The sequence below is a fragment of the Lates calcarifer genome, linkage group LG2 (genome assembly GCF_001640805.2).
Source record: "Lates calcarifer isolate ASB-BC8 linkage group LG2, TLL_Latcal_v3, whole genome shotgun sequence".
Taxonomy (NCBI): domain Eukaryota; kingdom Metazoa; phylum Chordata; class Actinopteri; family Centropomidae; genus Lates; species Lates calcarifer.
Genome location: NC_066834.1, coordinates 884186 through 955590, shown reverse-complemented (window position 1 = coordinate 955590; position 71405 = coordinate 884186). Strand labels below are relative to the sequence as shown.

At 40.6% G+C, this 71405-nt stretch overlaps 3 protein-coding genes across 5 annotated transcripts; 2 read left to right on the top strand and 1 right to left on the bottom strand.

Moving 5' to 3' along the window:
- Positions 1-19525: 19525 nt before the first annotated feature.
- Positions 19526-23312, top strand: zgc:162592 (uncharacterized protein LOC561993 homolog). Its single transcript, XM_018687586.2, has 2 exons — positions 19526-20666; positions 21795-23312. The coding sequence occupies exons 1-2, from the start codon at positions 19865-19867 to the stop codon at positions 22088-22090; spliced, it is 1098 nt and encodes a 365-aa protein (XP_018543102.1). The 5' UTR covers positions 19526-19864; the 3' UTR covers positions 22091-23312.
- A 3896-nt stretch (positions 23313-27208) lies between these two features.
- LOC108890629 (cytochrome b5) lies at positions 27209-31881 on the bottom strand. Its single transcript, XM_018687587.2, has 5 exons — positions 31411-31881; positions 30209-30337; positions 29218-29244; positions 29083-29114; positions 27209-28750 (listed from the first exon to the last, which is right to left on the bottom strand). Exons 1-5 carry the CDS (start codon positions 31609-31611, stop codon positions 28660-28662), a joined length of 480 nt encoding a protein of 159 aa, XP_018543103.1. The 5' UTR covers positions 31612-31881; the 3' UTR covers positions 27209-28659.
- Positions 31882-33581: 1700 nt separating this feature from the next.
- dhx38 (DEAH (Asp-Glu-Ala-His) box polypeptide 38) lies at positions 33582-49988 on the top strand. Of its 3 annotated transcripts, none has more exons than XM_018687585.2 (27): positions 33582-33841; positions 34743-35071; positions 35211-35404; positions 35738-35890; positions 35979-36141; positions 36360-36478; positions 36559-36635; positions 36732-36887; positions 37033-37194; positions 37320-37427; positions 38258-38382; positions 38524-38661; positions 38749-38935; positions 39735-39920; positions 40057-40197; positions 40645-40755; positions 41043-41159; positions 41288-41395; positions 41535-41647; positions 42569-42777; positions 43988-44142; positions 44909-45064; positions 45380-45514; positions 45981-46106; positions 46204-46299; positions 47010-47131; positions 49192-49988. In XM_018687585.2, the coding sequence occupies exons 2-27, from the start codon at positions 34746-34748 to the stop codon at positions 49271-49273; spliced, it is 3765 nt and encodes a 1254-aa protein (XP_018543101.1). In that variant the 5' UTR covers positions 33582-33841; positions 34743-34745; the 3' UTR covers positions 49274-49988. The 3 variants fall into 3 exon arrangements, with proteins under 3 accessions (XP_018543101.1, XP_018543100.1, XP_018543098.1); XM_018687584.2 differs by having other exon boundaries at positions 35208-35404; XM_018687582.2 differs by having other exon boundaries at positions 35199-35404.
- Positions 49989-71405: the final 21417 nt, after the last annotated feature.

The window sequence follows — 71405 nt, the reverse complement described above, 5'->3', positions numbered from 1 at the left end:
AGTTTAATTAGATTTTCAGCCTCAGTCAAAAAACTAATTTAAATCTTCTAAATCCTTGTTCTGAAACCCGTCACTGGCTGTAGGACTTTAACATTTACGCTCTCAGTTCTCCTGCAGTTCAGGTTTTAAATAGAGTTAAGTGTGTTTTCGATGGTCTGAATTATGACTTTGGAGTTATTAAACCAGTTGTGTATTTCACTGAAAACTGAAGCCATGACAGTCCTTGACAACATGAATGAAAGCTGTCACAGTGTAATTACACCTTTTATTATCTTTGTAGTGAAATTCAGTTAAGTTCAGGAGTGACCGTGCACTCAGCACAAGAGAAACCTGTCCTTGCTCAGACCCATGACCACATCCTGTTCATGCGTGTGAATGGGGTTGTGTTTCATTTTCAGAGGGATCTGATGTGTGCGTCTGCCGACCGTATCGTGTGGTGTCATTGACTGAAACTATAGAGGCAATATCTCCCAGCATGCAACGAGTGCCGTGTGGCTTGTGTCCTTTCGATTTTCTGAAGGAGACCAGCTGAGTGCAGGAAATATCTAAATAGATTTTCCCTCTCATCATTTACTTGTGCAACTTTATAATAGAGAAAACTATAAAAGATGCCCTGTGTTATATGAGAAATAAAAGGTTAGATAATGGATCTGTGTTATACTTTTATGTCTCTCTATTAATCTTACTGTGATAATGTAAACTTGTGGGTTGTAAAACTAGATGCTGTACACAGAGATGTGCTTCCTGGTGTTAAGATGTTTGTTTAATTAATCCCTGCAGCGTGTCTCTTATTAAACTGAGCCACGTCTTCAACTCAAGGTTAGCCCTCTTTTTTCAGCATGAACACTAAACAGATTAATAATGCTAACAGCCGTGAAGTGTCAGGGGAGGGCTGGGTGACGGTCAGGAACAGCTCGTCGTCCATTAGGAGTTTGATAATGGTTCGGTCGCTGCATTAAATGTTTGCAGGAAAAAGTCGAAGCTTCATCTGGGAGCGTCTGTTGTGATTTAATGCCTCCGTCCCTCATCTTACCCACATTAGCGCTTATTGCTACAGTCATGCTGTAGCTGTCTGACTGTACAAGAACAAAATGTCCTGATGGAATTGAAGGGGTCCAAGTCACCATTTTAATTATAGATTCATCTGGAGACAAAATGAAGAAGAGAATATGTTTTGCGTCAACAAACAACTCAGTTTCTCTCTACCCACGCTGGTTTGTGGCCTGTAAATGTTAATGTGCAGTTGTTGCTTCGCAAACACTGAGACGTGATGATACTTTTAATGACTGTATTCTACACACAGTTTGGTGTAGTGTGGTTTTAAGAAGAGTTGAGAGACAGAGGGAAAATGGTGGAGTGGAGTTGGCAGGTGGGTGAAATCCCTGCAAATCTGTTTCTGAACACCTGGCAGAGATTGATTTTGGTCCTGCTCTTCAGTGTTTTAATCAGTATCCCCAACAGATTACTTCTCACGGATCATTAGCACACTGTATACTCAGCTTACTCTCTCAGGGCTGATCCAAATATGTCAAAGAACATGATTAAACTTTTTTAAATGAACTTTTTAAAATGAACTTCAGTCCTTTAGTCCAGGCTGAAAAACACTTTAGTCCAGGCTGAAAAATCTATAACATAACTTGGAAAGATGGAGAGAAGACCCAGGTCCTCAGTGACCTGGGTGCAGATGTTGGTCACATCGGGGTTTTCCTTGTGTGTTTTGTTCTTGGTGCTGAAACACATCAGTTTCAGTCGCTGCGTTTCATTGGGAACAATTTACAGATCAAATTTCTGCTTACTGTGGACAATCAATCAGCAGCAGTTGCGAGGGATTCCTTCTTATCTGGGTAAGCCTGGAGATGAAGAAGAAACAATAAACCAGTCAGAGCTCTGAACTGCTGATACAGTAGGTGTGAAATCTCTGCAGTTCTGCATGTCCTGGATTAAGCGTCTGTGCTTCAGATTCTTACTCCCTGACCGACTGCATGGATGAATGACAGACACCTTTACAAGCTGCTGACTGCTCCTCTATCCCTGCTCTTATTTCATTTCAATTTTCAGCGCTCTCATTTCCCTTTCATGGAATCAGGTTGGGAAGCAGTGAAACATCATCCCAAAGAAAGGGATGACAAAATACGCACCACATCAAAGAGATGAGTTTTTAAGGTGAAGTCAGCCCCAGCATGTGATGCTCTTACACTCAGCAAAATTAAAACAGACCAAAGGAATTACAAGCGTGTGCTCCACTTATTTTACAGAGCTTTTGATTCACAGGTGTGTGAGGACGCTTCCTGCACTCAGCCTGTCTGAGTCTCAAAAAGCAACTTTTAAAGAGTTAAATAATCTGGGGGTTTTTGGCAGTCAAGCAGCGTATTGGCCCGGTTGTTGATTCCTCCAGTGCCTCCTGGCGTCTACAACAATACTGAGCTCAGTGCAATTGATTCTCCACAGCTGCAGGTCTGCAGTGTGATGAAGACCAGACGTGGAGGTAGCTCGATATGCCTCGTCCTGTCCATCTCTTCTATCACTACACTCCAGCTTCATTATCTGCTCAGCAGATTAAATGTCACTTTAAGTGGACAGACGGCTAATTCTTTGCAAGTGTGAGGGTGTAAAGCCACAGTTATACGGCTCCATCCAAACAGACTGTGATACATGTATTTGTTTGTGTTGTTTTTATTGAGCTGCCTGCCCGGACAGAAGCACACAGAGTGTGAGTAAACAGCTGAGTGTGCTGTGTTTGAACAGTGAGTATTCAGAGTGCATCACAGACAGGGTCAGGCTCCTGGTCAAACATCTTAACGATGTTAAAAAGTCTGTAAACAGGCGACTTGGAGCTGGAACGCTGTCCAGGTTTTGTCATCCACCTGAACTCGTGCAGAGCAGGTGTCGTCAGGAGTCTTAAGTCGTCAGTGACCTCCACGTCGCTGCCAGGTGCAGCACTTTGCATAAACCAGCTCCAGTGTAGGTTTATACTCTGTTCCTCTCTCTGAGCTGCAGAGTTACAGTTCAGTTGAATCGTGTAGGAAAATAACCTGAAAACATTAGATGAGTTCATAGAAGTGATTCTGAAACAGATGCTTTGTTCAGTAACACTCTGGTCGGTTGATCTAATATTTCATTTTGGCAATAACTTGCTCACACTGAGTTAAATATTAAAACCAAATACAGCATGTTTCCATGGTTATGCAAATAGTTAAGACAGAAAAACCAAAGATGTTTTATGCATCATTTCACACATTTACTCTCTTGGATTTAAAATAATATTCTGTTTAACTTGAAAAATGCCTTTCTGCAAAGCATGTGGACAACACAGCTTTCACAGCTCCCAACCACATTATGCTGAAGTAACAAAAGACTAAAAGCAACAAATTGTTTACCACTGATCGATTACATATCTCAAGAAAGTTTCATGTCTCTGCAAATTGGTTTAGTTTAGTGGTGTGCTGAAACGGATAATGGCTCTGTGGAAAGTGGGAAATCAATGTAAGAGTAAAAACTATGGTGGTATATGCCTAGAAAATGTTCAGCAGTAACATAAGGAAGCATCACTTTTCTGTCCATACAGACTGTGGTCCGACGGTGAATTTATCTTATTGTAACTAGAAACGAGAGATGGCTCCTCTCAGAGATAAAACGTCATATCGTATGCAGCAGAGTATGTTACTCAGTGCTATGCTTTGTTGTATTTTTTATTTATTTTCCTGATTTGACAGGCGGGTTGTTTGAGGTCAGGGAGGAGTCACAGTGACGAAGCACAAACCAGCTGGGACAAGGTTGACCCACGGTCAGAGAGATCACCGGCATAAACACTCAGCAAGCTGCTGTGAATAATAAAACTTCTCTGAGCAGAGTTTCTCTTTACACCAGTATGTGTTCTGTAGTTGATGTTTCCTGATGTGAATTTCTTATTAGGAGGCGTTTACGAGCATCAGGATGAGCTCTGCGTTGATTGTTTGAACTCTGAGAGACGCCACATATTGAGTTTTTTTTGTTTGATAAATCCTTTGGTCACACAACACGACTGCACGACCATAACATTTGGTCTTATACCAGGCGATATTTTAAAATGATCTTATTTGAACTTCCTTTCAAACATGTGTTACACTCGTTCCTTCCTCTCAGTCATCTACAAAGTCAAACCTTTCGAAATAGAGACGACTAAATCCTCCAAAATGTCATTTCTGTAAGTGAAGGAGTAGTAGTGCCTTGAAATGAGAGTCTTTGATCTTCTGCAGTGAGGTTTACCATCCTGCCATCAAAGAGCCGGACAAGTGAAAAATGTTTGAACCCGTGGTTATCGCATTGGACAGAAACACACCCATTGTTGTCAGATTATTCAGAGTAATGAGTAATATTTCTGTTGTGCAGCTAATACAGAGCCACCAGAGGTCTGTCGTCCAAAAACACTGGATCAGATAAATCTTAAAGGAACACTCTAGATGATAGGATGGGTGTGAACAGGAAGTCATGTCCACGTTAGTTTAACCATGTATTTCAATCTTAGACATGGTTTTCCTTTGTTACAGTTTATCTGTGTCTGCTGCTTTATTCATTAAAATGACAACACGGTATTTTAGTTAATGAAGTTCATACACCACCTTTCTGGTTAAATAATATCCCCCAGTCAGCTGACTAGTTTATGGGGTCTAATATGATCAGTTAGTTAATTTGGTTGCTGTTTTTTTTCTAATTAACTAATGAACATTTTATTTGGGTTACTGGTTGTGCTGTTGAGGGACAGGTGAAAGAAACTGAAACTCAAAACTTGGAACTGATCGTCTTTGATGCTGTGTACACTGCAGCCTCTGTGGAAGTCATCAGAGTGACAACACTGCACAGAAACCTCAGATAGAATTATTAAAGACTGAATCAGCCAGCCAAACATGGAGGACATGAAGGACAAGGCTGATGGTCAGAGGTCCTTGGGGTCCCTCGAGGTGCCCGGGAAGCTCAGGGACTTTCTGATGGAGGAGGTGGCGCTACAAAAGAAAAGGAGAAGTAAAAGGCTAAAACTCAGAAATACTGAGAACGGCGAGAGAAGGCGATGCTGTTTGCTGTCATGGTCGTGAGTGTCAGTCTGCTCACTCATCCTTTCATTCAGTCCCTAACACGCCCACCTGCCTGTACAATCACCTGATCTCTTCCTTTTGGATTTCGCCTCAGCCCAACCTTTCATACTTTCTTTGTTTCCCTCTTCATCTGCCTCCGGAGACTTTCCCATCGGTCTCTTTGCCACCAAAGCTGGAGGGACTGGACAAATGCAGCATCCTGCAAAGCAATGAAGCATTTGAAAAATGAGCTCCAGAAAGAGACCTGGTCAGAGCTGGAGAGAGACAGACGATCAAACCACGTCCCCGGAGAGAGGTGGAGGCACTTAGCCATCGTCTGGCAGACATGGAATATATGCTCCAGCATGAGAGTGTCATTAGTTTTGGAGAGGACAGGCCTGAGAGACCAGGAGGATATTGAGAAAAAGTGGAAACACTAGAGGAGTTTGAAATACAAGCAGAGGTTGAGAGTCTTTAAGGAAGAAATCACAAAGCTGCCAGAGCCTTGCAACAGCTATACCTCGAGCAACCTGAGGGCTGACACAGAGCTCCCAGATGCCTCAAACCAAGAGGAGTCAAAGGTTTGTAGCAGAGCTCTGAGAAGAAAAAGAGAAGAATCAGAAAGTTTCATATTATGACAGCAAACAGAAATATGAAACAGAGTTCCAGACGGGGGAAAGAACCTGAGAGGGAGATAAAATCAAATGTAGGATGATTGTCACAAGACACGGAGCTGCTGAGGAGGCTGAGGACCGAGGGGGATGCCTTCCATCCTGCAGTAAAACACCAGAGAAGATGATAAACAAGTGGAGGAAAGGAAAATGAAAACAAACAGAAAAGTTCCGACAGTCCTCCTAAAACAAGAAGCTGAGCTCCAGGAAGGTCAGGATGTAAAATCGATCCTGGGATATGAATACAAAATACCTGTTTCCATCTGTGAATGAAACTCTGATTATGTAAAGAAGTAATGTAGTTTAAACATCATTTATATTAAATAACACATTTGGACACTTGAAGCTATGGCAGAAGAAAAGGTGGTGAATGGTAATATCACCACAGACCACACCACTTCCTCTCTTTGCCTTCGTGTTGTGTCGATGCTCAGGCCGAGGCTTCGTGTTAAAAGGTGGAGTGATGCATCTCCAGCAGCTGAAAAATCCATCCCTGAACTTCTCTCTATTACACTCCCTCCGGCACAAACACCTCCACCTACGTCTTCCTTCATGTCGACGTACCTGACATTTTAAAATGTTTGACTGACGCTTTATCACTGCCACAGAGTCGCTCTGAAGAGATGTGTCAAGATTACCCCAATTTAACGTCTCGTCTCGTGACTCTGAGGCGTGGACTCCAAATCTGTCTTTGTTTGCATTACATACATTAATTAAACATTGTCAGTGAATCGGACATAATCCACCAAACCTGCTGTAACTTAACCTTAAGTTTGGCTCAATACCGTCAACAGTAAATGTTTTATAGGAACAAAATAAAGAAAAATAGCCTCAACAAAGATGGTTTGGTTTTGCAGCTACAGCACAAAACCTGCCCAAGGTATATTCAAAGTAATGGTGCATTAGAATGTAGTTTAATTTAGACAGCGACAGCAGAAAGCTGCGATGAAGCCTTTGATCATCACAACAGAGCCAGAGTTTAATCTTGTGAACTCCTAAAGCCTTTGATAGACAAATAAAGGAAAATACAGCATTAGGTGTTTTTGCTATTTATCACTGCCGGTGCTACAACCATGTTTGCTAAATTAGCATAATGGAATTGCCACAGGCTGAGAAACACTGGTATGAATTGATGATCTCATTCACATTTTTCACAACATTAATGTCTTTGCCTGTGTTCTCATGAAAATAAACAGAACAACCTCCATCTTAAATGATCTGCTCCAACTTTCCCTAAAAAACCAAAGCATTATTTTCAAGCAAGTTGTCGTTTTTTTCAAATGAATGCACATGACTTTCTCATGTTTCCTAAAGGTTTGAAATTTCACACAGTGCTCATTAATACCAGTCATGAAAAGTAGAATTGGAAGCTAGGTTAATGAAATGTACCACGAGACATCTGCTACATGTTTCTGTTTCATTTCTCTGCAGACGGAAAATCATTTGAAAATTCTTATTGTGTGATACGAAGGAAAATGTTTACAGGAGTCGTCGTCGTCAGACGCCAGTGAGCAGTGTGTCACACACTCAAATATGGACCAGGATTTTATACCTTTACTGCACAGACAACAGTAGAGAGATGACAGGATGTTATAGAAAATGCATATATAAAAACATGAGCTATCGATCAGTGTAGTAGCAGTTTGTGATGTGTGTGTGTGTGTGTGTGTGTTATTGAGTTTCACCATGGATACAGCAGATATATTTCCAGTGGCTGTGAATCATTCTGTCAGGCTAAATGAGTTGTCTGATAATTAGAGTTACTGCATCATCATGCAGTCATTGGTCAGTGGCAGACAGCTCCATCTCTCACATCCCTGACTCATTCCCATTCAAGTCTCCCTCCACATTCACTCTCTGACTCCTCCAGTATTTTTCTTTTTTGTTTAGGTCAGCCATTGTTTCACTGAGATTAATCTGAGTAGATTATATCTTGATATTAGGAGGTGATTTACTTTCCATACGCTCCAGTGATCACTAATTTACAAAGCAGACAACGTCTTGTTTTTCAGTACTGAGAAAAAAATGAACACAATCAGCTGCTTGACATCAGTGGGCTCTGACATTTATCTATCAATCAGTGCTGTGTACGAGCCTGTAGGAGCACAGTGTTTTTTGGAGATTGTTTTCTATGTGAGTTGTTTCTTTTGTCAGTATGTTGAAGCTGATCACAACATCCTGTTTACAGCAAAGACTGGAGTAAGTGGGTGCGTATAATCAGATTTTTTTGTTTGTAAAATTTGAACAGCATTTGCTTAAAATTGCATCTCAACTGGTTGTTTGTGCCAGAATCATCTCAGCCTTCGTATATCCGTATACAGTACTTGTCATTCCACATGCAGGAAGAGTTTCATTAACCTCTTTTCAAAAGGGTGCACTCATTTTCTTAGAAGAAAACTTATTAATCTCTCAGTTGTGGAAAATGCATTAAAAGCTGAGGACACAGCTAAAACATGGCCACACTTTCTTTCTAAAAGCAAATAATGACCCTGTTTGCACTCTCTGCTTTTCTGTTAGGAATCAGAGAGAGAGGCAGATATAAAGAAAAGCAATGCAGTGACAAATCAGAGAAATACACATCCAAAAAGATGATTTAGTTGAATGTTTATCTCTGCTTGTGTAGTCTAATTGGACGTGGCATCTCTGGGCAGTCAGATTGCCTTCTGTCCTAAATGAATCCACCCAGCCTGGAAAAAAACCCACACATGATAAGATACTGAGCAGACAGAGAATCTGACCTCAGTACAGCTCAGTAGAGCTGGACTCTACACCAGTCTAATAATCACTTTCAAATTCAGGCTGCAACAAAATGCAGAAGAGTCGAGGCTGCTGAAGAGTTCTAAACCGTTTGGTAACAACACAATATTCTGAGATGAGTTTCAATTAAAGAAAACTCAGTACTATCCCTGTAGACTGGATCTGCACAGGAGAGTCTAATTTGTGTGGAAAATTGAAACTCAAGAATGAAATAAGTGAGAGAGAACACAGGCCAGTTTTTTCAAAGGGAGCACACTGTGAAAGTTTCTAACTTCATATTCTGCATAACTAAATCTCTTAACAGACCGTTTTAAAACTCTCTGCTAATGATTCTGAACTCTTAACGAAATGCTCTTCAGAATTACAAAAAGAAAATAAATTATGTTTAAGCATGTTAATTAAAAACATGAATATAAAGTACGTTTATACACTGAAGGTATTCCTTCAGGGAAGAGTTAGAGAAGTGATTCTACTGCTCAGAGTTTTACTGCAGAGCTGAACCCAATCTTCTCTCTGAGGTGAAGCCCAGAGCCCAGGGCCCCTTCTCTTTATGTAGATGACACCAAACTATATGTGGTTCTCACCAGATGATCCCACGGCCTCGGCACAGATCACACGTTTGATGACCAGTTGTCTGCTGGGTGTTCAGCTCTTGGTACAGGCTGTGGTGAACTCTCACCTCAGCTACTGCAGTGCCCTCTGGCAGGTTTCCCCTCACAGATGGTCCAGACTGTGGTGGCACATCTGGTCTTCAACAGCCTAAAAGAGCTCGTCACTCCGCTGCTCAGTGACATCCATGACCTCCTGAATCTAATTCATGCTCCTTCTCAGCCGCTGTGTTCCTCCAGGGTTCCTCCATCCCTGCACACAAGGTGCCGGTGCAGACTGTTCTCTTTATGGTTCCCTATTGATGGAACAAGATCCCAAATACTATCAGAGCCAGGCCGTCCCTCTCTGTTTTCAAGAATCTCTCAAAGACTCCTCTCCTAACGCCTCTAACACCCTGACATGTCTAACTAGCACCTCTGATGCACTTCTTTACCTGATCTCCTTCTGCTACTCAGCACTCAGCTCCACCTGTACTGAAGCTTTTGTGTTTTGGATAAAAAACATCTGCAGAATGAGTAAATGTAAATGAATCCTTTTCAGTCTTTCAGTGTATTTATACCAGGTGAGTGTGTTTGTGCCTGTCTGGAGCCTTAATTGTGCCAGTTGTTGTCTTGTCTGCCTCGTACTCTACCTACTGTGTGTTTTGTGTAGTAGATCCTTTTCTCTTCTCTCAAACTAATCAGCACATGAATGTAAACGAACTTTTTTTTTTCCTTTTTAATCTCATATTCTTTTTGGCTACCACGGCTCTGATGAATCACAGGTGGTGGGGTAGTGGAAATGACAGTAAATGGACAGGATGAAAGAGAGTTGTCAAGTCTGTGACACATGGGACGCAGCAGCAGCCAACAAACACATTTCTCGCTGTGTGCCAGTGGGCCCATACTGAAGCCTCCATTTGACAGACGTGATGCTGCCAACATCCATATTCATTATCACCATGGCTGCCACGGTATCACTGCGTTAATGATTCATTAATGGCCTCATTGTTGGAATATCTGCCTACAGTAAAAGATCTGTGTTACCTGCACTCTGCAGTGATGGTAGACAGGAGGAACACAGAGGTGTAGTTTGCTGAGTTGGATCCCATGGGTGCATTTTGATTGTGATTTAGATTTGAAGTCGATGTTGATGACTGAGTGAACTGACCAGGAAGTGTGATACGAGCTGCCTGAATTCTCTTTTTAACAGTAATGTTTGATTAGATGATCATTTTATTTACAGTGTCTAGAAGCAGCAGAAACAACTTCGTTCCAGGTTCACGATCAAATAATATTTTTAATATTTTTCTCTGTCATCACAGTAATCGTGTCAGTGTAACTGTAATTACGCCTAAACATGCTGCTGTTAATGCAGCCTGTATCTGTTTAGTGATCGTCTAAAGATCACTAAATATTTTATCTCCAACTAAAGTAATGCTGATTAATGATCTGATTAAGGACGTTAGTCTGTGTGATTAATAAGGTCGTCTTCTCCAGTTTTCATCGTGTCACATATTTCTTTTAAGACAGAAAAAAGGAAAAGAAAGGAACACTGCCTCACTATCTATGATCCTCATTTTAATCCTGACACAGTGATTCATTTCCCCCAAAAAGAAATATTTATCTTGGACCTGGTGGCCTGTGTAGTTAAAACTCTGCTGTGTCTGTTATCTTTGTTCTTTGTTCTTATTATTGGGATTTTTGCTCCTCGGCTTCCAGAGAATCCACTTCTTCTCTTTATAGAATATAATACATGTTTTAAATGTAGCTTCAAATGATAAAATGACCTAAAAAGTTTTGTGCAAAGGTGATATTACAGTACAACGTGGAAAAAAAGAGGTCCAGGTTACCAAAAACAGCTTTACACAGACAAAACGCTGCAGACATTTGAGTCGGATCTGTTGGTCCCTGAGCCAGTGTTTGCCTGGATTTCTCAGAGAAAATTAAAAGGATTAATAATTTAAGAAGTCTCCTTTCACTCTTCCCTGTGTTCGATTATGCTGAATGGGTTTAAGGCCCAAACATTCTCATACTGCTTCTTAAATTTACCAGAATAAAGAAATCTTTATTCTGAAAAGCTCTCTTAGGGCTGCTTTACTATTTTGTTACTATCGTATAAATCCATGCAGCCTCTCTAAACCATGAAGGTCATTTCTTTACCTGTGTTTCTTCTGGGTGGAACAAAGAGACCTCCCATATTTTAGGACTCACCGGGATCCCAACAAACACAGAACAGTCTGTTCTCTCAACAGGTCAGACACAGACATCTCCACCTGTGGTTTTGTGCTGCCTGAGAGTAAAAGATAGTGGTAATAAAAGAATAGAGGAGGAAGGAAGAACGACAAAAACCCCAGAATAAACCAGTCATTTATCAAGCAACAGGTAGATTAAACAAAAACTGTATCACACTGACAAGCAACCTCTCAATAATGAGCTGAAAGCTCCATAACATATCTACCTGTCAACCACATGATAATGGGCCTGTGTCCGTCTGAATATGCTGCATTTTATAATGTTTGGACACCAGAAATCCATCCTCAGTTCCTCCACTGCACACTCAGGCAGCAGATATATGCTGATAGTGAACTGGGCATCAATATGTGAATGACAAACAAGCTTCATATGAAGATGAAATCCTGGGGGATTCTTCTGTAAGCACCTGCCCGTGCTTCGATAAACAGCAGTGAATCCAGAACAGGAGGGGATGTGGACTGAGGGGGAGGGGACGGGACAGATAGGGAGGGATAAAGTCTCTCTGTCATTCAGTGACACTTTGTGGGATGAAGTAATAAAGCTCAACATCAGATCTTTGACTATTCCATTTGTGACCTGATTGGCTGCAGTGAGGAGCCAATGAAGTGACTGTTGCCTCGGTTATTTGTTTTTTTCCTGTGTGAACAAACAGCATGAACCTTCACCAGGGCTGGTGACCATGGACACAACCCACTGACAGGAAATACTGCCAATATGAGCACGGTAAAAAGCCAAAAACAAAGCATGCATTGTGTGTCTGTAATTGGCTGTGTCTGTCAGTCTGTCAGTCCACCCTGACTGGAATAGCTCAGTAAGTGTTCGGTGGAGCGCCATGAAATTTTGTACAGAGATTCAGTGTTCCCAGAGGATGAATCTCTCTGACTTTTCCTCCTGAGCCGCCACCAGGCTGAAATCTGTGGTTTTGAGAGAAAGGTCTCAACAAGTTTTGGATGGATTACCACGCTTGAAATTTGGTACACACGCTCACACCCCCCTCCGGCTGATTTGTAAAAACTTTGGTGACATTTCGTCCAGTCCAAATCATCAGGTCCAAATTTCAGTTTGTCCAGTACTTTGGTTTATGACAAATACCTTTAAAAGTGATGGCATCCCACTCAGTCTCAGCTGGGATTGTGGTCCAGGATGGTTCTGTCTGTGGTTCTGTTTGATGGAGCGACAGTGGACATACAGGACCTCTGTGCAGCAGTGTGTTGGTCTATAGTGTGCTCCTTGTCTGGTGCTACTTCTTGACCTGCAGTTTTCAGTCTCAGTGTGAACCATACAACTATAGCTTGCTCCATCCAGGAGATGGATCGCTTTCTTTTCCTCTTTAAATGAGTACAGATGCAAAATGTGTGTTTCAGCATTCAGTGCCACCAATTATTCAGTGCTGAAACCCTAATGACCTCTCCATTGACCTGCAACCACCTTGCTGACTTGAGCAGCTCAATTATCTTCCCAGCAAGCTCATATATTTTCAAAGTTACGGCCACTGACTGCATCTATCCTGCCTCTAGTTATTACACCACACACAGGATTTTAAGTCCGAATAAGAAAGTCTTCATTTCCTAATGTTACTGACAATTCTTTATGTTCATCATCTTTAACCTTTACATTTTAATTTAATGCAAATGTATCATCTTTAACCTTTAAACTTCAAATCACATTTGCATAATTCTCTAGGTGTAGAATCCAAAGACATCCAACAGCAGTGCTACTGAAAATATATTAACTCTGATGGCAGCAGCTGGAAGAATCTTTGAGGCACTGTTTTGTGCGCAATAAAAGCTGTATTGTCTGACAACACCATTTTCCAGTCCTGACAATGACTGGAACCATACTATCAGGTAATAAAACAAATAACCTTCCTCCCTGTGAGCCTGCAGATGAAGAGTGAAGATGACACTTATCACAGTCTGGTGCTGAAGAGGAGCATTCCTCTCTTCATTCTGTGGTCTTTAAAATGTGTTTTTGTTTTCTCCGGCAAGATTTCATCTGTGGCAGCTACAATCTGACTTTCTGCTCGTATGGTAAATAAAGAGTTTTTACCCAACACACAAATTTAATAATTAAGCCTGACAGCAGTCCTGAGGCTGGAGATAAAAAGTTGACGGTGCACGCATTAGATTCTGCATTTAATCTTTTTATGTGGTCTCTGTAACAAGAGATAAACCGCTCTGTATCAACACGCGTTATGTGCAGTGTGTGTGTGTGTGTGTGTGTGTGTGTGTGTGTGTGTTATGGGAGGGCAATGCCACAAAACAACACAACTAGTCTCACACATCCTGTACAGTATCTCTGCTGTACTTCATAGGACACAACAGCTGCATCACATTGAATTCAGTTTATTGATTTTATTCTTATTATCAGACTGTTTCTAGCCACAGTAGCAGTGAGATTCTATGGATGGCACCGTCAGTGAAGCTTTGTCCAGACCTTCCTGGTAGATGTGGACTGTCATGATCCCTTTTTCCCTCTCGTGCCACCATGAGGTCTAATTTTTTTATTTGTTTGGTCCTTTGGTTTATGACCGAACGTCGTCTCCATCAGCCACAGTGTAGAGCTTAGCATTTAGCTCTAGGCAGAGTGGTGTAGACTCTTAGCTTTAGTTTGTATTTTTTTCCATCTATAGTTTTTAATGCTCACCCACTGTAAGAAGATGAAGACGTCCTTTTAGATTTAGGCTGTTGTCTGTTAGTTTGTTCTTGTCTTACTTACTTTGTGTGGGAAACATTGAATATTTCAGTGACGTCCACTGATGTTTCAAACTGCTGAGTCAGTTTGAGAATCCAGAAGTGAATACATTCAAATTATATTCCACCTCCAACTCAGCAGTTTTGTTTGGTGATGGCTGTGTTTTATTGAAAAGCAGTAGGTAGTTGAAGAACAGTGTGCTGTATTAGGCTGCTGATGCACTAAATGTACTGATAATTAAACATTTTATTTTCTGAGGTGGTGACAGCAGCACAGGAGAAAGTGATTGCCATAAATGTAACAGGCAGCTTTTTCCTCAGTGGGCTCATTGTCATTCACTGCAGGTTACTCAGCATTGAAGCTTTGACGCACGCGTGGATGACGTCACATAATAAACATTTCTCTGCACAATCAACAGGAACCAACTGATGAAAGTCACTAGCTGTGCTCACACACAGGCAGTCACAAAGGAGACTCTGACCAAAGCTGCCTGCTGTTGTCATCTGTGTTGTACACTGAGCTGTGAACTGGTCGTACAACAGGGCGTTAAGTAAAAGATGCATGTGCAGTTTTTTCATTTACACTGAGAGTGCTTTACCTTTCTCTCCTCTCGGCCCTGACCTCTTGGCTGCAGCCTGACATCACAGCAGAGGTCTAACTATTTCTAAACTAAATCTGAAGAGGCTAAATCCAGTGTCCTGGTTCTTCTTATTTTCTTATGCTCTAAACTCCATTTAGATTCAAACGTCTTTTAACTCTCACAACTGAAACTGATCCTCTCACTGTCAAACTTTACCAGCACAGGTGTGAATCATATTTTAAGGCTTAGATCATTTGTGAAGATACGGCCGAGGATGTGCTGTACATGACCATAAAACCTCACTGCCTGCACTGTCTGACTCTCACTAACTCAGTTCAGTTCACAATAATTCAGACACAAGGTCTTATTACTGCAGTTACACAACTGTAATGTTTGTTTTGGAGTGGAGTGAAACAGACGAGGTCGAGCTTTAGAAGATGCTATTAGACTGTAAAGCAGTGGTGAGCTCTGCTAGCTCAGAGAGAACAGTTATCTCAAGTGATGAGCTTCTGAAGGCCAAGTGCACACATTTATTTCACAGATCAGCAGGTTTCACAAACGACTGATAAAAACCTACTGTACATATTCTTCACTGATCTATACATCTACAGCTCTCTGTATCTTTATTGTTAGCTGCAGTGTGAAGTGAATAACCTGCAGGTGTAGTGATATTTGACTTGTTCTTTTTAATCAGAGCGTCTTTACTGATGTGGTAGATCAGCTTAGATTTAATAAAAGCATCTTTACATGTCACAACCAACCAGAAAAAAAACACACAGAAGTTTCAGATCATGAACAAAATGATTTGTTTGTGCTGAGTTTGATTTGACTGAATTCTGTGCACAGTCGTTAAATGATGAAATGTTGGTGTTTATTCAGCATCAGGATCGGCTTCGTTGTCTTTTCTTGTTTAAGCTCAGAGTGACAATGGCAGTTCAGATAAGCTTCAGAGAAAAGATTTTAGTCCCAAATTAAATCTAATTAAAATGTTGGATTGATTAAATCATTCAGTCTTCCACACCCATCATCCAGGAGACTCCAGCAAAGAATGAAATTCTGATGCTCTGTCACTAAAAGCTGCAGTATAAAAATTACCTTGAAACGTGGACATGACAGATTGCATTCATTTCAGGTCTGTGGGGAGAAACTGGCCTCGAAATAAAGCTGCTGTGCTGCTGACCGGCGAGGCTGCCAGGGGATTGTGTGGCTCACTCGCCTGGTTGTGTGTAAGTTGCAACCACTGGCAAAAAGTAAAGGTCAAATCAATGGGTCCAGCTTTTCTGGCAGTGAAACAGCTTAAGGTTTTCCACTGCAAAAAGATTTAAGAATGAAAACACATTACAGAGCACAAAAATCACTCATTTAATGATGGCTCCATCAGAAACATTCATTTACTTTAAATATCTACCCAGTATTACCAACACAGGATTTGCCCCAGTGTCCCTTTTCCTGAGGAGACAGAGAATGAGACCCCTGTTGCATAAGATCGACCACTGAGAGGCACATTAGGTGAATTCAATGGTGATTCACTGAAAAACACTAAAAGTAAAAAGATCTTCAATGATATTGAATACCCAGGCCTGTTAAATGAGAGGGGAATAGCTCTTATGCAAGGCTGAAACTCTCGCCTCAGTTTAGGTATTTTTGTACAAAGGAGAGAAGCAGAGGCACCATGACATACAAACATTGTGTAACAGGGTCAGTGTGTGCTGCTTAAATTACCCAGTGTTTTTTTTAAAGGAATATGGAGCAGCAGATCGCTATCTCTCAGTCCACACACACTGTTTAGGAGCAGAACATGTTTCTCTGCAAGTCCCCGAGATAAGCTTGTTTTAATTGACTGAACTTAATCAATAACCTCCCACTAATGTCTCACCCCTCTTCTGTCTTTTCTCGAGGTGTCCATGAAACACAGAGGAAACCTCATGTTCTGTCCTCATTCTGTGTTGAAATCACTTTTTAGATTAAAGCATTTGGTCCAAAGAATGGGAGGATTATGCAGATTAAGCCATATGAATATTATTTATATGGAACTGCTCAGTTAAATCTAAATAAATTCATCTATATTTCTTCTATCTTTGATATGAAATGCATGATTATGTATAAGCGGTCCACGTACAGTACTTTCTCCTTTCCCTTTCTGCACCTAATCTCCACACACAGCACGGGATGGTCTTCTTTATTCGAGTCCACAGGGAGTACACACTGGTGTGTAGGCACAAAGAGGATGTATCTTAGACACCACTTTAATAACGTCCAACCTGCCAGGTGGGTTTTGTCTGCGCTGGCAGAGCCCTGTTATCAGCTGGACAGACTGTCAAGACACACATCAAGTTTTCACACAATCGCCCATCAAACCTCCCCACTATACTATCTCTCCTAAACATCTTGCATCAACCCTCACTGGTAGAATTAGATAGCGCTGCTGCCTACACACACACACACACACACACACACACACACAGACAGATCAGATCAATGGCTACCTTCCTCCACATCAGGAAATGTTGTACAGTAGGTGGCCAATGGAGGAGTCCACCCACTCACAGGATATTCAATTGCAAGCATGTGCAAATTCATCCTCTCTCTATCTCACTCACTCATGTTCCCATCAGCTGCATTTACACACACACACACACCTTTGGGCGAGTACTGTTTGTGTGTGCACGCCCACACGTGTAGACCCAACATAGAAACAGACACACAAACACTCCCTCTCTGTCACATAAAAACACCTCATGGCCTCAGCCACACAGAAATACTCTAACCAGCTGGATTTATGAATGAACTGAGACCACATGAAAATGACTGCACTGCTTTTTTTCTCAGCAGGTTACTCTTTAAAAATACACAGATTTCAGGCTGACAAACCACTTTGTTGATTGACAGTTAATTTTGTCGTGTCATATCAGGCAGTGAATATTTCACTGGAACATTGTAGGGGAAGAAATAAATGGATTTGGTTTTGACAGTGGTGGAAAGTTCATTTCCTCAACTTCTGCAGTTTTTGTACCATTGAGCCATTTTCTGTTACTTTATACTTCTATACTTCTTTATACTTCTTTCACTGCTGTAGTTACAAGTAACTGTGCACGTTATTAATCCAAAGGATGCATTAGTGTCCAATTCAATCCAACTTTATTTATAAAGCGCTTTGAAAACCCACAGAGGAACAAAGTGTTGCACAGAAAAGCTAAATAAAAAACAACACAATATAAAGTGAGTGTAGATTTAACCACCTGACTGTGTTTAAACTAGGTGAAATGACCAGCTGAAAAATTAAAATGATGCACATATTAATGCATCAGTAGGATAAAAAATGCATGAGTACTTTTCCTGTTGGTACAATTATATTTTGATGCTTGTAGTTTTACTTGTAACAGAGTATTTCTGTATTTGTTGGTGTTTTCCTTTTTTACACTTGAGTATGATATCAGCATCTTGTGCTATATTTGTGACCGTCTGGTGTTTGGACATCCTCTCAAAACGAGACAGAATCAGGTGAGAGCCATGCAACTGACTGTGAAATGAACACGAAGGAGCAGGACTGGGGGAGGGGGACTGAGAATATTAACCCAAGAGCCTGAGTCCATCCCCTCCTCCAGGCCTGCATGGATGTTAGACATCACCAAGAGAAATCCGCTCATTAGCACAGTGAGAAACGCATATATCAAACACCGATAGCTGTCAGTTCTCCTCTGGGGGATCGGGCTGTGGTAGCAGAACAGAAAAGCTGCGTGTCTTTGGGCCATATACTGTATGTACATGTATATGTACAGTCTATCCTGTGTGTGTGCTGTATACATTAAACAGGAAAAGTTTCTCCCATGGCACACAGAGGCAGCTGCTGCACTGCAGTTAAAACATTAACATTATGAACAGTGGTTTCTTAGGGAGAGAGAGAAGATTGATGACCCTGTAGCCTGTTGGGAAATGTCATCATTGAGCCATAAATTGTTTCATTACCTGAATTCTACATCACAAATATGAGATCTTTCATTGGTCTAAATGTTTCCTGCACAGTGTAAAACCCTGTTTTATTCATACATGTTTAGTAATGGTTTTTCAAGGTCATGGGATGAATTTCCTTTAACATCATGACTTAAAATCTTCCTCATCTTGTGAATGTGAGACGTGTGAGATTGTTTGATTGTCTGCTCGGGATATAATAAATCATAGGTGGGATTAGTGTCCCAGGGGATGCAGGAAGTGGGTGACCCTGGGAAGAGTGTGTTTGTGTGAGCTGTTTAATGGACTGACTGTCACACAGAAGAATACTCCTGAAACAGATGGTTACCTGACTGGGAAAGGTCAGTGACAGTCTCTCCAGCCCTTTCCTTTGCCCTTGTGTCATGTACTTTTTTGAAGGAGGGAGGTTGGCAGCCACCACTCAGCGGTGCAGACAGAAACACTTAAGCCTGTCACTGGAACAGGAGGTGGAGGAATGTCTGACACTGACGCTGTGAGATCGTGGAAATTGGACTGTGATTGGTTGTGAGGCGTCAGGCCGACAGAGCGTACATCTTCTCTGGGACCTTTTTGCTGGTGATGAATTGTGGACTGACTCATTGTTATTGCTGGCGATGAAACCTGCCAAGGTGGAGTAGCCTGCAGACTTGGAGCCTGACAGAATGGGTGGTTGTGAATACAGTCAGAAGTGATGTTTTCATTTGCTTCCACCTTCATCTGCAGCAAACAGAAACATTTTAAAACAGGAATTTTAATTGAAAACGTGAGGATTTTTTTGTTATTCACGGGAGATGCATTTAGTGTAGAGGCCACTATTATATTAAGAGAAACAGAAACATACATTTTTCCTTTCTAAACCATCACACTGATCCTTCCTGCCCCTCCCCTCTGTGAGCCCTCTATGTTTGATGTTTCATTATTTTCTTTGTCTGAGAGATGATGCAGAAATGTATTTGTATTAGCTGCAAAACAAATTCAATAACAATGACATTCATAATGTAATCTTAATGTACATGAATGTTAGTTTTCAGTAGGTGCACTGTGAGGATCTTAACGTGAGGATACAGTCAGTGGAGTGTTGTGTTGCAGTAGTTTCCACCCAGCACTAATTGCAGCAGGTGTGTTGCTGGTCGTTGAGGTGGTGAAAGGCAGCAGTTCGCTGCTTTCTAATGTGGCCTCACGTCTTCACTCAAACTCACTGTTTTTCAGTTCGTTCGTTCGTTCGTTTGTTTGTTTGTTTGTTTGTTTGTTTGGCCTCACGTGACTTATGATTCGGCTGCGCTCATGTCGCCGTGAGGAAACATGTACACAACACTTAACCTCTCAGCGCCTGACGACTCCAACCTGTCAGGCGTTGACCCGGAGAGGCTGCACGAGCTGACTCACCGCTCCATCAAAGTGAGCGTCATCATCGTTTTGGGCCTGATGATCACTCTGGGGAATGTTGCAGTGCTCCTGGTGATTTCTTCATCTGTGGCCGGTTGGTCCAGGAACTCTCGCTACTTTCTTCTCTCCCTCACTGCCGCAGACTCCGCCTTCGGGCTGCTGGTTATGCCCTTGAATCTGTGGGTGAGTCTGTTGAAGGACTACACTGAAGGCCCAGATGCTCTCTGTCATGTCGTGGCCTTTTGCAATGCCACCGTTTACTCCACCTGCATGTACACGCTGGCTACAATCAGCCTGGAGAGGTACATCGCAGTGTTTTACCCGCTGCAGTACTCCTCTCTGATGACAAGGAGGAGGACACTGCTCCTCATTTCCTTCGCCTGGTGCTTCCCTCCCGTGTTACTGCTGCCAATTTCATTTCCAGATGGAATCATCGAGGTTCATTTTTCCACCGCGTCTCTGGTCTGCAATCCATCTTACTCCACTAATGTTGGATACTCCCTGAGTTTGACGTGTTTCATATTTTTCCCCTGCTCCATCATCATGACATTCGCAAACCTGAGGGTGTGGTGCGCGGCCAAGAGGCAGCGGCTCAAACTGCGCAGATACAACTGTGCGCGTCGCAACAGACACAATGTGGCATCAAGAGTGCTCGTGCCCGTGATGGCAGCTTACTACACCTGTTGGACACCCTGCATGGCGGCTATGATCTACAACGGTGAGTCATTTATTTCACGGTTACAGAAAGCTAAAGAGACATGAAAGGTCCGTTTATAGATGATGGTACATACAGGGAGTGAGGGAATGGAAATGGAATAACTCCACAGCATCATGACCTGCTGCTCTGAGTTCAGAGAAGCTCAAATAACAGAGTCACTAACAAAACAAAGACACAGGTGTTTAACTTTAATAAGAGCATCTTATGATCCAAACCTTCATCTGAAGATCTAAGTGCACACATAGAAAAATCAGTGTGATCACTCAGATTCATCTGGACAGTTATGTTTTATTGTTGTGTACAGGAAGAAGAAGTGTACCCAGTGTAAGATCACTGTGCAGTGGTTACTGTGGCACAGACAGGAAATGATCATTTTTAGCTTCGAGCAGTTTTTGGGGTCAAATGTTTTTAAATCAAACAGAAAACACGAGTCAAAGCTCAACCACGGCTTTATAGATACTGCAGTATTTCACATTTTCAAGTTTCAAAAATAGCAAGACAATTCAAAAGTAGGTATTTGAAGATTAAGATGAATTTGTTCTTAATGTATTTCCCCTTCCACCAGTTTCAGCAGGAACTGTGCTGAGAGAAATAGCTGTCAAAGTTATTTATGTTCTGCCGGGCGTGAATATACTGATTCAAGGCCAGTTTCTATGACTCAGACCTTTTTGACTTTTTTCTCATTTAGCCCAGCCATGTGCTGTCTTGGAGTAATCAAGACTGAAAGTGGAGTCACAGCTGAATATTTTTAGAAGTGAAGACCTTTTCCAAAGAGGGCTGTAATTCATCTGATATGGATGAAAATCCCTGCAAAATGAAGCTGATAGTCTTAACTTAAACTTCAAAGTGTGCTGCTGTGCAAACTCTAAAGTGGTTTCTTCCATTTCACCAAATTGTCAGTTAGTTTCATTTCAACATTATAAAACGTTGATGTCTTCATTTGATCGTCCTCCTTTTTACTGTTTCATTAACAGCTGACGACCTGCGGATGTTTGGTTTAATACGTGTATATGATGATAAACCAGCCACAGCTACACCGTGTTTGTTTCATGGTTGATCTTTTAGCCACTGTTCTTGTGGATGTTGGATGTTTGCCTTACCTCAGTCCTCGTGTTTTCTGTCCCGCAGCCGTCTCAGGCAGCAGCGTACCCGAGTGGATCGAGTTTGTGGTGGTGTGGTTGCCAACTTCCAACGGTTTCCTCAACTGCATCTTCTACTTCTGGATGAACCGAAGCTTCCGCAGGAAGTTCCACCTCATCCTCCAGAGGCTGACTCTGGCTCTCTGCCCTAAGCTGGCTGACGCTGTTGGGTGCTGGACAAGTTCAAAGACTCAGTTTGTGTCAGGAGTTCTGGATAATAACAACAGTGTCACTGAGCGCTCCTCCAGCGTCTCCTCCACCTGCACCCTGTTGACCTTAGTGTAGGTTGTCTGCTGTTGAAGAGCTCCACAGGCGTAGTTAAATACAGTCAGTGACCTCTGTGTTGTCTTAGACTGTCTGACTGGCCAAGTTATTGATATATTCTTACATAAGGTATTGACGGTAAGAAGTAGAGTAATGGTTCACATGGACTTCAGTCTGAATGGGTTGATACAAAGGTGCTGATGGAGGTACTGTGCAGTCTGCATCATTATAATCAGTTATATTGATTATTGTGTATTTTTCTTATTTTTCTTTTTTTATCCATTTTCAGTGTAAGAACAGTGTTTACAGGAACGCAGGCTTCATTTCTAACTTATTTGGATTTTTTTGTTTTACTGATGAACACGTGATGTTACTGTCAGCGACAGCCTCTTAAACCACCTTTTAGTTATTTTATAGTCAGACATCAACCTCGTCCATGCCCCAGAGACGCCTACCATTATTCTGCATACGGCCTTATAACCAGTCTTTTAACACAGTCAGCTGTTGCATATTTAGATTTATGGCTGAGGTCAACATATTTCACTTTGCTGTTAGTTCATCACAAGAAACTGATATTTAGACTTCTGTTCATTGAGGGAACATCACTGTCTGATTACGAGCTCTTTGAAGGATTGAGGCCGTCTACCTCTTCTTCGATTTAAACTGAGTATCAAAGACTTTGGCATATAACAGCTGGGAGAAGTTAACCTTTAATTCATGTCATTTCGGTGTATGCAAGGAGAAAAGTAATTAAGCAGCCACACTGTAGAAAGGTCACCACATTTGTGCCGGCAGGAGATAACTTGGGTAACTTCTGAGGCGGTGGTTGTTTATTTAGAGATATTAAGGCCAAGATCTTCCCCTCAGTGGCACTGCCCTCGTCATCTTGGTCTGAATAGACTCTTCTGTCACCGTGAAGGTTGATTTGGGTTTAAAGCTGATCAAGAGAGTAATTTTCCAGAAACATTCAAAAGCAACGGAGATTCAACACCATTTTATGTGAGTTATTTTAGCCTGTTGGTTGCTGCTCTGTCATGATCATTAAAGGCTGCCCTCTCCAAGAATGTGTATTAAAATGTGTCGAGCACCAAATAATATCTGTCATTAAATGATGTGAGGAAAATGGCTTAATAATGTATATAAACATTTTGTTCTGTTTCTAAATTTGTAATAATATAAAGAATGAACATGATGATAATGTATTGGTTTGTGGATCTGTGAAATAAAGCATGATGCCTTTGAACTGTGTGACGGTTTTCTGACGGTCATGTAAAGAACAGAGCTGTGAAAGGAGCGGAGTGAAGATCAGAGTCTCATGAAGTTTCTACCTCATCAGATGAAACAGTGCAGTTTGCCTCCAGTGAGCATCACTGCTTCAGTATGCTGTGCACATGTCTCTGTATGTCTCTCCACACCACTACACACTGTTGTTGATTAATTTTTCTTATTAATAAGTCGTTTTGTTTTCAGTGCTGGAAATGGGAGTGGAAAGCACAGACTAGCTTCTCTTGCATGAATTATTTCCTCCAGAAATTAAATTCAAGGCCTTGTAACTGCCTAATGAAGAAATAGAAGTTCAGTTTGTTTCATATGAAGCTGTTTCATCAAATTTATTGCCCAATTATCTAACTCATACACACAGCGTACGGCTCAGAGATCAGATGACCAACAAACTCACCTGGAAGTTTCTGTGTTGCTGGTTCAGTCCAAAACAGACGACTGTATTTTCATATAATAGACTCAAATCTTAAACACTGTATTGTGTTTGTGACATGAGCTGGAGGAAAGAACAACAAGTGAATCTGACGTGTTTGATTTTGGTAATGTTTGCTCTCAGTCTTCAGGTTTTTTCCAGTTTTCTATCTGATGAAATGTCTTATGATGAATAATTTGAATTAGATTATGCTAATTACTACCTACCAGTGCCATGTTAGATAATAGGTTGAGCCAGGGGTATGGAGTTAAAGAACATTATGGAAAATAATCAGAGGATGATGCTTCTGCATAATGGATGGGTACAAATTTGATTGATTGTGTGCCTGGTGTCGTTCAGGCACACTCTGAAGGATGAACAACAACAGAACAACAGGTCTTTACTGAGACCAACAACATGTTTGTGAAGCAACTGCAAGTAGTTTCACAAAATTAGTTCAGTTAGAAAGAAACAATCCATACTTCCTTCATACATGTGAAGTGATGTCATGTGGCAGAATACCAATGATATTTTGATACGAAGCAGATTTAATCACGGAGACAACGCAGTGGAGGATATTTTCTGAACTTATATCAATGTGGTTTGATGCAAAGGCCGAGGATATGGAACATGACCTGCAGGAAGGGAAATCTGATTTAATGTTTTCATGGTCCAGGTCTCTCAGACTGCAGTAAAGCTGGGGATGTTTTCAGTGTGGGAGGTCGGGGTTTTTAAGTGAACCTTTTAGGCAGCTGTCAAAGTTGGAAAATCCACCTGGGATTCCCTCTGCAGACAGAATATCAGACACTGAGTGTATCTCTGCGACCATAGTGTCTCTACATGCCTGAAAACAAACAATAAGGAGTTGGAGTTTAACTAATTTCTCATATAAGACAAATACTGAATAAAAATCCCATGAATAGGTGACGTTTCAGTTTTCTCAAACCGTTCGTCAGGGATCATGTTTATCCCCGCTGCATCCACAAAAGTGTTTTTCCAGCGGTTTGAGATTTTTGCCGAGCCGGTCTCCCAGGACACTGGAGTGTTGTGCATTAGCAGCCTCAGCTCTCCTTGAGGATGACTGCTGATAGGAATGACATGCGATGCAGCCATGGTGAATGATGTCTATCTGAGGGCTTCATACACTCCCACAGATAGAAAACGCTGTCTCATAAGAGCTCGTTATTCTGTCTGGTCATAATTGCTGCCACAGCAGGCAGACAGGGAGGTAAAATAGCCGCTGGGTTTTATGCTCTCTGGGTCAAAAACTGAGGGAAAAGGCTTCTATTGTAACATTTTGTTCCTCATGCACAGTAAAACTAAAATAAAACAGTTTCAGACGTGGAAAAAAACAGTCCAAATGTTTAGTCAGTAGAATATCTTTGGATATTATTTCAAACCATCTCTCTGTATCAGTATCACAGTGACAATGTGGCAGGTGTTTTTGTTTTTCATCGTTGTGTAATGTGTTTCCCACCACGTGTGACAACGCTGTGTTTATTGTGTTTACTGTTGTTCCATGCCCATGACAACCTGCAGATAAACTCTTATGAATTCTGTGATGAATTTATCAGTGGGTGCAGAAGTCAGATGACTGTTTTAATAAACTGTGTATTTTCCCGTTTTCTGGTAAAAGCCAAATCAAACCACATATTAACATCCTGAGGTTATAGTGCCACCTTGTGTTTCTATAAAGTATGGCATGGCAAAAAGTCCTCGGCGCCTCCACCATCAGTGTGTTTGTGATAATGATCTGTCTGTTGTGGTGTTCAGCAGAATGAATTGCTGTCATTTCAGACTATAGAGTGTTTGTAGTGTTTTGGTGATTACAGTTGCTCCCTGTTGTTTCTCAGTTTCTAAAACTGTGGTGCTGATGCACATTTAACAATTTTAATAAAAGTAGTAAATGTGGTAATGATTCCATTCTTTGTTCTTTTGAAAAGAATTCATCGGTTTATGTAACGAGAGGGCATGTGGTGCTTGAAAATGTCCCACCTGATTAAAAAGGGTGAATCAATGGGTGTTGATTTGTGCTTTCTGTGCTTTGCTGGTCATGGCCACTCTTGCACTGTGAGGGCTCTTGTGGAGGTTGCAGATGGAAAGGCTTTAATTTCAATCACTGCTTCCTGCTCCTCTCCATGGGGAAAAATAGCTGAGGGGAGCCGGCGTACGCAGGACTCAAGTATTATTCAGTTTGTGCCAGTGTTGCACTGTGAAATGGTTACCTAAGAAAAACAAATCAGAGTAGATGCAGATGACTGCATTTACTGCAATGAGAAGCTTTTTAACTAAAGGATATGGGAGTATGGGGAGTATTCAGTCACTTTGCCCTCTGCCACTCACCTCCCTGTACATCACTGCAGTGTGTCAGTGTTAGGCAGTTTATTAAAGCAGCTCATGGTGTTTGTTCATCAGGGTATGAACGAGCTCGACCACGGAGTGAAATTAAACCCAGCTGTTGAATTTTTCATATCTGTATTCCTTTGAAATTAGCACAGTGCTGTCATGAGACACTATCCATTATTGACTTCATGAATTTTTAAAGGGAAGGCAGAAGGACGTAATGGTAGATATTTACCAACACAAGGAATTTGTCATTTTTGTTGTAATTGTATTTATACAGAGGGCGGCTGATGTTGTGGTGACCACACAGGATACAAAGCTGCAACACCAGAGCAGCAGCTTCACTCTGAGTAGCTGCCTCCTCTCGTGGTGAAGTGATGATGTGTCAGTCACAGTGGACCTCCACATCACACAGCACCTGCAGCTGTGGCCCCGACCGGCCTGCATTTGTGTTTTCACATTTTAAACTTGTGAATGACCTCAACAATAATTGAGGTCGGCTGCTCAGTTCAGAGGCTGATTTCCACCAATTACAGGTTTATCAGGAGCAGATGTTAGTTGATGTCTGTCATCTCTGCCCAACGTACCAATGTTTGTTTTCTAAATTAGTTTGTCCATCATATTCTTCTACAACCATCTGTCACATTTAAATCATTTATGAGCAAATAAACTAGTTTCAGACCTTATATTGTTTTGTCAGGGATTTTTAAATCATCTCTTTAAAGCTATTTAGGTTATTCAGACACTCAAATTCCAGATGTTTTGGGGCCTTGAATGTGATGATTGATTTATTTATTGCTGTAATATTTTCTTCTGCGTAAAAGGCTGTTTGAATACAGTATCTAGTGTTGGCTCAACACACAGGTTTTCTTGCTCTGTGCACAGAGCACTTGGTTTTCTCCTGTGTCTCTCTGTATGTTTTGTCGTATTTGTCTGACACCTGCCACAGGCACAGAGACTTTCCAGAACAGTTGACTAAACAAACAACAGTTAACAGTGATAATCTTCATCCCACACTGTGATTACACAAAAAGAAAACATCATGTCATGTATGTAAACATATTTATGTGTTATTTGAACAGTAAATCAGTGACTGGTCACACTTTCAGAAAGATTAATTTTATTCAAAGATAATTTTAATGACAGGAAATGGCAGCTGAAATGTAAAGAGATGGCAGATATTTATAGTCAACCAACTACACTTCGACGTCTGAGTAAATTTGTAGTCACCTGTAAAAATAGCAGCAAGTTATATTCAGAAATTTGGAACTTTTGTGAATGGACAGGTGATAAGTGTTTTTCAAATTGTTATGACCTTTGTAGATGAAAATGTTTTCAATAGTAATATGAAATAAATGGTTTATTTCAGGATATACAGCAAACTGCATGATGCAAAGCTCTTCTCTTCTGAACAGCAACCAAGAAATTTCAAAAAGGCTGAGCAACTAAAACAGATTATTAAATATGTGTCGTAACCAACTGTGGCTCATCTATGGCTCTAATTTCAACTGGCAAGTCATTCAATTTACCAACAGCTGCCAAACAGGAAACACACACGAGACTTCATTCTATATAATTCAAACCCTCCAGTGACAGTCTGCCAGCACCATTCATCTAGAACACTCTGTTAAGATGCATTAGAATGAAACAAAGTTAAATAACAAATGGCATAGTGAGATCAAATTTAAGGACAGAACAATCAAAGAACAAATACGTCTCTTCTTTCAAGGGTCTCCACTCAGTCATTCACTGTCAGCTATTATTTCTGCATAATAAAATATTACTGTACTCTTACATACTACATAAATTTATATTTATCTATTGGTCAGTATTTTGAACATTTACACAAATTCCTGTAGAAAATATTCTGAACTCATGCTATCTTAAATAATCACTGATACAATATAATTCACCAACTACACACAAAAATCTGACAGTGCATTTAGATAATTGGAAAGATTATGCATTTACAACCAAATGATGAATGCAGCTGAGAACTGTGCAGTAAGGAGTGAATGGAATAAACTTGTGATTCTTACTGGGAGTAGGGTAGCAGTAACATTTCTCTCTTTATTAAAACTAAGAAAATGTACTGAAAGATAGAATTCAGAGTAAAAAGTAGAATGGTCACTGTTAACGATTACCCTGATTGTATCACCACTGTGCATACTTCATGATGGTGCAGGTGAACCAGGCTGTTAACAAAACCTTTCTCTCAGAGGGCAAATATGTAATAACCATACAAACTGGGTCAAATGCATATGAAAGTTTAAGTTAAAGACAACATTTAACATGAATGACATACAGGCATAGTGACAATGAAACACAAAGAAACTGAAGGCAGCCAATTTAATAAAGTCTCTGCCCAACTGTCTATTTGGTGCACTCTATGTAGACGGACAAGGACAAAAGTACTTTATCAAACTACTCCCCTCCTTTTCTTGTTGCAGATGCAGACACTCCTAATTTGTGTGCGTTGGATGTAAGGAGGATTTGGTCAAACATCTCAAGGCCTCCAGATGAACAGAAAGAGATGGAAGCAGGACGCCAGCACTCAAGAGGACTTGTGTTCGAGCATGTAGTAACGATACATGAAACCAACAGCGATCGCGACGACAGCAGGTATCAACCACGTGGTCCAACCACTAGAAAAATAAGATAAAGATATGGATTACATACGGTTATGACTCGCTGCTTTTTTAACTGGTGGATATATCAGTGTTTATATTAATAAACATGAGAGGAAGTCATCAATAATCACATGTTAATTATAATATTTAGTTGTATGTTTTTTAAACATATTTACAGGGATTCACAAACATACAACAAATCATTTGCACCGTTTTTCTTCTCACTTATTATATTTTTTCTGACCTGCCAGTATCACAGACGACTTTGCTCACTATAAACTCAATGTTCAAGAGACCTAGCACAAATGTGAAAACTGTAAACATGGGTGTTCATGATGATGACTCACCTGGACTCTCCTGAATTTGTGACATTTACCTCCTGCAGCAGAAAACAGATGTAAATTAGAAAATAGATATTGTACGATTTAGACACAAACCAGAGTTTGTATTTGTAAAGTCTGTTCCTATGATTTTGAGCTTACCTTTGTTGTCACCTTTTTCCTGTCATCCTACAAAGAAATGAAATAAATTCATATTAGAAAACACTGTTTAAAAAACAACAGCAAAACTAGTGATGTAGCAACATGTAACTTAAATAACACGAGAAGGTACATTTCAACAATGTTATCTTGATATTTACTGAAGAAGACGTGGCACACTGTGCCTGTGTAAAACAGTGTAAATACTAAATAGCAAAGAGGGAAAATTTGAAACTTTCCTTGAAAATGCAACTTTCTCTGTTGTTGTTTCTCACTTTGTGTCACTGTTTGCTGTAGGAGGGGCTCCTGTTGTGTTTGCTGTCAGTTAAAGGATCAGTTTACCAATTTATTACTTCTGTCTTGAAGCAACTGATCTATGTCCATATGTACCTTTAAACCGGTTTTGCTCTCTGTAATCACTCGATCTGGCCACTGAGATCCCCCCCCCCTTAAACACTTTCAGTGCAAGTGACAAAATCCTCACTTTTATGTAAAAATGTACTGTGATGTTCACTAGAAGATAATGAGTCTTCAACAGTCTGACTTAATCAAACTGGGCATGCTAAAGTCTCTGACTGTAGAAAGCCCGTCCCTTCATGTTGGAATGATGATGATGATGTTATACTAACTCTGACTGTACTGTTATACACCATCTACTCAATGGCTAATGAGTCTCCAACAGACTTAACATTTTGCTTTTGGATAGAAAACTAAAGGGAAGAACGGGAAAAACTTGAGACTGTACTTTACAGTTTCTGGCAGTAAAAACAAATGTGGGTACAGAGCTAATGTCCACACTTAAAGGATGTTACAGTAACTAAACCTGCTGACTAGCCTGTAAAATCCAAATTACTGCATGCTGCTTTTGTGCAACAAATTGTCACCTTTTCTCAAAGAGGTCTGGTGACAGTGATGAATTATTCTGCTTGATTAAGTTAGATTTAAGCACTGATAATGACTTGTTAGATGTTAGGAATGTGAAATGAGATCTTACCATGTGAAGCTCCCCAATGTAGTACTGCTGGAGCATCTCCCTGGCATCTGTGGAGTGACCCACATCCTCAAAGCTCTCTGTGGCGTCTGCACCTGCCTGCTCCAGCAAAACCTCCTCACCTCCCGGATGCTGGAACCACAGAATGGGTTGACAGAGTGTTGAGCTTGTTAACTTCATTTTTTTCTCAAGGTTCATTTCTATGCTTAAGTTTTAAACTCTACACTTGAAATCACAGTGAAAAGCATGGAGGAAAGTAACTAAGTATATTTACTCCAGTACTGTACTTAAGCAACTTTAACTTCATACTTCTACATATTATACTGTTTTCACTGTTGTCCGCTACACTTGACATGAAGTTACTGGTTCTTTTTCACATTGCGATTTCAAAGCATATGATCAGTTTCTAAAACATGATGTATTCTCATTAGTTAAACTTCACAACTGTGTTTAGATTTTCACAATTAGCTCCACTACTACAGCATTAAAATGCTGTGGGACCTACAGCATTAACACTAATCTGATTAGATTAGATGTAATGTTGTTGAGGCTATGAGAAGGGCAGCCTTTGAGTCCATAACTGATTTTACTTGTTCAAGTTCCTGTAGCGCCCCCCCTCGGTGCTAAGAGTCAGGATAAGGTTATATTCAGGTTAAAGTCAGAGGAAACTCACTTCAACAACACACTCTTATCACACTGCTGCTTATCTTACAGCTGTGTACAGTAAGCCTGACTAAACTCAGGATACAGCACCGACAACATTCATTTTTCAGTTAGCCAAAGTTACAGATCCCGGCTTGATAACAACACAGCTGTTTAGTCTAATATTATGCAAATATGATAAACGCATTATGAAAGCACTGGACAGCGACTTAGTTAACTTGTTGTTAGCTAACGCTGGCTAACCGTTAGCTAATCATTACTACTGCTACAAGTTGTAGCCGAATACCACTTGACATAACCTCGTTTCACCCTGAGGTAACTTCAGATCATGACTTTACAGCGGCTGGGTGTAAATGCTGAGCAGCGACAGTCTGAATGAAGACAGACTGCAAACCTTACACGTCGATACATAACGCTCTCATTACGTTTTGTAACTCCAGGAAGTAGTCTTAGCCGAAATAAGGTGACCAAAGGCTTGAGGCGAAACCTGAAATGATCACAGCATTAATTGTATTTTCAGCTGAAATAAAAATGTTTCTTACCTCTTCAAGGAAACCTGTGATGTCGTATACTTTATCGTGGATGATGAGCCATGTGTCATTGCACATATTATGCAATCTTATGTCTTCTAATGTGTAATACTGTACACCACTCTCCACTGTTTCGCCGTTTTCCCCAACACTGGTGTTATTATCAGAGCAATTCCCTGTATTTATGAGGTTGTCGTTAATTTCCTCACCCATTCTGACGGTACGGTGAATATCGACTGAGCAGCTAGCTAACGTTTGTTAGCCACGTATGGATGGATGTAACGTTGCTACGTCTAGATCAGTCTCCACCCTTTTTGAATAAGGCTAGCAGTGCCCAGGAAACCCCTAATGACACCGCGGAAAAGAGATTACATAAACAAACAGCACTCAAATGCTAAATGCTAAATGCTGTTGTGTTGCGAAATAATAAAAAAAACCTGCCTAAACCCGGCACATCAGCAGACATGTGAAACAGACCAATGACATGCGTGTTTTGTTACCCTATAGCGCACCACGACAACTGACCAATGAAAATACGACTTTCAGGCTAGTGACCAATCAGATTCGACCACTTGATGATCATGAGACGGTGACATTTGCAACGGCTGTCAACTGTGCGCCATCAATGCGCATACGAGTTCAGCGGTTCAGTCATATCCAATGACAAAGATCAGGCCGTGTTACCTTTTATTTAGTTTAGGGGACATTAGAAAAACATCGCAATGATTCACTGCCAAGCAATAAAAACAAGTGTGGACTCAATTTAATCACGTGAACAAGTTATTGTCTGAATTTAAAAGCTAACTTCCAACAGGCCAAACTGATAGCATGGGCCATAGTGTCATTTAAAACTGTATGTTAACAATGTAAATATAATGTACACAATAATTTGGAACGAAATTATTGATATATATTATTATTAAAAATTATTATTGAACAAGAAAAAGAACATATCTTCATGTCATTTGTTATATGCACAGTAGAAATGCTTCAATAAAGTCACATAGAAAAATAACTTTGTGCTTGTTCAGTGATTAGCAGTTTTTTCACACAGTGTGAACACAAACTTGAGAATTGTAACCAACTGATGGTAGCACATGGGAATATTTTCATGTGATGCCCTTTGCTGTTGTGCTACCCAGAGGATAGAAGTTTTGTTGTGCCTTTTCCTGTGCTGATAGTGGGCCTGTGGGGCATATGTTTTCTACTGATATGTCAGATTACCAACCACGAGATGATAGTGGCTGATATCTACTCTGCTGATGGTTCACCAAATACTTAACATGTAAAGTCTGGATTTCATCCTCTGCATCCACATTCTGGTCTTCTTCTGGTCTCAAACAGAAAACACACTTTTCTCAGTAAGCAACCTCATGATTGTTCCAGCTAACCAACCAGATAATATATCGTTAGTCATGCAACAGCAGCAAAAACACAAGGTTCAAACCCCGTCACCAACTCCACCCCCACCCCAACAGAGTAGCTGAATACCTTTGTACACCATGCCGCAGTCTGAATGTAATTTGCTTTACTATAACCTCTACTGCATCAGAGAGCAGCTGATAACTTTGTCCAAGATTCAGGGATTAATCAAATCCAAATAAGAATAAATTTAAATATCACTTTTTGTGGTGTTCATTCCTATTCTGGTGTCAGAAAAATAAATAACCCCTTATGCAGCATTTTAAGAGGATTAACTGAAAAGTCCTTGTGTCTAAGAGGCTGGTTCTCTAATAATAAAAACACAATGAGCGGGCTACTGTGCAAGTGTTTACACTTTAAGTCAGTATGTTTAGCTTTATTCATGATCATCATTAAGGCTTTTACTAAAATGCATTGACTTGATGTGACCATCAATGTGTTTATTCCAAACTCTATCAGTAAGTGTCACCACTGTGTGGCTTTATGTTATTGTTGTTTTGATAGAAATAAATTGGGCTTTTTGAAGGCTGAATGTACGGTTTGTAAAACTTTGAAATATTGACAGGAAAGGCTTTCACTCAGTTTCCCTTGTTTTCACAAATATTGATCATTCAGTGCAGTTTTGGTATTTTCAACACATATTTTCCTATTGTTCCTATGGTTAATAGGAGTCTCAGTCATACATGCTGTTCTCTCACTCCCCTCTGTCTGTCCGTACAAGCGGTTTAAATAAAGCTTTATTTTTTATGCTACTGCTTGGAATTGTGGGACAGCAATGGCTGCCGTCTTGATTGTAAACATTTGCGTCGTGTTTACGCAAGTCGCAGTTTAAACACTCTCGTGTGACAGGCATAGGTCCCCTGTTTTCCGGACTGCTCGTCGGTCCGTTAGCTGAACTCAAATCTTTAACTTTATTGACCGTTTCTGCCTCTGAGACCCAGAGAAACACGCGGCTGTTTCCCGCAGTTTTCAGCCGGCCTCGGACCAGCTAACGCTAGCTGCTATAGCTGCTCCATCTGATGTACGTACTTGTTTCATTTCACTTCTTTAGACTTTATTTAACAGAGAAAATGCAGTCATTTTACTCCCAGGTTCTTTAGTTAGTCACGTTTATCTGCCCTCACGTTGTTAGGATTTACCACACGTTGAAATACATTAGTTATACGCCAACTCCCGCCGAAATGAATAACTGAATTGTAAACGACAATTACTGTTGATATAAAACTAAAGATGGGAGAGCTATCCTGGTTTCTGGCCCCATTTGTGATTTTGGAGAAATGTACGAGGTATGAAGGCCTCAAATATCATTACGACTTTTTAGCGCAGATATCTTTGGGCTGTTGTTTTCTGTGTAAGACAGTGAAATCTTGTAAGTTGACAGTAAAATTAAAAAGGTCAGACAGTTGTTGTGATGTTAGATGAAGTCAAGACCTTTAATTTAACAGAACCTTTGTGTCCAGGGTTGGAAACTGAAACGAATCACAGTTCAGTGTAGACTGACAGAGATTTTGATAAGCCATTAATTGTGCAAGTGGTTTGTTAGGGGAAGATAGTAAGCCTTCCCCTTTATTTATTTTTAAGGGGAAATGCTAAATTTCACAGTGAATGTTTTCTAAAGTCTTTTAAGGCAGTAAACTGAATATCTTTACGTTCTGCACTGTTGGTTGAAATAAACTATGTGAAGAACCATCTTTTGACTTTTTTCACTATGTTCTGACATGTTTTTGATCAAATGATTCATCTAAAATGACTAAAAAACAGATTTATTGATAATGGTTATAATCATTAGTCACAGCCTTATTTCGGTTACACTCGAAGCTCACATTATTAATTGGAAACAATAACTGAGGAATGATGTTTTATGTGGATCGTAGTAGCTTTACACATTTTCACCTCTTGCTGATGTCATTGTTTCCCCACAGACAATGGACGATGATGTGTCCATTCACAGGCTGGAAGGGTCTGATCCAGCTGCTCAGGTCGGCGGTCTCATTGTAAAGAAGAAGAGTGCTGCTGCGGAGCCCCATGTTTTTCGGGCACCCACTCCACGCACATCTCTGCTGGGCTTGGATCTGCTGGCGGCCCAGAAAAGGAAGGAACGTGAGAGTAAGGAACAGGGAGATGCTGGTGGTGAAGACGGACACAGAAAGAAGTCAAAGGTTTCCTCCTACAAGGACTGGGAGGAAAGTAAAAGTGACTCTGGGTCTGATGAAGACGACGACGATAAGAACAGAAATGCTAAGAAGGAGAGGTAAGTGTCAGTTCTTCACACAGAATAACATTTTGTTGAAAAGTATTCATTGTTTCCCTCCTATTAATTGTACTGTATTAGTGTACAAACATGTACAGTATGACTAATATATAACATTTCATATCAGTCTTTCCAGCAGGAAGTATCGTGTGACTGGCTCTGAGACGCCCTCAAACCCTGGAGGGGTCAGTGAGGAGTTCAAACGCAGACACCAGCAGAGAGAGAAAGACAGACGTGAGCATGGAGTCTACGCCTCGTCCAAAGAGGACAGGAACAGAGAAAGAGACCGGGAAAGGAGCAGAGACAAGGGCAGAGACCGAAGGAGTGAAAGAGGTGATTACATTTTAATGTTACCTAACTTTTGTCATGTTTCAGCATCATTTATCATTACATTTAAACATGTCCAGGTTCTGCTTGCTTTGTTGTACCACAGGATTTGTAAATTGAATGCATTTTGCTTTTTGACTGACGTCACAACAATAAGAAACTACATTTTGTTGGCGGTTCATTATTTTTCCTGTTTAACATTTATTTTTTAAATCGTAAAATGGATCAAGTATTTGAAAAACATAATTGGCAGGTCAGTCAGTAATCAGAGAAAATGTTAGATTCAGCCCTGTTCAGCAGTCAGGGTTGTTGAGAGTAACTTTCCCTTGTCTCTGGCAGATGAGCGAGAGAGCGGCCATAGTCGCAGCAGCAGGTCTGAGCGCAGTGAGAGGAGTGAGAGGAGTGAGCGCTCACAGAGAGACGGCTGGTCCGATCGCATCAGCCGGGGGAGTAAAAGAGATGAACCCCTGACACCACAGCATCGCCCCAGAGGTACTGTGTTTATTATTTATTTGATTTATGTCTTAACATCATAGTCATTCATGACAATGTTTAACTAAACTACCTTCAATTTAAACAGATGCTTTCACACCCTCACGCTCCAACTGGGATGAGGATGACAGTGGTTATGCCAGTTCAAGGCATTCCCAGTGGGAGTCTCCGTCCCCTGCTCCATCTCACAGAGAGTCGGATCGCTCAGAGCGAAGCCATCGCTCCGTCCGAGCCAGTGAGAGGAGGGACAGGTAAAACAACCCCTGTTCACTTTTATCTCATATTTTCTTCCCCTTTGCCTCTAAAGCTACAGTTTTATTTGAAAAGTCTACATCAAGCTGATAGTGGGATTGTGATAGCAAACAAAACTTCACGGTTCAGTCCACTTCAAACACACATGTAAATGCTCAGCTGCTGAGTAACTAATGCTGCTTGATGCTTGCGTAACGTCTGTTTGCTGTCTGCTCAGGTCAGTCAGAGGCCGTTACCCTGACGACACACCCCTGCCAACACCGTCCTACAAGTACAACGATTGGGCCAATGACAGGAAGCATTTGGGTTCTACACCTCGTTTATCACAAGGAAAAGGTGCTATTCTACAAACAAGACATTTTATGCTCACATGTAAGACTCAAAATACTGAATGTCTTGCTCTGTCTCTTCTTCAGGGAGGAAAGAAGATGGTGAGGGAGGAATTATGTTTGATAATGAGGATGAGAAAGAACAGTGGGAGGAGGACCAGAAGGTGAGTGCTACAGTCATTTATACCTTATAGAAACTATTGACTCTTTTCTGATGATAAGGGCTTTTTGACAACTCTTATTCTCTCACTGTTTTGCAGCAAGCTGACAGAGATTGGTACATGATGGATGAAGGCTATGATGAGTTCCACAACCCTTTCACCTCCACGTCTGATGAATATATAAAGAAGAGAGAACAGATCCTTCAGAAACAGACTCAGAAAAGAATATCTGCCCAGAAGCGACAGATCAATGAGGTACAAACCCGATGCCTTCATATCAGCCTTATCAGAACTGTGTGTCTGCATACACAGGCATGTGCTGAATGTGTGTGTATTCATCTTGTAAGTGCATCTGTCTGTGTTGGCACGTCTTTGTAACAAGCTGTGGTTCTTGTCTCAGGATAATGAGCGGTGGGAGACCAACCGTATGCTGACCAGTGGTGTGGTGCAGAGGCTGGAGGTGGATGAAGACTTTGAGGAGGACAATGCTGCAAAGGTTCACCTGCTGGTTCACAACCTGGTCCCACCTTTCCTGGATGGAAGAATAGTCTTCACTAAACAGGTGACCAAGATTAGAATATTCAAGAATCATTCATTCTGTGCTTATGAAGGCATATTTCTGTTAGAACTACCATCGAGAGGTTTGTTTTTGATCTCCGTGCTTGTGTATTTGTTCTCCTGCTGCAGCCTGAGCCTGTCATCCCTGTGAAAGATTCGACCTCTGACATGGCCATTATCTCCCGAAAGGGCAGCCAGCTTGTCCGTAAACATCGTGAGCAGAAAGAACGCAAGAAGGTTGGTTGAATTAATAACTATAAGGAAACTGATTTACTGTAATTGAGAATTACTTTCAGTGATGCAGAGACCTGATGAAAAAAAAGACTGTTGTTTGAATGGGTTCGACCTGAGGATTAAGTTCTGTAGTTCTCAGTTGTAAAAGCACTTGAAAATAACATTGAGCCTTTATAAGGTAAATAAGTAAAAAAACACTGGCATGCTGATTACCCATGAATTTTAGATTATGCATCCCTTTGGATCATGCAGACTTGTGCGATGTGTGTATGCTCCAGTAACAAGTGCTAAAATTTTGTAGGAAATGACACAAGACCCAGAAAAGTAACTAATAGTTGGGTGTGTTTGGTATTTTGCTTGAGTTTTGTGTAAATATTACTATTCCTTTGCTGTTATTTAAAGTGTTGACAGGCTGCACACCCATGTAACAGTTAAATCTTACTGTTGCTGTGTACACTTTAAAGTTAGACAGTAAGCATTTAATATTATTATATCATCATCAGTCTGCAGGAATAAAAAAAAAAAAAAAGACATGATCTTCATACACTCCTGTTGAGAAATGTTAATGGGGTTTGTTGGTGCACACCTGTCCAGATGATAATGCCAGTGCTGTCTGACTTCATCACTATAGTAAATAATTTATTCATGATTACCCTCCCTGGTTGAATGATGACATTTTCACTGCAGACCACTGTCTGCATGGTGAAACAACTTGACAAATATGACACCAGGTGCTTTGTCATCTTCTATGTTTGTTGAATGTGCATGAAATTTCAATCTGAAGCTTTAATCTTCATAATAATATGATATAATAAGAGTAATTCTGTTTTCAGGCACAGCACAAACACTGGGAATTGGCAGGTACCAAGTTGGGAGATATCATGGGGATCAAGAAGACAGAGGATGAAGATGCCTCTGGAGGCAAAGCAGTGGGCGAGGACGGCAAAGTAGACTACAGGTGACCAGACTATGTTTGCAAAGTTCGGAACTAGATGACATTTCATATTTTCTTTTTAATAATCCATAGGCTTATCTCTTGTAAAATGAGATTGTCTGACCTGCTATATTAAATTTCTGTGGTTTCTCCTCTGCCTCACAGAGCAGAGCAGAAGTTTGCAGACCACATGAAGGAGAAATCCGAAGCCAGCAGTGAGTTTGCCAAGAAGAAGAGCATCCTGGAGCAGAGGCAGTACCTGCCTATCTTTGCTGTGAGACAGCAACTTCTCAACATCATAAGGTATCAATACCCAGACGCTGTCTGCATCAAAACTGTGCTGACTTATTTTCAGACTGACTTATAACTTGTTTCCATGTCTGTCTGCAGGGACAACAGCATAGTGATTGTTGTCGGGGAGACGGGCAGCGGGAAGACCACCCAGCTGACCCAGTACCTGCATGAGGATGGCTACACCAGCTACGGCATGGTGGGCTGCACTCAGCCCAGAAGAGTGGCAGCCATGAGCGTGGCCAAGAGAGTCAGCGAGGAGATTGGCACCAACCTCGGAGAGGAGGTGAGACGGCTGGAGCTTGAGCTAACAACCAGCCAATCAGCAGTCTGCTTCTGTGTGCTGCTTTATCTCTGACTGGGAAAACATAATGACCGTCTCATATGAATTACTTTGCTGTAGAGGGAAAGATATTGTTCTAAATATTGGTTTGAGCGAGTAGAAAATCAGTTTAGGAATTCACTGTAGCATAACGCTCTCAGATTTGCTAATTTAACCTTTTCTGGTTTATGTGAAATGAAAAGGAAGTATGATGTTTTGACATCTTAGTTGATGATAACATTTACATGTCTTCAAACACAGTTTAATGGTTGAGATCTGGGAACAGACGTAACACTGATCGAGCAGCTTCCTAAGTGTTCCCCACAGGTTTAAATAAATTCCCAGTTCTCCAAAATGACAACACCGACAGCTCTGCTGTGAAGTTGATTAGAATGACTTTGACAGCTCGGTATTTAATGTCTTGTATAATACCCAGCCTGAGGTCCCTGGGGCTCCTTATGTGGTGTAACACCACCATCTAGTGGAATAAATGAAAACATAATGTGAGTTGCTGGTGATTTGCAAGGACTGAACTGAGGAATGTCAGTAAAGGGAAAAGAGCTGCTTAAATATCAAGTAGAGCCTCTCACAAAGTGCAGCCGCAAACACTGATATTCAATGGTATTTTTAAGTTTAATCAGGTGGTATAATTAGTTAATATTTTTTTATTCATGGTACATGGCATAACATAGTATTTGATGTGAGAAAGTACTTTGATATTATTTGTAGTAGTAGTTTTACTGACTGACATTGTCACTTGCAGGTTGGCTATGCAATCCGTTTTGAGGACTGCACGTCAGAGAAGACTCTGATAAAGTACATGACAGATGGTATCCTGCTCAGAGAGTCACTGAGGGAGTCAGACCTGGACCACTACAGTGCTGTTATCATGGACGAGGCTCACGAGCGCTCCCTGAATACTGATGTACTGTTTGGCCTGTTACGTGAGGTCAGTACATAACTAACTACACAACTATTGAAGATAGATTTCTTTTTGTCATTTCTGAGCCAGGCAGCTCAGTGTACTGTGTGATTCAGTGAATGATGTTCTCACTTTGTCACCTCTGTCTACTGTGTCCTACCAGGTTGTATCTCGACGGACTGATTTGAAACTCATTGTTACCTCTGCAACGATGGACTCAGACAAGTTTGCTGCATTTTTCGGCAATGTACCTATTTTCCATATTCCAGGAAGAACATTTCCAGTAGACATTTTGTTTAGCAAGGTTAGTTTCTGTTTCCATTCTGCTTTCACTTTAGGCACTTGTGCTACATCTTCACGATATTGTCACTAGAGCCTTTTGCCAGCTTGAGATCATGTTAATAATAATAATAATTATTATTATTATTCCATATTTTAGGTATTACAGCTCGTATATAATTTTTCTGAGAGAGACTGTCTTATGTGACAGATCTTTTCAAAATAAGACCAGAGATTGTAACTAAATGTTTAATCCTAAGAAAAGTTTATATGACCGACAAGTATAGTAAAAATATTTATCACATTCAATGAAATTTTAACTTGAGAACACAGCTCTCTATAGAAATACACTGTGGACAATACATATGCTTTGTGATCTGAGTTTTGGCATTTACCAGTAGAAGAGTTCTCTCTACTAAAAATAGTGTTTGGATGTTGAAGTGTCAGCTCAGTTGTGTCGTGTGATGTGTAGACACCTCAGGAGGACTACGTGGAGGCAGCAGTGAAACAAGCCCTGCAGATCCACCTCAGTGGGATGGTGGGAGACATCCTCATCTTTATGCCCGGGCAGGAGGATATCGAGGTGAGAGACATGACTGGTATTATCGCTTAAGTGGTTGTTTTGTATTAATTTACTGCATGAAGGTCTAAAAAGTTTTTGGTACAGTGTGCCTATTTTCTTTTTATGAAATTAATGTTTTTGTTCATGTCAATGACAAATAAATGAAATGAACCAAAGTAAAACCTTTTATACCTTTTTAAACCAACTATTATACTTATATTCATTTTGTTTTATTTTGAACATATCTTGTGTGTTGACAGGGAGCAAGAGAAATTGTCCATTTTTAAAGTATTTTCTTGTCCCTGCAGGTGACCTCAGATCAGATCGTGGAACGGTTGGAGGACTTGGAGAACGCTCCACCTCTGGCTGTGCTGCCCATTTACTCCCAGCTGCCATCTGACCTTCAGGCCAAGATCTTCCAGAAGGTTTATATCAGTCACTGCTCATAATGTTGTTTTTTACTTGTGAATGTTTGTGTCTTTAAGCACTTGTAATGACCGAGTGACACACACAGTAACCTCCTGCTGACTGCCTTTATTTTATCCTGTGTTAGGCTCCAGATGGTGTGAGGAAATGCATTGTTGCTACAAACATCGCTGAGACTTCCCTCACTGTGGATGGAATCATGTTTGTTGTGGATGCAGGATACTGCAAACTCAAGGTACTCCACAGCCTCAGTCACATTGAAAACTCATTGTGTATATGTATGTTTTCATGCAGTTTTTGACAGATCCTTTTCCTGTGCACAAAATTTAAACAAACTGACATTTATTTTTTGCTCCTTTTTTCCCTGTTAACAGGTTTTCAATCCTCGTATTGGAATGGATGCTCTGCAGGTTTATCCCATCAGCCAGGCTAATGCCAACCAGCGTGCTGGCAGAGCAGGACGTACAGGACCGGGGCAGTGTTACAGGTAATAGTCAGGCCCTGTCAGCTGTAAGAATACATTTATAGGCACAAACACATGCACACAGTCACATGAGTACGGATTTGGAAATAGTGCATAGTTCCTAAGGCTGCTCCTTCACTTTTAGTTATTAGTAGCTAGAGTCTCCTGATTCTAAAAAAGGAGGGATATTCTTGTTTAGTTGTATTTAGTCTTATTCTTTTTACAGCCTCCTGAGAACAGGAACGTACGTTATTTTCCCTCTCTGGTGTCTATCTTAGTTCACATTCTTCACACGGCTTACACAGTTTCCACAGCACCGAGTACAGTTAAGGTGTTTGAGTGGCTGTGTGTGTGTGTGTGTGTGTGTGTGTGTGTGTGTGTGTGTGTGTGTGTGTGTGTGTGTGTGTTACAGGGTGCACAGAGTGAGTCACGCTAAGTTGGCTCCACTTGCATGGAGAATTCCCCACTCAAAGACCCTTTTAGCTGTGACTGCAGGCACTCACAAACAAGCTCAAAACCTCCACATACATTCAAAGCATTCTGCAATTATAAGCTCCAACATCACACAGCTATAATTTCTGAGAAAGCTTGACATCAGGTCCTTTGCTTTAAGTGAAGCTCTGGATGTTTCCTTAAATAAATTGTAGCTTCCTGAGTTTTCCTCTGCAGCTGATCCTCATCAGGTCCACACAACATTAGTGCCACATAACAAGATGACTCAGTGAAGCAGATTCTCTGTCTCTGTTTATAGAGTGTTTCAGTTTACATCCAAAGATAAAAGAAAGTGCTCACATCTGTACGTTTTACTTGTTAAGAATAAACTGATTTTAGTATAATTATCATTAATTATATTATGATGATAGTATAATTATTGGTGGTTTTAATTTCCCACTCATTTTGTCTGTCTATGTCCACGTGTGTCTCTGTCCCCTCCTCTCTGTCCAGGCTTTATACCCAGAGCGCTTTTAAGAACGAGATGCTGACTACCACCATACCAGAGATCCAGAGGACCAACCTGGCCAATGTAGTCCTGCTGTTGAAGTCTCTGGGTGTTCAGGATTTACTCCTCTTCCACTTCATGGATCCGCCACCCGAGGACAACATGCTCAACTCCATGTACCAGCTCTGGATTCTGGGAGCTCTGGACAACACAGGTGGGTTGGAGTTATCAGAGGCGTATTAATATCACGATATCATGATACATCTACAGCGTATGGTTTTCAGTTGGTTTTCAGTATGTTAAATATTTCAATATATTGCAGTTTAAAAGCTTTTTAAATCATGACCCATAAGAATTTCCTGCAGTGAATCGATTAATCTGGACAATAGTTGATGGTTTAATCTGTAATATATACAGTTAATTATGTCTTCAAAGGAAGAAGCCAGATCAGATCAGCCTGGTCTTTTTTATTGCTGTTAAATGGCACTGTAAAATAACAGTCACAATAATAACCAACATTACATTTAGTATGTAATGGTATGTAGCCTGTACAGTAACCTGTACAATAATTACACACTAAATTACAATAAACACCTGCAGATGATGTACTGAAATTGTTAGAAGATTATATGCTGTATCTGTTTTTGTACTGCTGATAGTAGCAGGCAGTACCTGGCTCAGAATAGTCATACAGTACATAAAGCACTTACATACATTAAGGCCAAACAACATAAATCATCCTCTTTTTGAGATGAAGATGCGACAGAGAATATTGTGGGTTTGAGGTGTGTATTTCTCCCTCAGCGCTGCTACACAGTGATGCTGACACCACAAACACAGGCAGGAGACCAGCTTCTGTGAAGGATGCTGCAGTGGTGATGCAGACGCTGCAAACAGGCCTGGAGGAGGTAGTTGTGAGGTTTAGCCAGTGGAGTAATTGCCTAGTAACTGATCCCGTGTTTGATTTGACTGGTCGGGTCTCATTTCTGTCTCATCCTTAGCCAGATTCCAGGGGATTTAGGGATTTGGGGATAAGGGGGGACTTTTGATGATTCCCTGTATGGTGTGTTAACAGCAGATTATCTCTGATTAAGGCTTACCTGCCCCAAACTGGCTGCTCTGCTTCTCTGCTTTTCCTCCTCATAAGCTTCTTAGACTCTGTCGTCTAATCATTTAAATCAGAACTGGCAAAGTTTTTGATCTCACTCTCTTTTTTTTTCTTGACAAGTATTCTCAGCTGTCAGCAGTTCATCCTCCTCTCTCACAGTGATAGACAAATAAGTGTTACATTACACTTGCTTCACCCTCACGCCAGCAGGCTTTTGATGGAAAAGAAGCTTATCACCCGGCTCGTGCTCGTCCTCTCTACGTTTTTCACATCCCAGGCACTTGTGTGACCTTTTAATTGTGTTTTGCTCTTTCAGGTGCTCTGACACCGACGGGCCGTCTGATGGTGGAGTTTCCCCTTGACCCCGCCCTCTCCAAGATGCTGATTGTGTCATGTGACATGGGCTGCAGCGCTGACATCCTCATCATCGTCTCCATGTTGTCTGTGCCGGCCATCTTCTACAGACCTAAGGTGCACAGACACTGTCTAACTGAAATACCAGCTGTTCATTATCCACTCACTGTGAAGCATTAGTACGGAACAGATGGAGGGCTGTCAGTCCTGTCATTGTATTTTATTAAAGACCCATTTGTATTAATTTATTCTGATGAGTTTAAGTGGCTATAATCCATACTTTTATATTTATAGAAGATCACATGACTACTTGCATGTGAAAGGGGTCATTTGTGGTGATGAACACACAGAATTGTCACCTGACTCTGCAGTTCTCTTCAGTTCTACGGCGCCTCAGAGCATTTTTCAGCTGATTGTTTAGGTTTTCCTCCCCACAAATGTACTGTTGTGGTTCGCTCTCTGTTCTTATAACATTGTTTTTGGCTGTAGCAGGCAGCTGTTTTCAGTGAAAAGGCACCAGAAGTCCACTGTACCCTCCCTGCTCAGCACCAAACAGCAGACAGACACAGTTGAAGACTAGCTGGTGAACATGGTGGATCATATAACATGATGTTTAGATTTAAATGTGCCAGGTGTGCAAGAAACCTGACTCCAAATGAATGCTGATCTGGCTCTATATCTGCTGGATGAATACACATGCCAGTGTTTCTAATGAATTTGCCATCATCTTATAACGAGACATCTGTCTATATTGAGCTTGTTTCTGCCACAACAATATACACTTTTAAATATGTAAAATGATTAGTTTGTATAGGACAGTGTTCCACATTGGAAGAAACATAACAATTGTATAAAACGTGGAAAACTGTGTGTGTCTCTGCAGGGTCGTGAGGAAGAGAGTGACCAGGTGAGGGAGAAGTTCTCCGTCCCAGAGAGCGACCACCTCACCTACCTTAACGTTTATATGCAGTGGAAGAACAACAACTACTCCAGCATCTGGTGCAACGAGCACTTCATCCACACCAAGGCCATGCGCAAGGTCAGACTCCCACTGCTGGATGGAAATCTGTCCTTCAGTGTTCACTTGTTCAATTCCTGCATGTCAACATTATCATATGGAAATCTCACATTTTAACTTTCAGGTTGTTGTGTTGCCTTTAGTTACAGGGTTGAATACAGTTCAGGTCCTTTGAGGCCTGTTCAGTGTCCTGTTGAATAATTTTAAATGTAATGGCTGTCAGTCTGCAGATGTGGCAACTTCTAATATTTTATTCTGTCATACTCAGTGATGTATTTTCAGGCAGCACTTGTTTTCAGTTTAGTTCCACTTCCACTACATGCTGTTTTTGTCCAGGTGCGTGAGGTGCGCTCTCAGTTAAAGGACATCATGGTGCAGCAGAGGATGAACCTGGTTTCCTGTGGCTCAGACTGGGACATCATCAGAAAGTGCATATGTGCTGCTTACTTCCACCAGGCTGCCAAGCTCAAGGTACTTTCTGCACTCTGGGTTTTCCTCAGTTAATATGTTACGCCTCATGGCAACTGGTTGTGGCAGATTTATAGCAGAATAATTACAGAGTAGTGAAATATCCCTTCTGGCCACACATTAATACAGCGCTAAAATCTGAAAGGGAATTTGAAATCATGACTATATAATCAAGGTTCTCAGTTTGACTTATGAGTAGGCAGCTAACCCAGGCAATCGTGGCAGTGCTGGATGTACTTAAAATTCGTTTTCCTGCTGCCTAAGCCAGGTGAGGAAGCAAATTAGCCCAGATGACCTGCTTCACTCCGACCTTAAAGTGCACCGGCAGATGCAGACACAAACACACACACTTAGACCAATACACACAGTTAAACTTAAGCACACCAAAGCACACAGGGTCTCATTTTCCTCTTCCAGAAATTCTGAGTCGCACACTTAATTTGTTATTTATGCATGTGTTTGCTCCCAGGGCATTGGGGAATATGTGAACGTGAGGACAGGCATGCCGTGTCACCTCCATCCCACCAGCTCCCTGTTTGGTATGGGCTACACTCCTGACTACATCATCTACCACGAGCTTGTCATGACCACCAAGGTAAAAAGTCTGGTGACTACAGAACTTAGCCAGCATGAAAACTATTAATGATGTGCAGTATGTGTTGCTGATGTTCGCCTTGTGCTTTGTGTTGTAGGAGTACATGCAGTGTGTGACTGCAGTGGATGGAGAATGGCTGGCAGAGCTGGGGCCCATGTTTTATAGCATCAAACATGCAGGAAAAAGCCGACAGGTAAGGCGTACCTGCTCAGTGCATATTGATGATTTTCAGGAGTTGGGTTTTGTCCCTTTGTTCCAGTCAAGGGAAATCTTAATGTTAGAGCATACAAGGATATTTTAGAATCATTTTGGCTAGCAATGACCCCTTTTCACTGGTATGCAGCCTTTTGACTGTTTTGAATATTTGTTAGGGCCATGAAGAGAAAAAAATGCTCAGTAATTCACAAGAGAAAAAAATATTTGAGTCTGACAATAAACAGAATTTGTGTTGCTTCCCTGTCCTGTTAATCCACCCTGGTTTATGTCTCCGTCTTTAGTGGGGGTCCTGACCTTTTAGACTTGTGGACAATAGTGTGCTTACAGTTTTCGACATGACAGAAAGCCAGATCTGTAAAGAAATAATTTTCTCAGTTTGGTGTGGAAAACCTGACTGGTACTTGTGGGACGAACAGGAACACTGACTGTGACCCAGGTATATAGTGAATCCCAGAGGAGTGGAGTTTGTTCCAGCAGCAGGTTAATGCCCATGGTTTTAGGATAAGATGTTTAACAGTCACATATGGGATTTTAATGTATGGATCTCCACATACTTTTGGTCATATAGTGTACCTTGTGCATGTATACACTCATCTGCTGTATTGATATTGATGTACAGTATCTTAATGCTTGTCTTTTTTTTTTTTTTTGCTATGCCCTGTTCACCTGTTTGGCTCGCTCCTCCAGGAGAACCGTCGGCGGGCCAAGGAGGAGATCAACAACATGGAGGAGGAGATGGCCCTGGCTGAGGAGCAGCTGAAGGCGCGACGGGATGAGCAGGAGAAGAAGAACAACACTGGCAGTGTTAGGTAAGTCAGCGACCATCTCTGCTCCTCTTGGTTCCTCTTCACACGGGCCTCGTCCAACAATAGTTCCCCATGGCCCTCATTTTCCACACACAGCCGAGATAGAAACGTTTAATTTACCTACCACGCTGCCAATCCATATCTTCACCCCTCCCTTCTCCTCCTCCTCTCCCCCTCTCTCTACTCCACCTCTCTCACTCTTCATGATGAGCTTTTCTCACCTCTGGTCCCTCCAGACGAGACAAAAAGAAATAATATTGACTCCTGGCTGACCCCCATTACTGCAGCAATTTAAATTGTGCCATAGCAGAGCAGAGAAAGGAGGGGAACGTTCATTTTCAAATTAGACCAAAAAATTAATTTCACACCCATCCACGAGCTTTACAGAGAGAAATAATGTTATAAAGACAGATTTTAAAAAGAACTTTTAGAGTTAATTAATCAGCTGGTTTATCTGTGAGTTTGTGGGACGACGTCTGTGACAGATCTTTTGAAAATAATCACACTCGAGGTATAGGATTAAGAATTTGATTTAAGCAGAGGAAGCTGAATGTGCGATAATGAACGTTGAAGAATCTCCTGAGCTCCTGGCTCCTTATAAGCATCTCCTCTACGAGTTCAGTGTGACCAGGATGAAATATTTCGTCGGGTACACCTTCATGTGCCGGCTGCTTATCACCTGTCTCTCTGCTCCCCAGCTCAGATCAGTGGTGTGAATTAGTAAAAGGCCCAGTCATCTGTTTAGTGTTTAAATGTAGAAGTGTGTGAGTGAGTGTTTTCAGAATCACATCAGAGTTAGAAGTGAGAGGGGCCTCGTTGTTGTGAAGCTCTTACAGGATGATACCACAGGGTATATGGAGGTATATTCTTTATTTGATAGCTCCTCACTCAGCTGAGAGGATTTGCTGTTTGTCTTTGACAGTCAGTATCTCTGGGTTTGGACAGTGGGTTTTTAGATGCCACTTAAGGCTCAAGAAAAGTGTGATGACATTATTCACCATTGCTTCTGTGTTTAGGCAGTTTCTGATTAAAATAATAATTTCCCCAAGTGTAGTCTGTAGTTAATGTAGATGTAGTTGTCTTTTAGCTCCTATACGTCGGAAAACTTTGGCATCGCATCTTCAACAGTATCAAACAAATGTCAGCTAACACAAAGGCTTCACATTTTTGACTGCAGGCTGTATAGGTATAGATTTGTGGATGTAGTTTTTCCTACAGTTCCAGGCAGCTGTAGGTTTTTGTTCATCTCTGCAGGCCCTGAAAATCAATTAGCAGAAACCTGCGTGACTTGTGGAATCCATCCTGTGCTTCAAGCTTGCTTTTATATTTGTCCAAATTAGACTAATGTTGTGTGGAGGTGCAGTTTGACCCGGTAATAATATATCTGATAAAAAATAATGAATAGAAACCAGTGGATTCTCGCTGTATATTTAAGATGAAGTCATTCTCATTTCTAAAGCACAGTAGTATGATTTGCTAAATTGTAGTTTAAAATACAGATAATTAAAAACCTACAAAGCCCCAGGGTCCCCAACTCTTGATGCCTCCACATGAACATTGCTGTTATTAAAACCAGTAGAAGCTTGTGTGTGGAGAGAAACAACTATTTCTCCTGAAGTGAACAGAGCGAGGGGGACACGGTGACAGAAGGGGGTTATGGCCTGATGGTTGTAATTGCTGCAGGTGTGTGTGTGTGTGCGCGTGTGTGTGTGAGAGAGAGAGAGAGAGAGAGAGATGAGGGGAGTGTAAACAGAGGCAGGGTGTAACGCTGCTGTAATTAAAGATGATAGATTGTGCTGTCAGAGGCGTCAGGCTCTACGTCCCAACACTCTTCACACAGACACCAGCCTGTCTTTTCACTCTCCTCCAGTCCTGCTTTCATGTTCACATCCAGCCACACAGGCCAGTCTCCCCCTTCTGCCTTTTTGGTAATAAAAAAACCACTGCTGCTTACCTTCTGTCAGCAGTGTTTGTATTTTAAACAGAGCAGTAAAGAATGAGGCTGAACTGTATATTTGTCACAGCAAATGAAACTTGTCGTGTTTCTGCCTCCTCTGATTCAGGGGCTTGAAAATCTGCACACCAGGAAGAAAAGAAGAAACCCCCATGACGCCCAGACGCACCCCCGCCCGCTTCGGACTGTAAAACTCCTTAGAGCTCATCGTCATCAGGTCATCTTGTACCCCACCAGCACAAGGACACACTGTAACTTCCAGGTACCATTTGTCCCTCCCAGCATGGCCAGAATCAGCTGCAGTTCATATACAGACCACTAGAGTGAGAACTTGTATAAGGCACAAAACTCAAAGGATGAGCCAGGACCACAGAAATGCCTCCCTCCGCCTTCATCAGCCAGCTGATTCCATAACGCTTTTCAAGACGAAGACTAAAGGATGGCTCTGTTGGTTATTATATGTACAGTATGTATATCTGCTCATTACTGACGTGTTTTCACACACAATGATTTTACCTGCGCTACAAACATTTAATTTTCTATCTGTTGTCAGAGGGAGCCTGATAGACAGTGATGCCATTCCAGTGTTACCTGTCTTTTTACTTGTTCTTGTTCTGTTGTGGCTTCAGCAGTGTGTGTGCCACCATGAAGGGCTCCTTCACTGACTGAAGCACTACTCACACTGTACTTGTGGTATGAGTGTCTTCACACTCTAGATTTGTATTGTTACACTCAACACACACAACACACTCATGCAGGCTTTGACCAATTGACCTTTTTGGACTTTTCAGTTACTCTTGTTCTAACAGTGTAATGTACCACAGCTTTGCTTCATCATACAAAACATCAGCGTGCTGGATTAAACATATCCACTGTTTTATTTCCACAGTGCTCGTGTTGAAAATAGCACAGTTTCCTTTGTGGTTTTTCCCTCTGAACAAATGTTAGCGAACACGTCTTTTAAACTGGTAAACAACGTGCTTTTGTTGATGTCGGCCCTCTCGTGCCCTCTCAGCTGATCAGAACACGATGCAGCTTCAGATAGACTGGTCTGTCTGTAACTAAACAGTTTAGTGAAGGCCATGTTTGGATAGTGGCAGTGGTTCTGTTTTTTGTCTTTTCTACATGGAACTCAGACAGCAGGGGAACAGCTAATGGATTTTTTTGCTCAACATCTTTTGTAAATGGAAAAAATAAATGTTAGCTATTTTTTTTAATCCAAGGTGATTTCATTCAGTATTGTAGTCACTAATGTGTCTTTTTGTTTGCTGCTCGTGCTGAAAAATGAAGTTAGTTTTGCAGTGACATGAACGATAGTTCAATTAGTGACAGTGACTCAAACTATTTTAGGCTTCAAATTCTCTTTATGTGGGAGGTGTCTGTTCAGTGAATCCTTTTGTTTAAGAACAGTAATGAATAGTGAAATGCCCAGTATCATTTCTTCTTAGAGCTGCAGTTTCTCACAGCTGAGTAGCTGAAACTGACTGAACGACGACTTCAACACAGAAACTTAAACAATGATCATATACTTACAGATTAATTAATTGACGACTTGTTTCAGCTCTGCTTCATTGCTCCTTGTTCAATCAACAACATGAACCTCAATCATAAAATTTAAAAAACTTGCTCGTCCAGATTAGGACTCACAAAGACGCTGATGAGTCGGCTGGGAAAAGACGTCTCAGTGTCCTAACAGTAAACTGTCGCCTCTGATGAACTTTTTCTTATAACTAACTTGAAGTCTCTGGCCTTCGCAGCACAATATGTAAACACAAATCTGAGACATCTTATACGCAGCGACACCCTGTGAGCTACATAATGAAATTCCCAGAATGGTTGTTTTCATTGTCAGCTTCACAATTGCGAGCTGAGGCGAGTGAAACTGATCAGAGAGAAACAAAAAGCTCGGGTCCGTCCCTCCCTCACTCACGCACTCGCACCCACAGATGTCACACATCTACATGAGTGATCCCGGGGCTTTGAAACCCTTCAGCTGTAAAGATGTTGATATGCTTTAGATGAAGAGCCAGGCTCTATGTGGGTGGATCTTGGGTCTGGCTTTATTGAAGCTGTATGTAAATCTTCAGGTCACAAGACTGTTGAACAAAAGCCTGCGTGGCGTTCCAGTGTCTTCATCGCGGTTACGCTGACATTTCTTGATGTCTCTCGGCTGAAACCGGTCTTAGTAGCTGGCATCAATTTGGAGGAGGGAAGACAAAAAGAAGCTGGTCTGCCTGTGATTTCTTCAAATGTAGTGTTCAACAACTAGCAGTGTTTTCCTCTTAGCTGAATCCCTCTGCTACTTTCTTTTCTTGTTGGTCACTGATAGTCTGTCTCACTGTAACCCTTATGCAAATAAGCATGATTATGAGCGTTCCCTCGACCCCCTCAGTTCTCCAAGTCGTCCTGATTGAGTGTGGCAGGCGGAGGAGGGGATGGATATAATGGACTCCACCAACTTTAATGAGACAAATCTCAGCTATGGGCTGACATTTTGAAATAGTCCTTGTGAATGACAGTGTCAGCAGTCACCTTTACCAAAGCTTCCCCAGGAAGGTCCCTGTAATGATGGAGGGAATTAAAATGGCCTCCAAGGCGGTGGAGGTGGGAGCGACAGGATTAGGGTGCAAAGCCACGCCTCTTAAATGGGCTCTTGTGCCACACCCCAAATAAAGAAGCTGCCTCTTGATAAGAGAACAGCTCTCCTCTGCTGACTACATATCGTCACCCTGAGATTTGATGGAGGGATTACACTGGATGTTAGTTGTTGACCACTGTGAGATCTGTTGAGATGAGCTGTCTCTCACAATAACTGCCCCACCCTCCCCTTCCTCTCATTCCTCCCCTTTGTTTTTGTGTCTGGTGGCAGACAGGGACAAGCTCTGCTGTCATTACAAACTTAATAAGAGCAGAAGTGAGATTGATGAGAAAAACAGAGGCATCAACTGCTCTTTTAATTAACTCTTGTCCCGTAATGGTGCCGGGACGGACGCACTGAGCAAAGAATGAGACATTTTCTTTCTCTTTCCACCCCTTTCTGTTTTGTTGCTTCGCTCACCCCCGATAATGAACAGCCTTCTGGGACCCAATTACATCCAAGGCTGCATTAGGAGCACAGCAGGCCCATTGGAAACTTCAGCTGAGTTCACCCCCCCCACCCCACCATCACCACCACTCCCTGTTACCCTGCTGGAGATGGCCTTCACTTGATTGAATTTTGAATGTTACACCCCCCCACCCCTGTCCCCCTTCCACACACACAACCCATCTTCTGTAGTCCCTTACCTTCACCAGTTCTGAACCCACATGTGCTTTATGATGGAAGCAGGAAGCAATGTATGCTTGTTGTTAGCTGTCCTTCACTTGATAACTGCAGGCACTGATAGAGTGGCTTTGCACAGAATGTGTAATCAGTGTGAATTGATGCACTAAAAGTCTGTCCTGGCAACATATTGCTCATTAATGTGTAAGAATTATTTAAAATCAGTGAACTGAGGTCTTCTGTGTAAAGGTTGATGGGAAGTGATTGAAAAAATAATTCAAGCAAGTCATATAATGTTCTTTAATAAACAGATAACCATTTGTCAAAATGCAGAAAGTTTTTCAACAACACACGCCACCTCTTTAAATCACGTTTAATGCCAAGAAGAAACAATCAGAAAGTACCCTGTGTGTGTGCAAATGTTCAACAACAGTCATACTCGTGCGTTGGGTTGGTATCATGCTCATACGGTAACAATGACAATGCTAACATGCTGATCTTTAGTAGGGATAAAGGATCAACTAAAGTCATTAAGGTTCATCATCTGGTGACCATGAATGCCTGTATCAGATTTCTTGGTAATCCACAGCATTTCACTCTGGACCAACATGTTGGGCTGAGCAACCTCAGCATCTCTGTGTCATTACTGTGGCTTACATTTCTTGTAAATGTTAATAATACGGGCATTAAAGGTATTTTGGAAAGTAATTATTCTATGATACCAGTCACAATCTTTTTGTGGTTTCTATCCATGTAAAGAGTGTTTAAACACATTGTACCAGACTTGTGGGAAATGTACAGTATGTGATGGCTGAATGTCTTTTAGATGGGGACTGCTTCTAAATGCGATGCTTGGGGATATCTAAGGCATTAATAACAATTATTGGTGTTCTTTAGTTTCCTCAGACACCTTAAGTGTTGTGTATTGACTGCTATGCTGGAAAGCATGTTGCCTATTGATTTGGCCAAGGCAGAAACCGATGGTGTCCTCTTCCTGTAAGGCTGGAATTAATCCTTACATGCTGCCAGTGAGTGAATAACTTACCTGCTACAACTCAGCAACCAAAGTGCCACCTCTCCTCCTTTGTGTGAGCTCGCAGTATATCCTATTCTATATCCTATCTTTGATGCCCTCTGAAAAGTCAGGAAATAAGAGAGGGCACAGCCAAATGTATGGAATGACACTATGGTGCAAGAACATGTGCAACTTCTATGGGAGCAGGAATGTGGAGTCAATTTTGTAGATATTTTGTTAAAAGACATGAGCCACTATACTATGGAGCTAGAACAGTGACATTAAAATTTTGAGACTGAAAATAAAATGTCAGCTCCTTGCTCCTCCCCTTCGATGATATTTTTGATGTCAAACACTGTTTATAGTGTCAACATCTCAATGTCACTGTTCTAGTTCCTTAGCATCAATAAGAACATGAATCAAATTAAGAAAGTCTTTTTCCATCTTTTGCTTGTGCTTGGAAAATACCACATTCACAAGAGGAAATGGTCTGGCTCCAAACCCAATTTTGGATCTCTTTATAATGAAGTCAAGGAATATGGCACCTCAGTCAAATACATAAAAAACAAAAAAGCTGCACAAACATAAGTATTACTTGAAAAACATAGATTTTGTACCTTTGTTATTTTGCCATATTGTTACAAAATGTAATAATATTCTGAAATGTTTGAATAAGGTTTATTTAAAAAAGCTCTATAGTATGCTACAAATGTTAGCTAAATGTACCGTCAAAGTCTGTGGCAACAGTTCAAGTTTCTCGACGGTAAATTCTGGATAGAAAAACATGGAAGAAGTTTGGCAAACATCCCACAACTTCCCACAGAAATCAATGGACTTCCAGTTGGCTCACACAGACTCCTGACTACTTTGATAAAGGTAACGCAGCCTATGCCAAATTTTTTATGTTAATGATTTTAAACAGGATTTGTGAAATCATTTCATTAGTTTGGCCTTATATGCTCTGCCTTGTTTTTACTCAGACGCGTTGGCAGTTGCACCCAGTACTGTTCTTTTGTTATTTCTGATTCTGTTCTAAAAGCATCCTCTCTTTCTTAAAATCTGTGTGATTCATGGGTACATCACAAGCTCAGTGCTACAAGTGTTTAGTTAACATTTGTTCTTCTCTTTAGGCTTTAAACAGCAATGTCTCTGCAGGTTGGCTCCTACAGTTAACGTCAGTTATCAGAGAGGGAAGCCCATGTCGGAAGCATCACATCTACAAGAGGATGAAGAGACGATCAACACAAGATCAAGACTCAGATTGTGCAGAGGCCTCCCTGGAGCTCCATGAGTCAGAGGACACCACTGAGATGTTACACCATCAACAAGATAAATTAACTGTATTGTAATTGTAGTCACTAACCAGTATCTTAGATTGTAGTTGGAGGAAGACATGGGTCTGACACCAAATAATATATGGAAACTTTGAATTAGGCTTACACAGTAAGTTAGTAAGGTGTCAAAAACCCTCACAAATGGCATAGGACAGTTAAGTGTCAAAAAATGTCACAGTGAGGCATAAAAAAATGTCAAAAACTGTCATAGTATAGTAAAACATGAAAAAAGATAAAAAATCTATAGAATAGTAGTGTAATAGAGTGTCAAAACCATCAAAAAATTTCATAGTATAATGAGGTGTCATAGCATAGTAAGGCGTCAAAAAAAATCAAAAATGTCACAGTATCCTAAGCGGTGGAAAAAAATTGGTGTCAAAAACCATCAATAAATGTCCTAAAAGAGTAAGACTTAAAGTCACTCGGGCATGTTTTATGCCATTTGGAGTGGATTTGGTCAGGTTTAAGTGAATTCTTTGAAAAAGCTGACACAACAGTTTGGCCATTGTTTTTGGTGACTGTGACAGGGACACGTCATCGTTTGGAGTGAAAAAATGTCAAAATCTCAGGTCCATATTTTTCACCTCAAAGTCACTCAGGGACATGTTTTATGCCATTTGGAGTGGATTTGGACAGGTGTTTGGGGAATTCGCTGAAAAAATTGACACCAGCAGTTTTGATGTCGGCCACCGTTTTTGAGACTGTGAAGGGCTGTTTGGAGTGAAAAAATGTCAAAAATTTTCACCACAAAATATCAAAAACTGTCATAGTAAGCTGTCAAAACAGTGACCAAAATGTCATAGTACAGGAAAGTGTAAAAAAATGTCATAGTATAGTAAAGCATCAAAAACCACAGAAAAATGTCAAAATATAGTAAGGGGCCAAAAATCACCAAAAAATGTCATAGTATAGTAAGGGGTCAAAAATGGTCAAAAAATGTCATAGTATAGTAAGGGGTCAAACTTCACCAAAAAATGTCATAGTATAGTAAGTGGCCAAAAATCACCAAAAAATGTCATAGTAAGGGGTCAAAAATGGTCAAAAAATGTTATAGTATAGTAAGGGGTCAAAAATGGTCAAAAAATGTCGTAGTATAGTAAGGGGTCAAAAATCAACAAAAAATGTCATAGTATAATATGGAATCAAAAATGGTCAAAAATGGTCAAAAAATGTTATAGTATAGTAAGGGGCCAAAAATCACCAAAAAATGTCATAGTATAGTAAGGGGCCAAAAATCACCAAAAAATGTCATAGTATAGTAAGGGGTCAAAAATCACCAAAAAATGTCATAGTAAAGTAAGGGGTCAAAAATGGTCAAAAAATGTTATAGTATAGTAAGGGGTCAAAAATGGTCAAAAAATGTCATAGTATAGTATGGCATCAACAATCACCAAAAAATGTCATAGTATAGTAAGGGGCCAAAAGTCACCAAAAAATGTCATAGTATAGTAAGGGGTCAAAAATGGTCAAAAAATGTTATAGTATAGTAAGGGGTCAAAAATGGTCAAAAAATGTCGTAGTATAGTAAGGGGTCAAAAATCAACAAAAAATGTCATAGTATAATATGGAATCAAAAATGGTCAAAAATGGTCAAAAAATGTTATAGTATAGTAAGGGGCCAAAAATCACCAAAAAATGTCATAGTATAGTAAGGGGTCAAAAATCACCAAAAAATGTCATAGTAAAGTAAGGGGTCAAAAATGGTCAAAAAATGTCATAGTAGAGTAAAAGGTCAAAAATGGTCAAAAAATGTCATAGTAGAGTAAAAGGTCAAAAATGGTCAAAAAATGTTATAGTATAGTAAGGGGTCAAAAATGGTCAAAAAGTGTCATAGTATAGTATGGCATCAACAATCACCAAAAAATGTCATAGTATAGTAAGGGGCCAAAAGTCACCAAAAAATGTCATAGTATAGTAAGGGGTCAAAAATGGTGAAAAAATGTCATAGTATAGTAAGGGGTCAAAAATGGTCAAAAAATGTCATAGTAAGGGGTCTTTGAAAAAGTTGACACCCGCGTTTTTGATGTTGGCCACCATTTTTGGTGACTGCGACAGGCAGTTTGTAGTGAAAAAATGTCAAAATTTCATGGTCACATTTTTCAGCTCAAAGTCACTCAGGGACATGTTTTATGCCATTTGGAGTGGATTTGGACGAGTTTTAGGTGAATTTGTTGAAAAAGTTGACACCCGCGTTTTCCTGTTGGCCACCATTTTTGGTGACTGCGACAGGCAGTTTGTAGTGAAATAATGTCAAAATTTCATGGTCACATTTTTCAGCTCAAAGTCATTCAGGGACATGTTTTATGCCATTTGGAGTGGATTTGGACAAGTTTTAGGTGAATTCATTGAAAAAGTTGACACCAGCAGTTTTGATGTCGGCCACCGTTTTTGAGACTGTGAAGGGCTGTTTGGAGTGAAAAAATGTCAAAAATTTTCACCACAAAATATCAAAAACTGTCATAGTAAGCTGTCAAAACAGTGACCAAAATGTCATAGTACAGGAAAGTGTAAAAAAATGTCATAGTATAGTAAAGCATCAAAAACCACAGAAAAATGTCAAAATATAGTAAGGGGCCAAAAATCACCAAAAAATGTCATAGTATAGTAAGGGGTCAAAAATGGTCAAAAAATGTCATAGTATAGTAAGGGGTCAAACTTCACCAAAAAATGTCATAGTATAGTAAGTGGCCAAAAATCACCAAAAAATGTCATAGTAAGGGGTCAAAAATGGTCAAAAAATGTTATAGTATAGTAAGGGGTCAAAAATGGTCAAAAAATGTTATAGTATAGTATGGGGTCAAAAATCAACAAAAAATGTCATAGTATAATATGGAATCAAAAATGGTCAAAAATGGTCAAAAAATGTTATAGTATAGTAAGGGGCCAAAAATCACCAAAAAATGTCATAGTATAGTAAGGGGCCAAAAATCACCAAAAAATGTCATAGTATAGTAAGGGGTCAAAAATCACCAAAAAATGTCATAGTAAAGTAAGGGGTCAAAAATGGTCAAAAAATGTCATAGTAGAGTAAAAGGTCAAAAATGGTCAAAAAATGTTATAGTATAGTAAGGGGTCAAAAATGGTCAAAAAATGTCATAGTATAGTATGGCATCAACAATCACCAAAAAATGTCATAGTATAGTAAGGGGCCAAAAGTCACCAAAAAATGTCATAGTATAGTAAGGGGTCAAAAATGGTCAAAAAATGTTATAGTATAGTATCACCAAAAAATGTCATAGTATAGTAAGGGGCCAAAAGTCACCAAAAAATGTCATAGTATAGTAAGGGGTCAAAAATGGTGAAAAAATGTCATAGTATAGTAAGGGGTCAAAAATGGTGAAAAAATGTCATAGTATAGTAAGGGGTCAAAAATGGTCAAAAAATGTCATAGTAAGGGGTCTTTGAAAAAGTTGACACCCGCGTTTTTGATGTTGGCCACCATTTTTGGTGACTGCGACAGGCAGTTTGTAGTGAAAAAATGTCAAAATTTCATGGTCACATTTTTCAGCTCAAAGTCACTCAGGGACATGTTTTATGCCATTTGGAGTGGATTTGGACGAGTTTTAGGTGAATTTGTTGAAAAAGTTGACACCCGCGTTTTCCTGTTGGCCACCATTTTTGGTGACTGCGACAGGCAGTTTGTAGTGAAATAATGTCAAAATTTCATGGTCACATTTTTCAGCTCAAAGTCATTCAGGGACATGTTTTATGCCATTTGGAGTGGATTTGGACAAGTTTTAGGTGAATTCATTGAAAAAGTTGACACCCGCGTTTTTGATGTTGGCCACCATTTTTGGCGACTGCGACAGCTAGTTTGTAGTGAAATAATGTCAAAATTTCATGGTCACATTTTTCAGCTCAAAGTCACTCAGGGACATGTTTTATGCCATTTGGAGTGGATTTGGACAAGTTTTAGGTGAATTCGTTGAAAAAGTTGACACCCGCGTTTTTGATGTTGGCCACCATTTTTGGTGACTGTGACAGGCAGTTTGTAGTGAAAAAATGTCAAAATTTCATGGTCACATTTTTCAGCTCAAAGTCACTCAGGGACATGTTTTATGCCATTTGGAGTGGATTTGGACAAGTTTTAGGTGAATTCGTTGAAAAAGTTGACACCCGCGTTTTCCTTTTGGTTACCACTTTTGGTGACTGCGACAGGCAGTTTGTAGTGAAAAAATGTCAAAATTTCATGGTCACATTTTTCAGCTCAAAGTCACTCAGGGACGTGTTTTATGCCATTTGGAGTGGATTTGGACAAGTTTTAGGTGAATTCGTTGAAAAAGTTGACACCCGCGTTTTCCTGTTGGCCACCATTTTTGGCGACTGCGACAGGCAGTTTGTAGTGAAATAATGTCAAAATTTCATGGTCACATTTTTCAGCTCAAAGTCATTCAGGGACATGTTTTATGCCATTTGGAGTGGATTTGGACAAGTTTTAGTGAATTTGTTGAAAAAGTTGACACCCGCGTTTACCTGTTGGCCACCATTTTTGGCGACTGCGACAGGCAGTTTGTAGTGAAATAATGTCAAAATTTCATGGTCACATTTTTCAGCTCAAAGTCACTCAGGGACATGTTTTATGCCATTTGGAGTGGATTTGGACAAGTTTTAGGTGAATTCATTGAAAAAGTTGACACCCGCGTTTTTGATATTGGCCACCATTTTTGGTGACTGCGACAGGCAGTTTGTAGTGAAAAAATGTCAAAATTTCATGGTCACATTTTTCAGCTCAAAGTCACTCAGGGACATGTTTTATGCCATTTGGAGTGGATTTGGACAAGTTTTAGGTGAATTCGTTGAAAAAGTTGACACCCGCGTTTTTGATGTTGGCCACCATTTTTGGTGACTGCGACAGGCAGTTTGTAGTGAAATAATGTCAAAATTTCATGGTCACATTTTTCAGCTCAAAGTCACTCAGGGACATGTTTTATGCCATTTGGAGTGGATTTGGACGAGTTTTAGGTGAATTCATTGAAAAAGTTGACACCCGCGTTTTCCTTTTGGTTACCACTTTTGGTGACTGCGACAGGCAGTTTGTAGTGAAATAATGTCAAAATTTCATGGTCACATTTTTCAGCTCAAAGTCACTCAGGGACATGTTTTATGCCATTTGGAGTGGATTTGGACGAGTTTTAGGTGAATTCGTTGAAAAAGTTGACACCCGCGTTTTTGATGTTGGCCACCATTTTTGGTGACTGCGACAGGCAGTTTGTAGTGAAAAAATGTCAAAATTTCATGGTCACATTTTTCAGCTGAAAGTCACTCAGGGACATGTTTTATGCCATTTGGAGTGGATTTGGACAAGTTTTAGGTGAATTTGTTGAAAAAGTTGACACCCGCGTTTTTGATGTTGGCCATCATTTTTGGACGACTGCAACAGGAAATTTGTAGTGAAAAAATGTCAAAATTTCATGGTCACATTTTTCAGCTCAAAGTCACTCAGGGACATGTTTTATGCCATTTGGAGTGGATTTGGACGAATTGGATTTGGTGAATTCGTTGAAAAAGTTGACACCCGCGTTTTCCTGTTGGCCACTATTTTTGGCGACTGCGACAGGCAGTTTGTAGTGAAATAATGTCAAAATTTCATGGTCACATTTTTCAGCTCAAAGTCACTCAGAGACATGTTTTATGCCATTTGGAGTGGATTTGGACAAGTTTTAGGTGAATTCGTTGAAAAAGTTGACACCCGCGTTTTTGATGTTGGCCACCATTTTTGGTGACTGCGACAGGCAGTTTGTAGTGAAAAAATGTCAAAATTTCATGGTCACATTTTTCAGCTCAAAGTCACTCAGGGACATGTTTTATGCCATTTGGAGTGGATTTGGACGAGTTTTAGGTGAATTCGTTGAAAAAGTTGACACCCGCGTTTTCCTTTTGGTTACCACTTTTGGTGACTGCGACAGGCAGTTTGTAGTGAAATAATGTCAAAATTTCATGGTCACATTTTTCAGCTCAAAGTCACTCAGGGACATGTTTTATGCCATTTGGAGTGGATTTGGACAAGTTTTAGGTGAATTCTTTGAAAAAGTTGACACCCGCGTTTTCCTTTTGGTTACCATTTTTGGTGACTGCGACAGGCAGTTTGTAGTGAAATAATGTCAAAATTTCATGGTCACATTTTTCAGCTCAAAGTCACTCAGGGACATGTTTTATGCCATTTGGAGTGGATTTGGACAAGTTTTAGGTGAATTCGTTGAAAAAGTTGACACCCGCGTTTTTGATGTTGGCCACCATTTTTGGTGACTGCGACAGGCAGTTTGTAGTGAAAAAATGTCAAAATTTCATGGTCACATTTTTCAGCTCAAAGTCACTCAGGGACATGTTTTATGCCATTTGGAGTGGATTTGGACAAGTTTTAGGTGAATTCTGTTGAAAAAGTTGACACCCGCGTTTTTGATGTTGGCCATCATTTTTGACGACTGCGACAGGCAGTTTGTAGTGAAAAAATGTCAAAATTTCATGGTCACATTTTTCAGCTCAAAGTCACTCAGGGACATGTTTTATGCCATTTGGAGTGGATTTGGACGAATTGGATTTAGGTGAATTCGTTGAAAAAGTTGACACCCGCGTTTTCCTGTTGGCCACTATTTTTGGCGACTGCGACAGGCAGTTTGTAGTGAAATAATGTCAAAATTTCATGGTCACATTTTTCAGCTCAAAGTCACTCAGAGACATGTTTTATGCCATTTGGAGTGGATTTGGACAAGTTTTAGGTGAATTCGTTGAAAAAGTTGACACCCGCGTTTTTGATGTTGGCCACCATTTTTGGTGACTGCGACAGGCAGTTTGTAGTGAAAAAATGTCAAAATTTCATGGTCACATTTTTCAGCTCAAAGTCACTCAGGGACATGTTTTATGCCATTTGGAGTGGATTTGGACGAGTTTTAGGTGAATTCGTTGAAAAAGTTGACACCCGCGTTTTCCTTTTGGTTACCACTTTTGGTGACTGCGACAGGCAGTTTGTAGTGAAATAATGTCAAAATTTCATGGTCACATTTTTCAGCTCAAAGTCACTCAGGGACATGTTTTATGCCATTTGGAGTGGATTTGGACAAGTTTTAGGTGAATTCGTTGAAAAAGTTGACACCCGCGTTTTCCTTGTTGGTTCACCATTTTTGGTGACTGCGACAGGCAGTTTGTAGTGAAATAATGTCAAAATTTCATGGTCACATTTTTCAGCTCAAAGTCACTCAGGGACATGTTTTATGCCATTTGGAGTGGATTTGGACAAGTTTTAGGTGAATTCGTTGAAAAAGTTGACACCCGCGTTTTTGATGTTGGCCACCATTTTTGGTGACTGCGACAGGCAGTTTGTAGTGAAAAAATGTCAAAATTTCATGGTCACATTTTTCAGCTCAAAGTCACTCAGGGACATGTTTTATGCCATTTGGAGTGGATTTGGACAAGTTTTAGGTGAATTCGTTGAAAAAGTTGACACCCGCGTTTTTGATGTTGGCCACCATTTTTGGTGACTGCGACAGGCAGTTTGTAGTGAAAAAATGTCAAAATTTCATGGTCACATTTTTCAGCTCAAAGTCACTCAGGGACATGTTTTATGCCATTTGGAGTGGATTTGGACGAAGTTTTAGGTGAATTCGTTGAAAAAGTTGACACCCGCGTTTTCCTGTTGGCCACTATTTTTGGCGACTGCGACAGGCAGTTTGTAGTGAAATAATGTCAAAATTTCATGGTCACATTTTTCAGCTCAAAGTCACTCAGGGACATGTTTTATGCCATTTGGAGTGGATTTGGACAAGTTTTAGGTGAATTCGTTGAAAAAGTTGACACCCGCGTTTTTGATGTTGGCCACCATTTTTGGTGACTGCGACAGGCAGTTTGTAGTGAAAAAATGTCAAAATTTCATGGTCACATTTTTCAGCTCAAAGTCACTCAGGGACATGTTTTATGCCATTTGGAGTGGATTTGGACGAGTTTTAGGTGAATTCGTTGAAAAAGTTGACACCCGCGTTTTCCTTTTGGTTACCACTTTTGGTGACTGCGACAGGCAGTTTGTAGTGAAAAAATGTCAAAATTTCATGGTCACATTTTTCAGCTCAAAGTCACTCAGGGACATGTTTTATGCCATTTGGAGTGGATTTGGACAAGTTTTAGGTGAATTCGTTGAAAAAGTTGACACCCGCGTTTTCTGATGTTGGCCACCATTTTTGGTGACTGCGACAGGCAGTTTGTAGTGAAAAAATGTCAAAATTTCATGGTCACATTTTTCAGCTCAAAGTCACTCAGGGACATGTTTTATGCCATTTGGAGTGGATTTGGACAAGTTTTAGGTGAATTCGTTGAAAAAGTTGACACCCGCGTTTTCCTGTTGGCCACCATTTTTGGTGACTGCGACAGGCAGTTTGTAGTGAAATAATGTCAAAATTTCATGGTCACATTTTTCAGCTCAAAGTCACTCAGGGACATGTTTTATGCCATTTGGAGTGGATTTGGACAAGTTTTAGGTGAATTCGTTGAAAAAGTTGACACCCGCGTTTTTGATGTTGGCCACCATTTTTGGTGACTGCGACAGGCAGTTTGTAGTGAAAAAATGTCAAAATTTCATGGTCACATTTTTCAGCTCAAAGTCACTCAGGGACATGTTTTATGCCATTTGGAGTGGATTTGGACAAGTTTTAGGTGAATTCGTTGAAAAAGTTGACACCCGCGTTTTTGATGTTGGCCACCATTTTTGGTGACTGCGACAGGCAGTTTGTAGTGAAAAAATGTCAAAATTTCATGGTCACATTTTTCAGCTCAAAGTCACTCAGGGACATGTTTTATGCCATTTGGAGTGGATTTGGACAAGTTTTAGGTGAATTCGTTGAAAAAGTTGACACCCGCGTTTTTGATGTTGGCCACCATTTTTGGTGACTGCGACAGGCAGTTTGTAGTGAAAAAATGTCAAAATTTCATGGTCACATTTTTCAGCTCAAAGTCACTCAGGGACATGTTTTATGCCATTTGGAGTGGATTTGGACAAGTTTTAGGTGAATTCGTTGAAAAAGTTGACACCCGCGTTTTCCTTTTGGTTACCACTTTTGGTGACTGCGACAGGCAGTTTGTAGTGAAAAAATGTCAAAATTTCATGGTCACATTTTTCAGCTCAAAGTCACTCAGGGACATGTTTTATGCCATTTGGAGTGGATTTGGACAAGTTTTAGGTGAATTCGTTGAAAAAGTTGACACCCGCGTTTTTGATGTTGGCCACCATTTTTGGTGACTGCGACAGGCAGTTTGTAGTGAAAAAATGTCAAAATTTCATGGTCACATTTTTCAGCTCAAAGTCACTCAGGGACATGTTTTATGCCATTTGGAGTGGATTTGGACAAGTTTTAGGTGAATTCGTTGAAAAAGTTGACACCCGCGTTTTTGATGTTGGCCACCATTTTTGGTGACTGCGACAGGCAGTTTGTAGTGAAAAAATGTCAAAATTTCATGGTCACATTTTTCAGCTCAAAGTCACTCAGGGACATGTTTTATGCCATTTGGAGTGGATTTGGACAAGTTTTAGGTGAATTCGTTGAAAAAGTTGACACCCGCGTTTTTGATGTTGGCCACCATTTTTGGTGACTGCGACAGGCAGTTTGTAGTGAAAAAATGTCAAAATTTCATGGTCACATTTTTCAGCTCAAAGTCACTCAGGGACATGTTTTATGCCATTTGGAGTGGATTTGGACAAGTTTTAGGTGAATTCGTTGAAAAAGTTGACACCCGCGTTTTTGATGTTGGCCACCATTTTTGGTGACTGCGACAGGCAGTTTGTAGTGAAAAAATGTCAAAATTTCATGGTCACATTTTTCAGCTCAAAGTCACTCAGGGACATGTTTTATGCCATTTGGAGTGGATTTGGACAAGTTTTAGGTGAATTCGTTGAAAAAGTTGACACCCGCGTTTTCTGATGTTGGCCACCATTTTTGGTGACTGCGACAGGCAGTTTGTAGTGAAAAAATGTCAAAATTTCATGGTCACATTTTTCAGCTCAAAGTCACTCAGGGACATGTTTTATGCCATTTGGAGTGGATTTGGACAAGTTTTAGGTGAATTCGTTGAAAAAGTTGACACCCGCGTTTTCCTTTTGGTTACCACTTTTGGTGACTGCGACAGGCAGTTTGTAGTGAAAAAATGTCAAAATTTCATGGTCACATTTTTCAGCTCAAAGTCACTCAGGGACATGTTTTATGCCATTTGGAGTGGATTTGGACAAGTTTTAGGTGAATTCGTTGAAAAAGTTGACACCCGCGTTTTTGATGTTGGCCACCATTTTTGGTGACTGCGACAGGCAGTTTGTAGTGAAAAAATGTCAAAATTTCATGGTCACATTTTTCAGCTCAAAGTCACTCAGGGACATGTTTTATGCCATTTGGAGTGGATTTGGACAAGTTTTAGGTGAATTCGTTGAAAAAGTTGACACCCGCGTTTTTGATGTTGGCCACCATTTTTGGTGACTGCGACAGGCAGTTTGTAGTGAAAAAATGTCAAAATTTCATGGTCACATTTTTCAGCTCAAAGTCACTCAGGGACATGTTTTATGCCATTTGGAGTGGATTTGGACGAGTTTTAGGTGAATTCGTTGAAAAAGTTGACACCCGCGTTTTCCTGTTGGCCACCATTTTTGGTGACTGCGACAGGCAGTTTGTAGTGAAATAATGTCAAAATTTCATGGTCACATTTTTCAGCTCAAAGTCACTCAGGGACATGTTTTATGCCATTTGGAGTGGATTTGGACAAGTTTTAGGTGAATTCGTTGAAAAAGTTGACACCCGCGTTTTTGATGTTGGCCACCATTTTTGGTGACTGCGACAGGCAGTTTGTAGTGAAAAAATGTCAAAATTTCATGGTCACATTTTTCAGCTCAAAGTCACTCAGGGACATGTTTTATGCCATTTGGAGTGGATTTGGACAAGTTTTAGGTGAATTCGTTGAAAAAGTTGACACCCGCGTTTTTGTTGGCCACCATTTTTGGTGACTGCGACAGGCAGTTTGTAGTGAAAAATGTCAAAATTTCATGGTCACATTTTTCAGCTCAAAGTCACTCAGGGACATGTTTTATGCCATTTGGAGTGGATTTGGACAAGTTTTAGGTGAATTCGTTGAAAAAGTTGACACCCGCGTTTTTGATGTTGGCCACCATTTTTGGTGACTGCGACAGGCAGTTTGTAGTGAAAAAATGTCAAAATTTCATGGTCACATTTTTCAGCTCAAAGTCACTCAGGGACATGTTTTATGCCATTTGGAGTGGATTTGGACAAGTTTTAGGTGAATTCGTTGAAAAAGTTGACACCGCGTTTTCCTTTTGGTTACCCTTTTGGTGACTGCGACAGGCAGTTTGTAGTGAAAAAATGTCAAAATTTCATGGTCACATTTTTCAGCTCAAAGTCACTCAGGGACATGTTTTATGCCATTTGGAGTGGATTTGGACAAGTTTTAGGTGAATTCGTTGAAAAAGTTGACACCCGCGTTTTTGATGTTGGCCACCATTTTTGGTGACTGCGACAGGCAGTTTGTAGTGAAAAAATGTCAAAATTTCATGGTCACATTTTTCAGCTCAAAGTCACTCAGGGACATGTTTTATGCCATTTGGAGTGGATTTGGACAAGTTTTAGGTGAATTCGTTGAAAAAGTTGACACCCGCGTTTTTGATGTTGGCCACCATTTTTGGTGACTGCGACAGGCAGTTTGTAGTGAAAAAATGTCAAAATTTCATGGTCACATTTTTCAGCTCAAAGTCACTCAGGGACATGTTTTATGCCATTTGGAGTGGATTTGGACAAGTTTTAGGTGAATTCGTTGAAAAAGTTGACACCCGCGTTTTTGATGTTGGCCACCATTTTTGGTGACTGCGACAGGCAGTTTGTAGTGAAAAAATGTCAAAATTTCATGGTCACATTTTTCAGCTCAAAGTCACTCAGGGACATGTTTTATGCCATTTGGAGTGGATTTGGACGAAGTTTTAGGTGAATTCGTTGAAAAAGTTGACACCCGCGTTTTCCTGTTGGCCACCATTTTTGGTGACTGCGACAGGCAGTTTGTAGTGAAATAATGTCAAAATTTCATGGTCACATTTTTCAGCTCAAAGTCACTCAGGGACATGTTTTATGCCATTTGGAGTGGATTTGGACAAGTTTTAGGTGAATTCGTTGAAAAAGTTGACACCCGCGTTTTTGATGTTGGCCACCATTTTTGGTGACTGCGACAGGCAGTTTGTAGTGAAAAAATGTCAAAATTTCATGGTCACATTTTTCAGCTCAAAGTCACTCAGGGACATGTTTTATGCCATTTGGAGTGGATTTGGACAAGTTTTAGGTGAATTCGTTGAAAAAGTTGACACCCGCGTTTTTGATGTTGGCCACCATTTTTGGTGACTGCGACAGGCAGTTTGTAGTGAAAAAATGTCAAAATTTCATGGTCACATTTTTCAGCTCAAAGTCACTCAGGGACATGTTTTATGCCATTTGGAGTGGATTTGGACAAGTTTTAGGTGAATTCGTTGAAAAAGTTGACACCCGCGTTTTCCTGTTGGCCACCATTTTTGGTGACTGCGACAGGCAGTTTGTAGTGAAAAAATGTCAAAATTTCATGGTCACATTTTTCAGCTCAAAGTCACTCAGGGACATGTTTTATGCCATTTGGAGTGGATTTGGACGAGTTTTAGGTGAATTCGTTGAAAAAGTTGACACCCGCGTTTTCCTGTTGGCCACCATTTTTGGTGACTGCGACAGGCAGTTTGTAGTGAAATAATGTCAAAATTTCATGGTCACATTTTTCAGCTCAAAGTCACTCAGGGACATGTTTTATGCCATTTGGAGTGGATTTGGACAAGTTTTAGGTGAATTCGTTGAAAAAGTTGACACCCGCGTTTTTGATGTTGGCCACCATTTTGGTGACTGCGACAGGCAGTTTGTAGTGAAAAATGTCAAAATTTCATGGTCACATTTTTCAGCTCAAAGTCACTCAGGGACATGTTTTATGCCATTTGGAGTGGATTTGGACAAGTTTTAGGTGAATTCGTTGAAAAAGTTGACACCCGCGTTTTTGATGTTGGCCACCATTTTTGGTGACTGCGACAGGCAGTTTGTAGTGAAAAAATGTCAAAATTTCATGGTCACATTTTTCAGCTCAAAGTCACTCAGGGACATGTTTTATGCCATTTGGAGTGGATTTGGACAAGTTTTAGGTGAATTCGTTGAAAAAGTTGACACCCGCGTTTTTTGATGTTGGCCACCATTTTTGGTGACTGCGACAGGCAGTTTGTAGTGAAAAAATGTCAAAATTTCATGGTCACATTTTTCAGCTCAAAGTCACTCAGGGACATGTTTTATGCCATTTGGAGTGGATTTGGACAAGTTTTAGGTGAATTCGTTGAAAAAGTTGACACCCGCGTTTTTGATGTTGGCCACCATTTTTGGTGACTGCGACAGGCAGTTTGTAGTGAAAAAATGTCAAAATTTCATGGTCACATTTTTCAGCTCAAAGTCACTCAGGGACATGTTTTATGCCATTTGGAGTGGATTTGGACAAGTTTTAGGTGAATTCGTTGAAAAAGTTGACACCCGCGTTTTTGATGTTGGCCACCATTTTTGGTGACTGCGACAGGCAGTTTGTAGTGAAAAAATGTCAAAATTTCATGGTCACATTTTTCAGCTCAAAGTCACTCAGGGACATGTTTTATGCCATTTGGAGTGGATTTGGACAAGTTTTAGGTGAATTCGTTGAAAAAGTTGACACCCGCGTTTTCCTTTTGGTTACCACTTTTGGTGACTGCGACAGGCAGTTTGTAGTGAAAAAATGTCAAAATTTCATGGTCACATTTTTCAGCTCAAAGTCACTCAGGGACATGTTTTATGCCATTTGGAGTGGATTTGGACAAGTTTTAGGTGAATTCGTTGAAAAAGTTGACACCCGCGTTTTCCTTTTGGTTACCACTTTTTGGTGACTGCGACAGGCAGTTTGTAGTGAAAAAATGTCAAAATTTCATGGTCACATTTTTCAGCTCAAAGTCACTCAGGGACATGTTTTATGCCATTTGGAGTGGATTTGGACAAGTTTTAGGTGAATTCGTTGAAAAAGTTGACACCCGCGTTTTTGATGTTGGCCACCATTTTTGGTGACTGCGACAGGCAGTTTGTAGTGAAATAATGTCAAAATTTCATGGTCACATTTTTCAGCTCAAAGTCACTCAGGGACATGTTTTATGCCATTTGGAGTGGATTTGGACAAGTTTTAGGTGAATTCGTTGAAAAAGTTGACACCCGCGTTTTCCTTTTGGTTACCACTTTTGGTGACTGCGACAGGCAGTTTGTAGTGAAAAATGTCAAAATTTCATGGTCACATTTTTCAGCTCAAAGTCACTCAGGGACATGTTTTATGCCATTTGGAGTGGATTTGGACAAGTTTTAGGTGAATTCGTTGAAAAAGTTGACACCCGCGTTTTCCTGTTGGTCACCATTTTTGGTGACTGCGACAGGCAGTTTGTAGTGAAAAAATGTCAAAATTTCATGGTCACATTTTTCAGCTCAAAGTCACTCAGGGACATGTTTTATGCCATTTGGAGTGGATTTGGACAAGTTTTAGGTGAATTCGTTGAAAAAGTTGACACCCGCGTTTTCCTGTTGGCCACCATTTTTGGTGACTGCGACAGGCAGTTTGTAGTGAAAAAATGTCAAAATTTCATGGTCACATTTTTCAGCTCAAAGTCACTCAGGGACATGTTTTATGCCATTTGGAGTGGATTTGGACAAGTTTTAGGTGAATTCGTTGAAAAAGTTGACACCCGCGTTTTCCTGTTGGCCACCATTTTTGGTGACTGCGACAGGCAGTTTGTAGTGAAATAATGTCAAAATTTCATGGTCACATTTTTCAGCTCAAAGTCACTCAGGGACATGTTTTATGCCATTTGGAGTGGATTTGGACAAGTTTTAGGTGAATTCGTTGAAAAAGTTGACACCCGCGTTTTTTTTGGTTACCATTTTTGGTGACTGCGACAGGCAGTTTGTAGTGAAAAAATGTCAAAATTTCATGGTCACATTTTTCAGCTCAAAGTCACTCAGGGACATGTTTTATGCCATTTGGAGTGGATTTGGACAAGTTTTAGGTGAATTCGTTGAAAAAGTTGACACCCGCGTTTTCCTTTTGGTTACCATTTTGGTGACTGCGACAGGCAGTTTGTAGTGAAAAATGTCAAAATTTCATGGTCACATTTTTCAGCTCAAAGTCACTCAGGGACATGTTTTATGCCATTTGGAGTGGATTTGGACAAGTTTTAGGTGAATTCGTTGAAAAAGTTGACACCCGCGTTTTCCTGTTGGCCACATTTTTGGTGACTGCGACAGGCAGTTTGTAGTGAAATAATGTCAAAATTTCATGGTCACATTTTTCAGCTCAAAGTCACTCAGGGACATGTTTTATGCCATTTGGAGTGGATTTGGACAAGTTTTAGGTGAATTCGTTGAAAAAGTTGACACCCGCGTTTTTGATGTTGGCCACCATTTTTGGTGACTGCGACAGGCAGTTTGTAGTGAAAAAATGTCAAAATTTCATGGTCACATTTTTCAGCTCAAAGTCACTCAGGGACATGTTTTATGCCATTTGGAGTGGATTTGGACGAGTTTTAGGTGAATTCGTTGAAAAAGTTGACACCCGCGTTTTCCTGTTTGGCCACCATTTTTGGTGACTGCGACAGGCAGTTTGTAGTGAAAAAATGTCAAAATTTCATGGTCACATTTTTCAGCTCAAAGTCACTCAGGGACATGTTTTATGCCATTTGGAGTGGATTTGGACAAGTTTTAGGTGAATTCGTTGAAAAAGTTGACACCCGCGTTTTCCTGTTGGTTCACCATTTTTGGTGACTGCGACAGGCAGTTTGTAGTGAAAAAATGTCAAAATTTCATGGTCACATTTTTCAGCTCAAAGTCACTCAGGGACATGTTTTATGCCATTTGGAGTGGATTTGGACGAGTTTTAGGTGAATTCGTTGAAAAAGTTGACACCCGCGTTTTCCTGTTTGGTCTCACCATTTTTGGTGACTGCGACAGGCAGTTTGTAGTGAAAAAATGTCAAAATTTCATGGTCACATTTTTCAGCTCAAAGTCACTCAGGGACATGTTTTATGCCATTTGGAGTGGATTTGGACAAGTTTTAGGTGAATTCGTTGAAAAAGTTGACACCCGCGTTTTCCTGTTGGCCACCATTTTTGGTGACTGCGACAGGCAGTTTGTAGTGAAAAAATGTCAAAATTTCATGGTCACATTTTTCAGCTCAAAGTCACTCAGGGACATGTTTTATGCCATTTGGAGTGGATTTGGACGAGTTTTAGGTGAATTCGTTGAAAAAGTTGACACCCGCGTTTTCCTGTTTGGTCACCATTTTTGGTGACTGCGACAGGCAGTTTGTAGTGAAATAATGTCAAAATTTCATGGTCACATTTTTCAGCTCAAAGTCACTCAGGGACATGTTTTATGCCATTTGGAGTGGATTTGGACAAGTTTTAGGTGAATTCGTTGAAAAAGTTGACACCCGCGTTTTCCTGTTGGCCACCATTTTTGGTGACTGCGACAGGCAGTTTGTAGTGAAAAAATGTCAAAATTTCATGGTCACATTTTTCAGCTCAAAGTCACTCAGGGACATGTTTTATGCCATTTGGAGTGGATTTGGACAAGTTTTAGGTGAATTCGTTGAAAAAGTTGACACCCGCGTTTTCCTGTTTGGTCCAC

What these genes read in the sequence shown, in the direction of transcription:
- dhx38 (XM_018687582.2), top strand. Translation starts at nt 34,746, where the DNA reads ATGGACGATGATGTGTCCATTCACAGGCTGGAAGGGTCTGATCCAGCT. An exon ending in AGCAGAAAGAACGCAAGAAG is followed by an intron (nt 37,428 to 38,257) that starts GTTGGTTGAATT and finishes TTCTGTTTTCAG; the next exon opens with GCACAGCACAAACACTGGGA. An exon ending in AGCTTGTCATGACCACCAAG is followed by an intron (nt 46,107 to 46,203) that starts GTAAAAAGTCTG and finishes TTTGTGTTGTAG; the next exon opens with GAGTACATGCAGTGTGTGAC.
- LOC108890629 (XM_018687587.2), bottom strand. Translation starts at nt 31,611, where the DNA reads ATGGGTGAGGAAATTAACGACAACCTCATAAATACAGGGAATTGCTCT. An exon ending in GGAAAAAGGTGACAACAAAG is followed by an intron (nt 29,115 to 29,217) that starts GTAAGCTCAAAA and finishes TTTCTGCTGCAG; the next exon opens with GAGGTAAATGTCACAAATTC. An exon ending in ACAAATTCAGGAGAGTCCAG is followed by an intron (nt 28,751 to 29,082) that starts GTGAGTCATCAT and finishes TTATTTTTCTAG; the next exon opens with TGGTTGGACCACGTGGTTGA.
- zgc:162592 (XM_018687586.2), top strand. Translation starts at nt 19,865, where the DNA reads ATGTACACAACACTTAACCTCTCAGCGCCTGACGACTCCAACCTGTCA. An exon ending in GGCGGCTATGATCTACAACG is followed by an intron (nt 20,667 to 21,794) that starts GTGAGTCATTTA and finishes TCTGTCCCGCAG; the next exon opens with CCGTCTCAGGCAGCAGCGTA.